The sequence below is a fragment of the Gossypium arboreum genome, chromosome 7, assembly GCF_025698485.1.
Source record: "Gossypium arboreum isolate Shixiya-1 chromosome 7, ASM2569848v2, whole genome shotgun sequence".
NCBI classification, from domain to species: Eukaryota; Viridiplantae; Streptophyta; class Magnoliopsida; order Malvales; family Malvaceae; genus Gossypium; species Gossypium arboreum.
Genome location: NC_069076.1, coordinates 68,467,185 through 68,539,273, shown reverse-complemented (window position 1 = coordinate 68,539,273; position 72,089 = coordinate 68,467,185). Strand labels below are relative to the sequence as shown.

Genomic DNA, 72,089 nt, shown 5'->3' with positions numbered 1-72,089 from the left:
GTGTGTTTTAGGCCTCGTAAGCCCATGTTAAGAATATATTGATAAGTTTAAGGAAGTTTTAAATTTTCCAAGTCATGAAGACTCGGAATTGGTTGTAAGTATGAGTTCAGGTTAGGTAACGCCTCATATTCCGCCCCGGCATAGGATACGGGTATGGGGTGTTACACCCTTGGTTCACTCGATGCAAAAATTCCCCAACAATTCAAGCATTTCAAGGTGTCTACTGAGTCAATTTTCATCTTTTGTGCAAAACTGTTGAAAATAAACCAAATTTGTGAAAATTTATTATAAAAATAAGTAAAATTAAATATTTTAATAATTTAAGTGAAAATTAATTATTTTATAATTAAAGTTTGAATTTTGACAAAATTTACTACAAAACTACATGAATTAGAGCTCAAAAAGTGCTAAAAGAAGTTTATATATTTTTGTGTTTCCACCATCGGTCATTGCAAAATTTTCCAATACCTTATCAATGTGTGAAGCTTGTGATAGAACTATCATTTTATTCTTTTGATCCTTAAAGATTTAAATTCCATGAATATAGCTAGCTTCACCCAAGTCATTAATGCTAAACTGTTGAGCTAACCATAGTTTAACCGATAACAATTCTCCCGCATTGTTTCCGATAAGTAGAATATCATCGACATACAAAATGTGGAAGACCATATTTTTGTCATTTGTACGCTTATGAACACAAGGTTCATCAGCGTTTTGCTCAAACCAAAAAGTCTTGATTGTTTTATCAAATCTTTTATTCCATTAGTGGGATGCTTGCTTAAGCCCATAAATGGATCTTGGAAGTTTGCGAACTTTCTACTCCTTTCCTTTGACAACATAGCCAAAAGGTTGAGCCATGTAAATGGTCTCATCAAGATAGCCATGTAAATTTTCTCATGAAGATAGCCATTCGAGAATGTTGTCTTGACATCAATTTGCCAAATCTCGTAATCGAGAGCAATGTCAATGGATAAAAGTATGCGGATAGACTTGAGCATGGCTACGAGAGAGAAGGTCTCATTGTAATCGAATGCTTTCTTTCTGTGTGTACCCTTTCCCTACAAGTATAGCTTTATGTGTTTCCATTTTCCCTTTCACATCTCTCTTCTTCTTGTAAATCCACTTACACCCTATAGGTTTAATCCTAAGTCATAATTCTACAAGTTCCCATACTATATTGGATTTCATAGAATCCATCTTGGCATCCATGGCCTATTTCTAGAGCTTGAAATCAACGTCCTGCATAACCTCTTCGTAAGTGAATGGATCATCATCCTCATGATTGAATTTCGTCTTATAAATACTACCATCATAGATAAAGAAGCCTATTTTCTTAGAAACTCTCCCACTATGACGGATTCCCCTATGTTGCTGATTGTATTCAAGTCTTTCTAAAACTTCCTCAAGAAATAAACTTGGTGATTATTCTACAACTCCCGAAAGTTCCTTGAGTACCATTTACTTTGAGGCTTAAAGTTATCCATGTAGCTTTCCTCGAGGAAAGTAGCATGAGTAAAAAATTTGATCATATTATCTTTCAGATTGTAGAATAATCCAACTTTCTTTCCTTTTAGGTATCTTTAAAATATGCACAATTCTGTCTGTGCATCCAACTTTTTTGCATCCTTATCCAGAACATGTGCTAGAAAACCCCATATTCCAAAATAATTTAGAGTGGTTTTCTTTCCATGCAACAATTCATAAGGTGTCTTACAAGCACACTTGATTGGCACATTATTCAGAATATAGCAAGTTGTTTGTATCGCAAATCCTTAGAAGAAAGTAGGAAGTTATGAATAGCTTAACATTTAACGAACCATCTCAAGCAAAGATCTATTCCTTCTCTTAGCTATGTCATTCTAATATGGACTGTTCGGCGTAATTTGTAACACCCCGAACCCGAGACCATCGCCGGTGTCGGACACGAGGGGTTAGCAAGCCAAGTTCACTTGTTTTGCCCATCCATTGGACATTTCCAGTCAGGCTGGAAAAACTGCGTCACTGTCGCCTTAAAAATCATATCTCTAGTTTCAAAACTCGGAAACTGGTTTCGTAAATTTTCCCTGAATTTAGACTCATATATCCATCCATGGATTTATTTCTAGAATTTTTGGTTGGGCCAATTGGTACAGTTTATTAGTTAAAGTCACCCATGTTACAGGGATCGACTGCTCTGACCTTAGCGCGGTATAACTTGAATATCTCTCTGTACAGGGCTTTAATGCTGGTGCCGTTTGTTTCTAATGAAACTAGACTCAAAATGGAATCTGTACATATAAGGTATGTCTCCTAATTCTTTCTGGATAATTTATAGTAAATTTTAAAGTTGCGACAGGGAACCCAGAAACCGTTCTGGCCCTGTCTTACAATAGCTTTAATATCTCTTAACATGTAACTCCTATGACCATTTCGTTTCTTCCATATGAAAATAGACTCATCAATGTTCATTTACATAGCTGATTCACTATTTAATACCATTCCTACAAATTTTGGTGATTTTTCACATTCACGTTACTGCAGCTGGCAGCATCTGTTTTAAGGTAGGTCTTACCTATTTTGTAGTCTCCATGAACCAACTAGTCTTGCCTTACATAGGTCCACATATGATCATTTTAACCATGCCAATGGCTGATCATGTGACCAACATTCCCATTTCCAATTCATAGTCACATCATGACACCATATATATATATACAAACCGCAAATAGTTTAAGTTGATACTTCACTATTACGAGCCATTTTCGCATGGCCGCATACATATACATCATAACATATTTAAACCAACAAGGGTAGTCCTATACATGCCATTTCAAGTTCAACCAAGAATTTATACCAAAATGGGGGCTTGATAGTGTGGATGACTTCGACTTCAACGATCCCGAATCCGATTGCTATCGAGCGAAATCTAGAAAACCGAGAGCCAAAGCGGTGAGTAAGCATTTTATGCTTAGTAAGTCTCAAGGAATATAATCAACTCTAATTACAGCAATACATTCACATAGTTAAATGCATCATTTCATTAATGCACATTCACATAATCATACTTACTTCACCATCCCAACTCTTATGTTCATACACAAATAACGGCTTCATTAAGGCCGATAACTCGTTCCATCATAGGAGCGGATATTCACACGCTCTTACTCCTAGCGCAAAGCACACACCGCACTTACCTTGTCATTGGGAAATTTCACAAGTGCATTAGCTGAAATTTTCCAGCAAGCTTATAATTTTCAAATCACATACCTTCGGAGTTTAACCGGATGTCGCTACTTGATCAATCGCCGGGACATAGCCCGGTTATGGTAACCCGCACCAAGGCCTCACGGACTTAACCCGGATATCACGATTTGCACAAATGCCTTGGTCTTAGCCGGATAGAATGACTCGCACGAATGCCTTGGTCTTAGCCCGGATGTAGCCACTAGCACAATTGCCTTCGGTCTTAACCCGCTTATAATTTCCAGCATAATTGTCTTGAGGCTTAGCCGGATATCATTCAATTTCTCATGCACACGTACATCAATAATCATTGGACATACATATTTATTTTCGTTACTAAGGCTCAAACACAATTATAATCACTAACATAATCGCCTTGGGACTTAGCCGGGTATCATTCGAATACTCATACACACATAAATCAATAATCAATACATCCATATTTCATTCCACATAATTCAAGTAAGGTCACTTCTTGAGGACTTACCTCGGATGTTGTCGAACGGCTTTTACGGCTATTCGATTACTTTTTCCTTCCCCTTGTCCAATTGTGGCCCTCTTAGCTCTTGAGCTAATTCAAACAAATTCAATTTATCAAAACCTCATTGTGCTAGCTTATGGCGAATATGACAAGGAATTTAAATGGTCATATGGCCACCCTTTAGCTTGAATACACAATGGTCATGCACATTTTATACTACATCAAGCAATTCAATACAATTTATTCGAGCATCAAGGAAAAGCTAAGGCCTTCAATAGGCTACCCAAGGCCGAATATACTTGTCCATGTTGAGGCCAATTATGCACTTAATACCACACAAAAACAGCATGCATTTTACTAGTTAATGCTTTGCATATTGTAGCTCAAAACTTACAATATAGCATCAAGCACTCATATGTGTGCTAGGCCGAATGTGCTTACAATTTCACAATTATTCTTCAACATCTTCTTCTTTAAACAAACTTATTCATCACTTCCTTCATAACCAAAACATCATGTGCAAACATATATATACATATATGAGCATGGCGAATTTCAAGGTGTCCATAGCCATCCAAAACACAAATTTTAACTAACATGCAAGAAGCATGAACCATGCTCATGAATGCATCATGGCGAATATGACAATCATGCTCCTTTTCAACTTCAATCATGATAAAACAAAAGAAAGCTCAAAATCTTACTCAAGAGTAGACAATCCATCATTGCATGCATCATCATCAAGCTTCACACTTAGCATGCAATGGCTTTATCACCATAACAACTTTGGCCAAATACCATTTCCATGGCTTAACAAAGATTTGAGCCATGGCTAACATGCACATCAAGTTAGCAACCAAAACATGCATGAAACTCCTAACACAACCTCATACATACCTTAATCTTGATGCAAACTTAGCCAAATCTCCTTCTAGGTCTCTTCCAACCCAAGCATGAAGCAAAAATCCTCCCCTTTTCCCTTAGTATTTTCGCCAAGAAGATGAGAAAGGATGAACAAATTTTCTTTTCTTTCCTTAGGACATTCGCCAAGCCTATGGAGAAGAATGAACATTTTTTTCTCTTTTTTTTTCATACTCTTATTTTATCATTTCTAACATCATCCATTAGTAAAACATGTTGGGAACATGTTTTCCTTGCCCATAATTTGTCATGGCCGGCCATCCACCTTAGGAAAGGGATAATTGACATGCAACTCCATTTATTTCACTTTATGCATTATTAGGCCACTTAAAATACACCTATCACATTTTCAAGTCCTAGCACATGGGTCCTTTCTTATAAATTAGCACCTAATTAATAAAAATCGAGACACGAAATATTTACGCATACCAATTCCTCATACAATAAGCACGGAATATAACACTTAATTATTCTTGTGACTCGGTTTCGTGGTCCCGAAACCACTCTCCGACTAGGGTCACATTAGGGGTGTCACATAATTAACTGGGATAAAGTCTCATTCTCTATGGGGTATCCTAAGAACCCATTGGACAAGCATTCCCTACCTCAGTCAGACCGAAGATTCTTTATGGATAAACCTAATTGTTTTTCCACTTCCGCATAAAACTTTTGAAATTTATCAAAGGTTTCACTTTTGCGGTGCATTAGATAAGCATATCCATATCGAGAATAGTCATTGATGAAAGTCACAAAATAATATTAACCTTCTCAAGCACTGATACTCATGATACCACATATATCAGTGTGCACAAGTTCTAAAGGTTGGTTGGCCCTTGTACCTTTTGCATTAAAATTCTTTTTAGTCATTTTACCTTCCAAGCAAGATTCACATTGTGAAAGACTAACTTCCTTAAGCATACTTAAAGGACCATCTTTCACGAGTCTAATGATTATTTCTTAGTTAATGACCAAGTCTTAAGTGCTATAGGTACCCCCCATTAAAGTAAGAGGATTTAAGTTTTTTATTCACTATTTCAGTTTGAAACATCGAGTAGTTATTTGGTTTGATAAAGTAGATTTTTTTCTATCCATCCATTCCAAATTAAAGAATTATTTACATGAGTATTCTATAGCTTGTTTATTTTATGATGGTTATTGAATGTCACAAGTGAATTAATTCACAAACGAATTCAGAAATAACTCATCTTGGGTCTAGTCCAATGTATCATTCTACCAATGAATACATCTATGTCTCTATCCGTGGAGTCAACTACTTCGATAGCCAAGACTAGCCATCTCTTTAATTGGATTTGTAGACGACATAATAATCCTTCTTAGTATTTGAATCAAATGCTCACTTTGATTCTTTTACAGGATTAGAAACTCGTTTAGATTATCTAATAAAGTAAGTTGTCTTTCTCATAGTGTAAATGTTCTTATAATGCCACTTATCATCAGTTTGAACTTAGACAATCAATGAGCTCATATTTGCTTATCACAATTTTGCTATGCATGTAAAATATGAAAGACAGAAATACAAAACACATAATGGTGAAATGTGAAATTTGTTTATCCATCTTTCAAATACATAGAAAACAATTACATGTTTACTACAATATTAGCATATTTCCAAACATCTACCCGTGGAGTCAACTGCTCCGATAGCCAAGGCTATCCATCTCCCTAAATGGAATTATAGAAGACATAATAATCATTTTCAGTATTTGAATCAAATGCTCACTTTAATTCTTTTAAAGGATTACGGCCTCATTTAGATTATCCACTAAAGTAAGCTGTCGTTTTCACAATGTAAACGTTCTTACAATGCCACTTATTATCATTTTGAACTTAGACAATTTATGAGCTAATATTTGCTTGTCACAATTTCACTATGCATGCAAAATATGAAAGACAAAAATAAAAAAGACATAATTATAGCACCCCTACTCGTATCTGTCGCTAGAATAGAGTGCAAGGTATTACTGAGGAGTACGGAACACTTACAGATAATTTAAATCATTTATCATTCAAATACCGAGATTGATTATAAAAGTTCCTTTAACGGACCTTCGAGGTCCAAATCATGCATTAGGTTCGGGTCGGTACTAAATCGGAGTTGTATGAAATTTTTTTCACAAAATCCCAAAATATTTCTCATTTACAAGGGTCACACTCCCGTGTGGTGTGGTCGAGTGGCTCACATGACCGTCTAACTCTCTGACTTGCATCTATGAAGAAACTCGGGTCACACAGCCTTAGTACACACCCGTGTTGCCAGGCTGTGTGTCACACACAGTTATGACACATGCTCGCGTGTCTACCCATGTAGACAAAAATTAGTCTATTTTCCAGTCATATTTCTCACTCATTTGATCCTTTATCTTCACTCACATTTAATACATGAAAAAACCAATTTAGGATATTCAACTGAGCCTTACACTGAATGCCATTTGTTAGTCGTACACTTCATGTAAATAACAAGAAACGTATATGGGCTCAATTCCCATTAAATTTCTCTTGTACTTATTCTTTTTTTACATTATATATTCGTATAACATATAACAATCATACCTCTGTATTTCATATACAGTTTCATAACAATTTGTCTTGGTTTTGAACAACTTTATATTTGAGTTTTACTCATCAAATCATTCGAAACATCATCTTTACACATATAGTACGCTTGAGGTGCTCAATTCTATAATTATAAATGAGTGTTCAATTCTATAATTATAAATGAACACATTTATATATATATATATATATATATATATTTATCATAGTTTCATATTTCCATGTATCAATTAGCATCACTTCCTCGTATTTCAGACAAAAAACGTGTAACAATTCATAAACATGCAATTCACTAACTCTTCCTGCCAATCACGATTTAAATTGACAAATCACTTATTGAGCCTAATTTCAATGTTCACTAAAATCTATCATATAAATTTGGATGTACGTATTCATCAATAAATTCCATGTACAGATATCATCATCTCATATTGCCACATACATTTACTTTCCACATTTATGAATTCAAATAACATATACAAGACATATCGATGTATTTCAAGTATGTTTTCATGATATTTCATTTCGAATTCAGATTATTTCATATTAGAACTTTTCTCATTAACTCATTTGGAATACCAATTCATACGGATAATAATCTCAAGGTGTAGAAATATATAATCACAAATGAACTCATTCATCAACCAAGTTTTATATTCATGTCTCATCAACTCGTATTTCGTTATCACATAATTTCCATGTAATACTTGCCAAAATTTGTCAAATTAGTGAACATATTACGGAATTGGTTTGCACTGGTATGCACTGAATCTCATTGATAATCACTGATAATCACTTATGCCATAGCATAGCTATGGTCTTTTCACTAGAATTCCATAGCTCGACTATGGCCTTACCTCTTCACTATTATTATGCCATGGTGAAACCATGGACTTATCCATCACCTCATCACTTTTTACTAAAATACCATAGCCCAGCTATGGTCTTACATCTTATACACATATCACACCGATGCCATATTCCAGGTATAGTCTTACATAGAAATCACTTGTCACTTTTAGCCGAAGCTACCACTATTCACTGATCAGGTAGCCGGAGCTACCATTTTTCACTGATCAGGTAGCCGAAGCTACCACTTTTCATTGATCAGGTACCCGAAACTACCACTTTTCACTGATTAGGTAACCGAAACTACCACTTTTCACTTGTCATTTGTCCTTGATCAGATAAGTGTAGCCGAAGCTATCATTTATCACTTTCACTTGTCCTTGATCAGATAAGTGTAGCCAAAGCTATCACTTATCACTTGTTGCCATGGTGCAACCATGGTCTTTTCCGTCAATTCATCTTATCACTGAACTGAAGTTCTCAATTTGATCATTTATTCAATTTTCATGCTTTTACATTATTCACAATTTTATCATCAGTACATATGAAATAACACATCACAAAATTCATAAAATTAACAAATGATCAGTAAAATTTAGCCATATAAACTCACAAGTTCGATTTTTGTATTATAACTATAATCATAATTTCATAATAAATATTCCAAATAAAACATTATATCATTTCTAATTCAACACTTATCGATTATAATCGGGCATGTGATCAATTTATACACGAGTCATTTATATATTTTTCCTCCTCCTCTTCTCTATCCACATCCTTAGTATAAATAGCACACTTGTAAGTAACATTATCCATAATTTTTACTATTTACTTATGTAAATATTCAAGTTATCCATCTGTATCATAGTCACTAAATTATTTTTATCTCAAACTACAGAACTCCAAATTAAGATCCGCAAATTTTCCCTAAAACTAGACTCACGTATCTTCTTACCATAAAATTTTCAGAATTTTTGGTCTAACCAATAAGTACATTTTATTCTTTAAATTCAACCCTGTTCTGCTGTCTAACAGTTCCAACCCTTCTTCACTAAAAATTAATTATCTCCTCGTACAGGATTTGAATGATGTTCTAGTTTGTTTCTCTTGAAAATAAACTCATTCAAGATTCTAAAAATATAAGTTTAAGCCCCTAATTATGTTTCTATATTTTTTTATGATTTTACAAAGTTAAAATAGGGGAACCCAAAATCATTCTGACATTGTCTCTTAAAATTTATTATATCTCATAATTTATAATTCCATTTCTTACATTGTTTCTTCTATAAGAAACTAGACCCAATAAGATTTAATTTATATTTTATTCATCCTCTAATTCAATTTCTATAATTCTTGGTGATTTTTCAAAGTTAGACTACTGCTGCTGTCCAAAACAGTTTTAGTGCAAAATGTTGGTTTCCATTTTGCCCCAAATTTCACAATTCATACAATTCAGTCCTTACTCAATTAACCCCTCAATTGAGCTAATTTTTATCAATTAATACTTTATTATATCATTTTAAACTACTTCATAAGCCTTGAAAATTAGAATTTTAGCACTAGACCTTATTTCCAAACTCTTTACAATTAGGTCCTAAAATCAATTTCCATCAATTTTACTTGATAAAATCATCATATATCAAAATTAAAGCTTCAATTCTATGTTTATTCATCATATGCTTCCAGCACTCATCCATAAAAACTTTAAAAATTAGCCATGGAATCAAAAACTAATGAAATAATAAGTTGGACCCAATTGTAAAAGTCCAAAAACATAGAAATTTCAAGGAGAAAGCAAGAATTAAATTTACATGAAGCTAGAGTATGAAAACCAGCTTGAACCCTCTTCCATGGTTGTTTTTCAGCTGATGAATATGAAGAGAAGTAAAGAGAATTCTAGTATTCCAATTTAGTCCCATTTTTATTTAGCTAATTTTGGCAATTTTCTAATTTTGCCCTTATTTCACCTATTTCCTGATATTTCTCAGCTATTGCTGCACAAAATATCTCCTTTGGGCTTATTTTCACTTTCGATCCTTCCTAGTTTGACAATTGAGCTATTTAATCCTTTTAGCAACTTTTACATATTTTACAATTTAGTCCTTTTTATTTAATTAACCACCCAAACGTCAAAATTTTCTAAAGAAATTTTAATACTACCTTATTGGCACTCTATAAATATTCATAAAAATATTTATGGCTTGGTTTATAACATCAAGATCTCGATACCTCTTTTTCTCAATTTTTTGACCAAATAAATCTTTATAAAACACAATTTACTATTTCAAAAATCTTTTAAAAACTACATTTGGCTCGTAAATATTAAATAATATAATATACGAGTTTATTTTTTGGATTTGATGGTCTCGAACCACTATTTCCGACATCGCTGAAATTCAGGCTATTACAATAATAGTGAAATGCGAAATTAACTTTATTTATTTATTCATCGTTCAAATAAATAGAAGACAGTTACATGTTTACTATAATATGGTACATTTCCCAACACTTTGGGACTATGGTATGGAAATGAGGGAGTCCGCTAAGGGTTGGTTCAATTATGGATGTCCGCCAAGGAAAGAAAGGAAAGATAAACAAGAAGTAAGGATAGGACTTGCTGATATGGCGAGCTACCTGGATTACGGTGAAGAGGAGAGTTCGACCAGAGGAAGGTCTCATGGCGAGCTGAGTAGCTCGAAGGACCAGGTGGAGTCCAACATTCTAATAAAGAACAGGTGGAGTCCAACATTCTAATAAAGAACATTCACCTTGAGTGAGCAGGGAGTTAATTTATGTTTAGTTTATTTTATGTTTGCTACCCTCATATGTAAGGGTTAATTTATGGTACAAAAAAGGAACTTACTAAGTTAATTCGAACTTATGAGTGGTTGGCATATGTTCACAGGATTTTTGAGGTTGATCGAGGACTCAGAGGAGGGACCAAGCCAGAAGGAGTAAAGATTGTGGATCACTGTTTGGTCAAGTCATGTACATAAGAAGAGGGTACTATTGGATTCTTAGCTTCAGGATCAATAACAACAAAGCCAGATAACCTCTCTAGAATCTAGATATTTAGGACAAATATTCCTTAGTAAGATTTTAATAGTTGTATTGAAAACAAATAGATTGATTAGAGATAAAAATTTGAGAAATTAAGTATTCAGTGGCTTAAGGCCTTGATGTACTAATTGTTATTTTAAATTTCATTATTTGATTGGTTTTATTATTAGTCTACTTTATAGAAGTTTAGTTAGTAAAATAAATTATAGGTCCATTTGTGACGCTTCATACTTCGATTTGATGGACGAATTAGGCATGGGGTGTTACAAAAAGAACATGGAGAAGGATACTATATAGTTACCGTATGAGAAAATTAATGAAACCAAATATTTCTACATATCTAAGACGCATATATGATCCACGTATAGTACTTGTATAATTCATTCCTAACAACATCAACCTATGTTATATATATTGTAAAATATGTAGGTTTGTTATGGCTATGCTGGAAAAAGGAAGATTTGAGAATACTTTGAGTTGAGACTTTACATTTGGAAAGAGGATTAGGAATGATGATGATGATAGTGATCTAAGTTGTGAGAAGGAGGGTTTGCCATTGGAGGTGAGTAATCTAGGTTAAAACCTGGATGTTTTCCTCCATGAGTCTCATGAGGCACACGTTAAGAAATAGAAACTAGACATGTGGTTGATGTCAACATCGTCTTCCAACTTTTGAGTATCATCATTATCATGATCTGCTATGAGATTCCTTGAAGCTTTCTTCTTTTATTGATAGAATTTCTTTCCACGTGGTATATATTGCCTGCACTACTGCAGCTAACTTCTTTTCAAAACCCTTCTTCATATCACTCTGCCAAACACCCCAAGAAAATTAATTAATAAATACTAGATCCAAGCCACTAACAAAATATATATATGAAAGGCTATAGCTAGTGATGAATGATAACTTGTTTCTTGAACCAACCTTGATAGTCAAGTGAAGCTTCTTTTCAAGCGTATTATTCTATGCGTAACCCGTACCAAGGCAGCAAGCATTATATGCATGTATAGAAAGGCAAAGAAGTACAACAAGAAAACTATAAATAAAATGAAATAAAATAAAATAAAATAAAGAACACACAGATTTTTACGTGGAAACCCTTTCGAGAAAAAACCACGGGCAGAGGAGAAGAAAATTCACTATGTCGAATTTGAATAATTTCAAGAGGAATAGACTGTCTATTTATAGGCTTATAAAGCCATATTCTAGTAAGACTGAAACACCTTATTCTAATCAATATCAAATAGATGGAATTTAATAAGGTTTAAAAAACCTTATTCTAAAATAAAATAAAAGAAGTATAATTCTATATGGATTCTTCTTTTATTTTATTTTACCACTATATTTTATTTAAATAAGGATTCGGGTCACTTATTTCTAACAGTCTCCACCTTGACACGAATTCTCAATGAACAAGTTCTTCATCGCGAACTCTCAACGAACAAGTTCTCCACCTCTTCCATAAATCTCTTAAGGGTTTAACTTCAACAATGAACACCAACCAAGTTTAGCAATGCTCAAACTTGGTTACAGGAAGTGACTTAGTCATCATATCTGCAGGATTTTCATAAGTACTAAATTTGCTCAAACAATATCACCACGAGCAATAATATCACGAATAAAATGATACTGAACATCAATGTGTTTTGTTCACTCATGAAATATTTGATCTTTTGTAAGAAAGATGGCACTCTGACTGTCACAAAATACTGTGTTGATTTGAAGGTCTTTATTGAGTTCACTAAAGAGTCCCTTCAACCAAATATCTTCTTTACAAGCCTCAGTAATTGTCATGTACTCAGCTTCAGTAGTAGACAAAGCAGTAGTAGACAAAGCGACTGTAGTTTGCAAAATGGCTTTCCAACTGATTGCACAACCTCCGATTGTAAAGACATAACCTATGAGAGATCTTTTTCTATCAAGGTCTCTAGCAAAATCAGCATCAACATACCCAATGACTCCATCTTCAGTTCTTCCAAACTGTAAGCAAACATCAGTAGTACCTTGTAAGTATCTTAAAATCCACTGAACTGCTTTCCAGTGTTCTTTACCAGGATTCACCATATATTTACTAACTGCACTGACTACAAAAATCTAGACGTGAACAAACCATAGCATGCATGAGAGATCCCACTGCACTAAAGTATGGAACATGTGACATTTACTCAATCTCATCATCTGATTATGGAGACAAAGCTGATGAAAGTCTGAAATAGGCTGCTAAAGGAGTACTAATAGGCTTAGCACTCTGCATATTGAACCTGCAAAGGACTTCCTCAATGTACCCCTTCTGACTTAGGTACAATTTACTTGTTTTTCTATCTCTGAGAATCTCCATACCATGTATCTTCATTGCTGGTCCTAAATCTTCCATCTCAAATTCTTCAATTAGTTGGCTTTGACCTTTCTTATCTCTCATTTATCTTTTGCTGCTATCAACATGTCATCAACATAAAAAAGAAGATACACAAAAGAACCATCACTGTTTTTCTTAAAGTAAACACAACTGTCAAAACTGCTTCTTTTGAAATCTTGATAAATCATAAAGGAATCAAACCTTTTGTACCACTGCCTTGGTGACTATTTCAAACTGTAAAGGGACTTTTTCAGCAAGCAAACATAATATTCTTTTTCTAAGACTGTAAAACCCTCTGGTTGTTGCATGTAGATGTCCTCCTCAAGTTCTACATGAAAAAATGAAATTTTTACATCTAACTACTCAAGCTCCAAATCATGCATGGCCATAATACTAAGCAAAGCTTGAATCTCACAACTGGGGAGAACACATCTGTGAAGTCTACTCTTTGAATTTGACTGTAACCCTTTGCAACAAGCCCTGCTTTATATTTGGGTTCTTCAACTCCTGGAGTCCATTCTTTCTTTTTAAATACCCATTTACAACAAACAGCCTTTTTACCTTTAGTATGTTTCACAAGATCCCATGTTCTGTTTTTGTGAAGCGATTTCATCTCCTCTTGCATAGCAAACATCCACTTTTCTGAGTCTTAACAGCTAATTACCTCAGAATAATTAGATTGCTCTCGGTTTGCATCTATATCTTCAGCCACATTTAAAGCATAAGCAACTAGATCAGCCTCATCATACTTCTTTGGAGGTTTAATTTCTCTTCTAGTTCTATTTTTGGTGATAAAGTATTGCGGTGAAGAAGTAACTCTATTCTCAATTTTTGTACTGGCTTGAGGTGTCGACTCTGTATTAATTTGATGCTCCACCTACTTTTGATTTTCTTTATTGGAAGAGTCTTTAAGAGATAAGTTAGGTAACATAGCAGTTTCATCAAAAACAACATCTCTGCTAATCACAATTTTTCTATTTTCAGGACACCATAACTTATACTCTTTTGCACCAGCTTTATAACAAAAAAAAACAAATTTAATGGATCTCGGTTCCAATTTTCCATTATCAACATGAGCATATGCAAGACACCCAAAAATCTTTAAATCAAAATAATTAGCAGGATTACTAGACCATACCTCTTGTGGAGTCTTTTTCTCAATGGCAACGGATGGGGATTGGTTGATTAAAAAAACATGTAGTAGAGGTTGCTTCAGCCCAAAACGACTTTGGTAAGTTGGCATTTGACAACATACATTGAACCTTCTCCATGATTTTTCTGTTCATTCATTCTGCAATGCCATTTTGCTGTGGAGTATGGCAAACTGTCAAGTGTCTCACGATCCCTTCTAACTTGCACAATCTATTAAACTCATCAGAACAAAACTCTAAGCCATTGTCTGTACGAAGGTATTTTATTTGTTTTCCCATCTGTTTTTCAATCATAATTTTCCAAGACTTAAATGCGGAAAACACATTGCTTTTCTGCTTCAAGAAGAACGCCCAAACTTTTCTAGAAAAATCATCAATAAAGGTTAGCATATAATTAGCTCCACCTCTCGAAGGCACTCTGGATGGCCCCCACAGATTAGAATGAATATACTCCAATGTTCCCTTCGTGTTATGGATTCCACTGGTGAATCAAACTCTCTTTTTCTTCCCAAAAACACAATGCTCACAGAAATTCAGTTTGCAAATTCCTTACCCATCAAGAAGTCCTCTTTTTTCTCAATTCTATCATGCCATTCTCACTCATATGCCCTAGGCGCATATGCCAAAGTTTAGTAATATCATCATCTGACAAGGAAGAGGAAGTGACAGTTGTATCACCAGTAATAGTATAACCCTACAAAATATATAACTTGGCAGTCTTTCTCTGCCCTTTCATCACAACAAGGGAACCTTTGGAAATCTTTAAAACTCCACCCTCAGCTGTGTATCTGCACCCTTTTGTATTAAGAGTACTCAACGAAATTAAATTTCTTTTCAATTCTGGAACATGTCGTACGTCACTGAGTGTTCTGACAACTCCATCAAACATCTTAACTTTAATTGTTCCAACACCTATGATTTTACACGAAGCATTATCCTTCAAACATTGTTTCGTAAGTTGTAAACCAATCTCAATTGGGACTCATGTGGAAGGTGCAGCCTGAATCAAGTATCCACTCCTCGCTCACTTTAGAATTGTTGACTGAAGCAACTAAAAGTTCACCATCGCTGTAGTCTTCTACAACATCAGCTTCACCTGAATTTTCTGTTTGTTTTCCCTTTTGATTTGCAGCCTCCCTTTTAATCTTGTTCTGTAGCTTATAACACTTAGATTTAATGTGCCCTTTCTTCTTGCAGAAGTTACAAGTTTTACCTCTATTTGAAGACTTTGATCTACCCTTAGATTTATAGCGAGGATTCCGTTCCTGTGTCCTTCCACGATCATCATCAGCATTTCGATCTTGTCTTCCCCGAACAATGAAACCCTCTCCCTGAGAGTTAGGTTTAACCACAAGATGCTTCATCTTATCATACGAGGTCAAAGAATCATAAACCTCATCAACTGTAAGAGACTCATGGCTATATAAAATTGTGTCTCTAAAGGTTGAACAAGACGGGGGCAACGAACAAAGTAGAATCAACCCTAGATCTTCCTTATCATACTGAACCTCCATGGCCTCTAAGTTTGAGAGAATTTCTTTAAACACTGTTAAGTGTTTGTATACAGACGCACCTTCCTCCAAACAATGAGCATAAAGACGCTGCTTCATATGCAGCTTGCTTGTTAGAGTTTTCGACATACATATTTGTTCTACCCTTTTCCATAATGCAGCGACGGTCTTCTCTTTCATCACATTCTGTAAAATTTCTTTGGACAAATGCAGATGTAATTATGTTAACGCCTTTCGATCCTTACGCTTCTTCTCTTCATTTGTTAATGTCGAAGGCATCTTATTTATCCCTAGCAGGCATCCTCCGAGATCCATCTGCAAGAAGCGCTTGCATCTTAATCGCCACAATGCAAATCTGGTGTTGCGATCCAACAGCGGAATTTCATACTTCAAATACGCCATTACCGTGATCTAGATGAACAACCCAGAAGCTCTGATACCACTTTGTAAAAAAATAAAATAAAATAAAATAAAGAGTACACAGATTTTTACGTGGAAACCTTTTCGGGAAAAATCACTAGCAGAAGAGAAGAAAATTCATTATGTCGAATTCGAATAATTTCAAGAGGAATAGACTATGTCTATTTATAAGCTTGTAAAGCCATATTCTATTAAGCCTGAATCACCTTATTCTAATTAATATCAAATAGATGGAATTTAATAAGGGTTAAAAACCTTATTCTAAAATAAAATAAAAGAAGTGTAATTCTATATGGATTCTTCTTTTATTTTATTTTACCACTGTATTTTATTTAAATAATGATTCGGGTCACTTAATTCTAACAAAAACAAGATGTGATTGGCATGTTAAGGGAAAATAATTGGGAGACAACTCCGATCGAATAGCCGGAAACTCGTTTGCAGTGCTGGGATTTGAGAGATAGAAGAAGTGGAAGTATAGCCTATGGTGGTATGTGTAGTTAGAGCATTAAATGCAGGTATCTCGATAGACTGAAGATGATCTCTTTTAGAACATACAGATGCATGAGTGAGAATAGGTAAGAAAAGTTGATATATGGGTCGCCTCTCTCATGTCCTCTTTCTCCATATTTTTAATCAATTGGGGTCTCTACACGCACACCCCCCTTCACCAGGGAAAACTAAAACAATTTCCTTTTGGAAAAATTAAACTTACATATGGGAGGTTGACTCCAAAATAGAGATTTTCTTTTGTAATATGACCAAAAAATTCAAGAAAGCTAATGCGTGTGAGAGTATCTTTTCTATTCAAATGTATTGAACCATTAATTAACGAAACTGTAGCATTTATTTATCTCAAGTTTCCATTTCAAGCAGGCAGCACAGCAGACCATGCTTTAGAGTAGAGATATTTCGTCCATTTTTAAATACTTCTTTTATTATATTTAACTCATACTATAGGAAAATGAAATAAAGAGACTTAATAGGAATTAACCAAACCTCAAATCAGTGATCATCCACAAATTAACAAGTGTAGGTAGGAGCATATATAGAAGAAAGAAAGCAAGGGTACTTGGACCACCTCCTATTTGTTCATGTTGCACGAAACACTAAAAGTAAGTGCCCTTAACCATGCATGACATGTGTCACTTACCGACGTGATTCATTCAATTGCCATGGGCCCCGAAACCTTGAACGATCCTCCACAATCCACACTATTTGTTTCTTAAGGATTCTAAATGATTACAATTTCCATGTTCTAACCCGACATTTGCCTCTTGCTAGCATTTGAGATTGCTTTTGGCTAACCTGCTATGCTGGTATCTCATCTCATGGAGCTGAACTAGGAACTTCAATATGATTTACACTTGCCTCACCGAACATACCATGTTGCAGATTGGAAATGAAATATGTAGGAATATATATTTATATAACACACTTCATTTAATTTCAAATTGCTCAATTGATTTAACATTAGTCTCTTGAGAAGCTATATGTAGAGGAACTATACAAGTAAAAGGACTATAAGGTCACATATCAGACATAACGCCACAGTTATTGATACCATTTCATGGGAGGAAAACATTAACATGAAAACACGGCCGTTGTATTAGTTCAGCTGCTACCAAAATTGTTTTCTCCATTGTATGTAACATACAGAAACCCATCTTCATCCTTCTTTTCATCATAGATGGTTGATATAGTCGCACCTGCAATATGAGAGTGATAGTTAATTTAGTAGATCCATAAGAAATAAAAGCTGACAAATAAGCATTCAACATTAGTCAAAGAGAACAAAATTTCCACGTGGAACGAAAACTTGCTGGAGAGAGGACTCTGTCCACAAATATGAAGATAACCTTTTGAGCACTCGGTCTAATTCTCTTTTGAATAACATACACAAATTGACCCATCGTCAGGCCAGATGGAACTAAGTATCTGGAAGTCATTTAATTGAGACTAAGTATCTGGAAATCATTTAATTAAGTTAAGCCGAGTACCATAAGAGATTCCACAAAGTGGATGGAAAAATTGTATTGAAAGGACTAGAATGCACCAGCCATGCACTTGGTGGCTAGTACTGATGTAACAACTTACTTTTTTCCGCTAAAAGTAGAAAAAAAGAACATAACATGATACTAAACTTGGCATGAAACAATTTCTTACTTCTTCTTGTCAACGGTAGGAATGTCACTTCTCTATGCGTTCTCCACTATCACCTAAAGTCACATAAACAAATGCTAATAGAAGCAAGATTGGGATTATCGCAAAGTTACAAAATTCTCTTTTGCATGGAAAACATACATAAACTAATCCAAGAAGGCTCCATTAATCTTTCACAATTTTAATATAAAATAGTTCCCTTATTCTAATAAACTACTAAAAGATAAAATAAAAATATTCCTAGAATATGAATAAAATTTATCTACCTAAATAAGATTTATTTACCTAAATAAATTTTCAACAAGGAAAGAAAAAAAATGAAAGTTTCATTCCATAACCATCAGGATAACTGCTTACCCCCTACTTTTATTGTTAAAAAGCAAAAGAGAAAGAAGTTACAGGGAAATTGAATTTTAATTGAGCCTGTTAACATAAGACCCCCATACGCTTCGTTTTATCCCCTCAAGCAAAACACACCGTTTCTTTAAACTAAGACACTAAGCGGTATGTTTAACTAACCAAAATAACAGAAAAGGAAACATCCCCATTACACCAATAAAGCATTCCCTAACAGGTCTTATTTAGTTGTAATAATATGCACAAACTTGGTAATGTTTCATCTTTGAACTTCAGAGTTTGGCCTTTGAATCAGGTTTCCATTACCCTTAACCCGGAGAGTTCAAATATATGTTAATGGATGACCATTGTATGAGTATGACATAACAATGATGTGTTTGCTACATAATGATATCTATTGGGTTAATGTCAGTTATACATGTTTAACGTATGTTTATGAGGTATGACTTGAGAATAATAACTTATACGCAATAGTTGAACATTTGTATTGGTAGCACTAAGATCATTCTCTAGAGATATTGCATGAATAGAATATTTATATATCAAGTAAATATTGGCAAAACTGGTGCTTATTCTTAGCTTGAAAAATAGTTGTAAGCTGAAAAAGATAAAGAACAGATCAATTTTCTGCTCATTTGGGCATGGCAAAGTCGAACAATTTATAGCGAGGAATGGGATTATAGTTGTGCTCTATGCATTTCCCATTTTGAAGTGTAATAGAGATTAAATCTCCGCCTCAAATGCCCTACTTCTCCCTGCTAAGAAGGGGAGAAGGAAGGACAAAAAAAAAAAAAAAAGCTTAAAACTCTAGTACTTGGAAGTGTGAAGTGGCACGGGCCTCTATCCTGGAACTAGTTATTAGACAAAAGGACTTCATAATTTCCCTTATGTTTTAGTAGTTTATTAGAATAAGGGAACTATTTTTCCAATTAGGATTTGAACTCTTTTCTCTATTTAAGTTCAGTTCTTTAGTCAATAATAATAGAATAGTTTTATTAAAAGCTCTCTTGGAAACTTTCATGGTATCAGAGTTAGGTTAAATCTCTAGTAACATCATGGTTAAACCTTGGTGCGATCACTACAAAAAATATTGGCGCACTCGAGAAATATGTTGGAAGCTCTATGGGAAACCGACAAATGGAAGGAAAAAAAGTGGCAATGGTCGTGGTTCACAATCAGGGGATAGCAGACCTTTCCAAACAACTAATAGAAATTATGAGGGCAAAAGTTCTCTAGAAGGGTCTCCATTCACTAAGGAACAATTACAGCATCTACACATGTTTTTTCAATCACTGCAGTTTTGGATGAATTCTTCTATTCCTAACTCATCCAATAATCCTTCTTCCTCTTTTGCCCAATCAAGTACTGATTTTTCTATTTTTTTCAATGTCAAGTCTTGTAAAACAAACACGTGGATTGTTGATTCTGTAGCTAGTGATCACACAACTAGTAGTCATTTTCTTTTTTAAACTTACACACCTTACGCAGGAAACAAAAAGATCAAAGTAGTAGATAGGTCATTCTCGGCAATAGCCGGGAAAGGCACTGTTAAACTTTCATCTTCCTCGGTTTTACATGATGTTTTACATGTGCCAAATCTAGCTTGTAATCTCATATTGGTTAGTAAATTATCCCAGTCCTCAAATTGTCCTGTTATATTTGACTCATCTATGTGTAAGTTTCTGGACATGGTCTCGGGGAGGATGATTGGCAATGCTAAAGAATTTGGAGGAATTTACTTTCTTGAAGACAACCATCTAAGTCAACCAACAACTACTTTATGTTTAAATTTTGTTTCTAATTTTGATAAGTTTATGTGTAACAACCTAGTTTAGACTCTAGTCAGAATAGTGGTTTTGAAACCACAAATATGAGCCAAAAAATATTTTAATATTATTTTATGTGTTTACAGTATGAGGTTAAACATGTGTGAAAGTTTCGTATGGAACTTTTATCATTTGTGTGCTTAATATTGAAAAAGGACTTAATCGTAAAAAAATGCAAAAGTGGCATTCTATTTGATTAAGTGCTGAATTGTTGTGTTTTTTTAAATTTGAGGTCCTTATGTTGTAAATGGACCATTGAATTCATGAATAGACATTAATGGACATTAGTTGGTGGAATTTTAATGATATTAATAAGGGTTAAATTGGTTAAGGGCTAAATAATTTTGATTTAATTAAACAAAGGCATGAAAATAAGCCATTTTATGCTCATCCATTGCCGAAAACCAAAGAAAAATAAAATAATAAGCAAGCTAGGGTTTCAACACTTATATTGGCTAATTAAGGTATGTGTTTTCATTCATTTTTTATATTTTCTACGTTTTTGTAATCGTTGCTCTGAATACTATCATGCCCATGTATGAATTTTGGAAATTGTTGATCATTTTGAGTTGAGCCATTGTTGATAATGTGAGTTTTATGAAGTTTGACGATAGTAAATGGAAGATATGTGTTAGATTACTCTGTTTTGTAGTGGGATTTTTGATGAATTTGAGTATTTTGGACTAAATTATGAAAATGAGAAATTTAGGGATTAAAATGTGAAATAAATGATAAATATGGGCTGATATGGATCATAGGAAAATTCGGCTAAGGCATGGTTTTGATGAATTTTATATATTTTGTGTTTTGTGTAATAAGGACTAAAATGTCAAAATGTGTAATTTTAGGGGCTAAAGTGAAAAAATTCCCAAAGATGTGTTTGTGTATTAAATTGAATGTGTTGGTGATTAAATGAGTTAATTTTGAATACATATAGATCAAGAAAGGAGAAATTTGGACCTAGATCGAGGCAAAAAAAAGTGCTCGATTGATCGACTAATATCGTCATTTTTACGTCTGAGGTAAGTTCGTGTATAATACATATTATTTATATAATGTTTGTATGTGATGAAATAAATAGAAATGAGATTGAGAAGTTGGAGCATGTGAAATGTGAATCGAATTTGAGGCACTAAGTGCGCGAGAAATGAAATAGCTACGGCTATTAAAAATGGCAATGAGTGTACGAGAATATAACAGCAATGGCTGAATAAACGGCACTATGTGTGCGATACTGATATAAGTTTGGTTTAATGAAATGGCACTAATTGTGCGACATTATTATAGCTTCGGCTAATTATTTGGCACTGAGTGTGCAAGTTCATCGAATGTTCAAGTATGATCGAATGAAGTAGTGCATCGAGCATCAAAGTGATAAATGTGATAGATAAGAACGTGATGTTACAGGTATGTACGGAACCTAAGTGGTTGATGATATTGAGTATGAAGTAGATGAAAGGTTATGTAAATGAATGATGAGATGAGTTGCATTAAGTGTTAGCTAAATGATAGAATTTTATTTTAATCGATGAGTTAAATGTGTTATATCATGAACTTACTAAGCTTTAAAGCTTACTGTGTGAAATGTTATCTATTTTATAGTGTTATAAAGCTAGATCAGATCCAGGGAACGTCAGTGACTCACTCACACTATCGGATATCTATTTTGGTACGATTTTGAGAGTTGTATAAATGGTATATGGCATGTATAGGCTAGAAGTATTTTGTATGTTTTGTGATGTGAATATCTAGCCTTGAGATTTGGCTTGTAAATGTTGGTATGTATGGCCTTTTAAGTTGGCCTCAATGATGTGTTTGATAGGTAAGTTATATGATAAATATAATATTTATGTGATGGTTTGAATATGGAATGTTGAATTGGTAAGTTCTGTCGTATGAAGTATGTGATAAAATGATGAGTTTATCTATTTGGAACTTATGCAAGTTGTGATCATTTTGGTACATTGATTTGGTATGTTGGTTGTGAAATTGAGTAGTGAATTGGATGGTAATTGAATGGCAAGAAATATATATAAATTGGTTGATTTGGTTTCCTATGAATGTATACAAATAATGCTACAATGTTGTGGTTTTGGAATGCTTGAGTTAGGTGGGAAATGTGGCTTAAACCAAGCCTAATTTCACCCCACATGGTTGAGCACATGGGTGTGTGTTTCGACCGTGTTTCCATTGTAATTTAGCTATTCAAGTCATTCTCGAGCACGGCCTAGACACACGAACGTGTCTGGTGACCGTGTGAGGCACACAGCCTTGGTACATGAGCATGTGTGGCCATTTCAAAAGGGTACCCAGGCTAAACACACGGGCGAGTGATCGGCCGTGTGACCCAAGTCAGCTTCGACCACGGCCAAGACACACGGGTGTGTCTTGTGGCCATGAGGTGAAGTCAGTATGTATGCCCTGTTTTGCCACAGCCTTGACACACGGGTGTCTAATGCCGTTTGAGGCACACGGCCTGTTCACACGGGCCTGTGACCTTTATAACTTAGAAAAATGTTTATGTTTTGGAAAAAATTTGTATGTGCTCGATTTAGTCCCGACTCCTTTCTAAAGTATGTTTAAGGTCTTGTTGACCTAATAAGGGACTTATTTTTTATGTTTGATTTTTATTAGAGAATGATGTATATGAATTGTTCGTAAAACATTTTGATTTGTCCGGTAACGTAGTTAACCCTAATCCAGCGACGGATACGAGTTAGGGGTGTTACATTATGATTTGGCATTATAGGCTTGGACATCCTAATTTTTACTATTTAAGATATTTTTTACCTAATCTATTTAAAAATAAAAGTCCTTCTTCAAATCATTGTGAATTTTGTGAATTGGCTAAACATTATCGGTCATTCTTTCCACCTCAAAAATATAAAACCTCCAAACCTTTTTCATTAATTCATAGTGATGTTTGGGGACCTTCAAGAGTATCGAATTTTTCAGGAAAACATTGGTTTTTCACATTTATTGATGATCATACTCAAATTTGTTGTGTGTTTTTATTAAAAGATAAGTCTAAAGTTAAAAATGTGTTTCAGTCTTTTTATACTATTGTGAAAATACAATTTGGTGTGAAAATAGAAGTATTTCGGACTGACAATGATAGGAAATTTTTTAGCGACCAATTAGGTGTTTTCTTAACCAAACATGGAATAGTCCACCAAAGTTCTTGTACAAATACACCACAATAAAATGGCATTGCATAAAGAAAAAACTGACATCTTTTGGAAGTAACTAAAGCCTTGATGTTCACTAGTCAGGTACCACGTTATCTTTGGGGCGAAGCCTTGTTAACAACTACATATCTTATTAATAGAATGCCTAGTAAAACTCTAAACTATAGAACTCCTTTTCGTCTCTTTAAAGATAACTTTCCTAACTTTAAATTGATCATAGATTTATCCCACCGAGTTTTTAGGTGTAGTGTTTTTGTTCATCTTCACAACCAAGGTAAACTAGATCCTAGAGCAAAAAAATGTGTCTTTGTTTGCTATGCTTCTAATAAAAAGGGTTACAAATGTTATGATCCAATTGATAGGAAGATTATTGTTACCATGGGTGTCACATTTGTAACACAATATTATTTTGATTCTAATCTTCAAGGAGGGAATTATACTAAGTAAGATTCTATAATTGATCAAGAAAAGACTAGGAATATACAACATAGGGATTCTAATAATGGGGAAGGTGAATTTATGATTAACACAAAAATTAATGATGTTAATGTTAATGAAAAGGAGTATGAAGGTCTAGAGTCTGATCATGAGAATAAAGAACAAACAAAGGAGTTAATTGTTTGCTCAAGAAGAAATCGAAATCAAGAAAGTGGAATCCACCAGATTCATCACCAAGAATCTGACCCACAAGATCCTATCAAAAGTCCAGGTAAAGCTCATAATCTAGCAAATGAATTTTCTAATTTAGATATTCCAATTGCCAAAAGAAAAGGTCTTAGAAATATTGTCAAATATCACATGTCTAACTTTGTATCCTATAAAGCCTTGTCTTCGACATTATCAACCTTTGTTTCGTGTCTCGATACTGTAAAAATACCAAAAATTTTGAAAAATGCTTTACAGGTTCCTAAGTGGAAGGAGACTATCTTAGAAGATATGCGCACTCTTGAAAAAATAGGTACATGGGAAACAATGGAATTACCTGTAAGGAAAAAACAGTGGGTTGTAAATGGGTGTTCACAACCGAATTCAAACCAGATGGATCTTTAGATAGATACAAAGCCTGGTTGGTGGCTAAAGGGTACACTCAAACATACGGGATAGATTATCTTGAAACATTTGCTCCAGTAGCCAAATTAAATTCCGTTAGAGTTCTTTTATCAATTGCTGTTAATCTTGATTGGTCTTTACAGTAGCTGGATGTGAAGAATGCTTTCCTAAATGAGAAACTTGAAGAAGAAGTTTACATGGATCCTCCTCCAGGTTTTGAAGAAAACTTTGGAACTCGAGTATGTAAAACCAAGAAATCTTTGTATGGTCTAAAGCAGTCTCCTCGAGCTTGGTTTGAACAATTCACTCAAGTTGTTAAAAAACAAGGTTACTCACAAGAGCAAGCTGATCATACAATGTTCTATCGACATTCACAAAAAGGTATAATAGCAGTTATTATAGTTTATATCGATAATATCATTCTTACTGGAGATGATGTGGATGAAATAAGGCGTCTCAAGGAGCATCTAGCATTGGAATTTGAGATCAAAGACCTGGGTCCTTTGAAATACTTTCTTGGAATAGAAGTTGCTCTATCAAAGAAGGGTCTTGTAGTCTCTCAGAAAAAATATGTGATTGATCTTTTAAAAGAGGCTGGGATAAGTGGCTGCCGCCCAGCTGACACACCAATTGATCCAAATGTAAAATTCAGAAATAAAGAAGGTCGATTAGTTTATAAAGGGCAGTACCAAAGATTAGTTGGTATGTTAATTTACTTATCACATACAAGGCCAGACATAGCTTTTGCAGTGAGCTTAGTGAGTCAATTTATGCACCCTCTAATAGAGGAACATGAAGAAGCAGTGTTTCGAATTCTAAGATACTTGAAGAGTTCACTTAGAAAGAGCTTATTCTTCAAGAAATCCAAACAAAGAGGAATTGAAGCTTATACAGATGCAGATTGGGCAGGCTTAATAACAGATAGAAGATCTATATCAGGATACTGTACATTTTTTTGGGGAAACCTTGTGACTTGGTGAAGCAAAAAACAAAGTGTTGTAACAAGAAGTAGTGCAGAGGCTGAGTTTAGATTAATGGCTCAAGGAATTTGTGAAATGATGTGGTTAAAAAGAATTATAGAAGAGCTGAGGAAACTAATAACGTCACCAATGAAGTTGTACTGTGATAGCAAAGCTACCATTAGTATTGCTCACAACCCAGTCCAACATTACAGAACTAAACATGTTGAGATTGATAGATAGTTTATCAATGAGAAGATTGAAGATGGCAAAGTGTACATACTGTTTGTTCCTTCAAAACATCAGATTGCTGACATACTCACCAAAGGACTCTTTAAGATAAGTTTGATTTTCTTATAAGCAAGTTGGGCATGATTGATATATATGCACCAACTTGAGGGAAGGTGTTGAAATATATATATATATATTTTAAATTTATTTAGGTAGATAAATCTTATTTTGGTAGATAAATTTTATTCATATTCTACGAATATTTTTATTTTATCTTTTAGTAGTTTATTAGAATAAGGAACTATTTTCCCAATTAGGATTAGGACTCTTTTCTCTATTTAAGTTCAATTCTTTAGTTAATAGTAATAGATCAGTTTTATTAAAAGCTCTCTTGGAAACTTTCATTCCTCTATTGCTCGATGTTCTTTTTTTCTCTCTTTCTCTCAACTTTTAGAATTCAAACATATCAAAGTTATCAGAACAAGATGATCCTTGAAGGTAGGAGAAGGAATTTCGACTTGCCTGCAGGAAGAGGTTAGCCATCTTCAATAGAAGGTGGCCAAGCTTCAAACTGAGTTTTAGCCATCTTCAATAGAAGGTGGCCAAGCTTCAAACTGAGTTTTCTTAATAGGACAATCGAATGGAAGGTCACCAAGGAACTAAAGGAAGATTTTCAAGGGAGCTAAAGTTAGAACTAAAAGGATTATTTGAACAATATTTAGGCTACTTGACTGGTTCTTCCTCTACTGAACAATGTCCAGATAAAGGGAAAGGAACCTAGGTGGTCTTCCCTTGGTTTTCCCCTAAGGAGTTCTTTCCAACTTCTCCTAGAGTGGATCTTAGAAGTTTGATCCTTTCTCATTGTCAGGGTAGTATGGAGTTAATTCCAAAGACTTAAAAGTTAGAGCGCCCTCAATTTAATGGATTTGATTTTCGAGGTTGGTGAGCTAAGCTGGAGTAATACTTCAGGGTTGAGGGCATTACTGCCAATGCTCGAGCTAAAACAGTCATGTTGCATTTGGAAGGTAAGGCCCTTGACTGGTATCACTTTTATACCCAATGCCAAGGAGGATTTCACATGCTAACTTAGGATTCTTATGCTCAAAGCCTACGGAAGCATTTTGGCTCGTGTTTGTTCCAGGACCCTATGGCTGATCTATTATCCTTAAGGTAACTAGGTTCGGTAGACCAATATCGTGATGCTTTTGTTAGCCTCTTGAATCAAATTCACTTGCCTAAAATATATACCTTGAGCATTTTTATCAGCAACTTGAAAGTAGAGATTGGTTAATAACTACAACTCTTTAAACCCAAGTCCTTAATGGAAGGGTTTTTGATAGCATGATAGGTGAAGAAAATACTTAAGCTCTTCCAAATGTGGTCTCTTAACAAGATGGAGGACCCTATCTAGGGTAGCTTCACTGCCTTCTTTGACCTCTAGGGTAACAACAGCTCCTACTACTCAGACTAGTGGAATAGTAAGATCTGGTGGACAGGTTAAAGGACCATTTCGATCATTATCTTTAGCTGAAATTGAAGACAGAAAGAAAATGGGCTTATTTTTCTAATGTGGAGCTAAATATAGTATTGGCCATAAGTGTGTGAAGTCCCAACTCTTATTGTACCCTTATTTAGAGGGGAGGATGAGGAATTCCAAGAGTGTCTTGATCAACTTGAGGATATCACTCCTACTGAGAAGGTTGCTTAGGGATCAGTACTGTCCTTACATACCATTCAGGGATCCCAGGGAATTAATACTATGAATGTTGCAGCATGCATTAGAAATGCCAAGGTTATCATACTAGTGGATTTAGGTAGCACTTACAACTTTACTAATGCTAAGCTAGTTAGACAACTATCCCTACCAATCAACTAGATGAATAAGTTGAAGGTTACAATTGTTGATGGGGGTACCCTATCTTCTGGTCGTATATGTTGAGGGGTGACTTGAAAGACTCAGACCACCAGTTTTACCAATAATTTCTTTGTGTTACCTTTGAAGGGCAGTGACCTAGTGCTAGGCATTTTGGGACTACTCTTTTTAGGGACCATTGCATGGGATTTTAGCTCTTTGAAAATGTAGTTCACTTATGAAGGGAAACATTGTTTGTTAAAAGGGATTCTACCAAGTACTATTCAACTACTAGAGCTTATCCCACAAAATGTTTTTATCTAATTGGCCAATTCATTGGACCATACGCAATGGTGCTGGCAGCACCTGTGTAAGCATCATTGCTAATGGTTGCTCTTCATTGCTAATGGTTGCTCTTCTATTCCTGTTGATTTGCATCACTTATTGAAGGAGTATGAGGATATCTTTAAGGCACCTATAGGCCTTCCTCTACCTCTACAGGACCACAAAATACCCTTGAAAGATGAGACTTTGATAGTAAAAATTAGGCCTATAGATATCCTACTGTGCAAAAAAATGAGATGGAAAAGTTGATCTAGGAGATTCTGTAAGAAGGAATTATCAAGGACAGCAATAGCTCTTTTTTCCACTCCTATTGTGATGGTTAAAAACATGGTAGCTGGAGGTTATGTGTGGAGTATAGGAAACTTAACTAGTTGACCATTAAGGATAACTTTCCCATTCCTTTCATTGAAGAGCTTTTGGATGAGTTGGGACAGATAGTGTTTTTTCCCAAGTTGGATTTCAGGTCAGACTACCATCAAATTAGGATCTAGGAGCCTGATATCCATAATACAACCTTTAGGACACATGAAGGCATTATGAGTTTCTGACCATGCCCTTTGGTGTAACCAATGCCCCCTCCAGCTTTCAAGGATTAATAAACTCAATGTTCAAGCCCTTTCTGAGGAAGTCTGTGCCGATTTTCTTTGATGACATTTTTGTTTACTCCATGTCTTGGTTAGATCATTTGCTGCATCTCAGAGTAAATGCCAATTTGGTTCCCCTCGAACTAAGTACCTTGGTTATGTAATTTCCCAAGGAACTATGGCCATGGACCAATCTAAAGTGAAAAGTGTGATTTTTTGGCAAACTCCACAATCAGTTAAAGAGCTTTGAATTTTTTTGATGGCATTTTTGTTTACTCCATGTCTTGGTTCTATCATTTGCTGCATCTCAAAGTAAATGCTAATTTGGTTCCCCTTGAACTAAGTACCTTGGTCATGTAATTTCCCAAGGAACTATGGCCATGGACAAATCTAAAGTGAAAAGTGTGATTTTTTGGCAAACTCCACAATCAATTAAAGGGCTTTGAGGTTTTTTGGGCCTTTCAGGGTACTACAGAAGGTTCATTAGGAACTATGGAACTTTAGTCAAGCCATTGACTAACCTTCTTAATAAGAATGAGTGGGGCTAGTCATGCAAGTTGACAAAGCCTTTTAGAAACTGAAATGTGTTTTAAGTGCTGCTTTTGTCCTAATTTTACTTTGACTTTCAACTAGAATTCTATAACACCCCTTACCCAATTTCGACCCTGAAACAGGATACGAGGTGTTACCGAACTTAAACACATACAAGCATTTATTTCCTTGATATGAAATCTCGCACCAAATTAAAAATTTTCACAATACCTTAATATCCCTACTATAGGCGTACAGGGCCCCGAATACACTTTGGAATTGATTCGAGGCTAATTTGTGCACTCTGGAAAAATTTGTAAAATTTCAAACTGACAGGGGCACACGCCCTTGTGGAAGGGCGACACACCCGTGTGGAAGGGCGATACGCCCGTGTGTCTTCTTAACATGGCCATGTTGTAGGCCCGTGTGACTCACACGGCCTGAACATATCGGGACACGACCGTGTCTCTAGCCCGTGCGAATTTATTTTTCAATTTGAACCTATAGGGGTTTTCACACGGCTTGGCACACACCCGTGTCCATGACCCGTGTCCCTCACACGGCCATGACACGCCCGTGTGCTAAAACCTTGACACTCTGTTTCTGACGTCAGCAACCCCTTAAGGGCACACGCCCGTGTATTAGGCCATGTTATTCACACGGCTGAGACACACGGCCATGTCTTTGCCTGTGTATTTACTACCATGCATACTGACTTGAAAAATAGAGGTGCAGGGGACACACGGCCGGACTACACGTTCGTAGGATAGACCGTGTGTCACACACGGTTTAGACACACACCCATGTTTCTGCCCATATGGACAAAAATAAGGCTATTTACCAAGCCTTTTTGCCACCCTTACTTTCACCAACCTACACAACATCAACCAAAACCAATCCAAGCATAACACATATGACCAAAATCACTACAACCATGAGAAATTTGCATCAAATGCATTTATTAATAATCAATATTAGCCAACATTAATGGCCTATACAAAATGAATATCACATCCTCATATGAGCCAACTCTTATGGCTAAACTAACAAGACACAAAACAAAAGATTCAAGTCCCTATACATGCCAAAAATCAAAATATTAAACTAGTTATACCAAAGCTTCAGGTGATAGTGTGATCGATGCCTCCGACTTGCCTTGATCCTCGATACTAGCTTAACGACACTATAAGAAAATGGAAAGGAGAGGGAGTAAGCGTAAAGCTTAGTAAGTTGCATATAAATAAGTAACAACATCAACCATGCATGTTATAAATCAACACAACATTCTTGAGTGAACATGGTAAATATCACTACATGCTTATATATATCACAAGCATAAACCAAAGATTTCAATATCGTCCCAAGATAATTTCCATAGCTAGAACTTACTCATGTCATTCTTACCATCAAGGCAACATAACTAGACTCATATCTCATGAGTTTCAAATAAAAACCTATACCACTCACAACATGATTATATCATTCCATATCATTATCATAAGCTTTTAAAATAACCCATGAAACCATTTGGAATACTAAAGGATATCTGACAAGCTTTACACGAGAGGGTGAATTGCTGATGCCATGTTCCAAACATGGTCTTACACTAGCTCACATGTCGAGGCCGATGCCATGTCCCAGATATGGCCTTACACTAGCAGACATATCAATGCTAATGCCATGTCCTAGACATGGTCTTACACTGGCTCTCATAATGTGGCCGATGCCATGTCCTAGACATGGTCTTACACTGGCACACATATCACCCAAATGGCATAACATAGATATCCAACCTATTCCTAGGTTCAACTGGGAATTTACCGCATTAATTTCATCATACATTGTGACACCCCGAATGTGACCCTAGTCGGAGAGTGGTTTCGGGACCACGAAACCGAGTCACAAGAATAATTAAGTGTTATATTCCGTGCTTATTGTATGTGGAATTGGTATGCGTAAATATTTCGTGTCTCGATTTTTATTAATTAGGTGCTAATTTATAAGAAAGGACTTAGTAGTGAACTTTGAAAGTACGATAGGGAAATATGTGATGACTAATTAAAGCATGCATGCAAAATAATGGACTTGCATGTCAAATTTCCCTTTTTACAAGTGATGGCCGCCATGACAAAGTGATATGGGCTAGACATGTCATGAAACATGTTTTGTTGGGCATTAGGAGAAATCATAAACAAATAAGCATGGGTAAGAAAAGAATGAAAAAAAATGTGTGTGAGAGTAGCATTCCCCATTGCAGTGCAACCAAGAAGAGAAAACAAAAAATTTGTTCATCCTTTCTCATCTTTTGGCCGAAAATCATAAGGAGGAAGAAAGGGATTTTGCTCCATTTTTGGTTTAGAAGAGAACTAGAAGGAGATTTGGCCATACTTGTACCAAGATTAAGGTATGTATGAGGTTGTGTTTGGAGTTTCATGCATGACTTGGTTACTAACTTGATGTGCATGTTAGCCATGGCTCAAATCTTTGTTATGCCATGGAAATGGTATTTGGGCAAAGTTGTTATGGTGATAAAGCCATTGCATGCTAAGTGTGAAGCTTGATGATGATGCATGCAATGATGGATTTTCTATTCATGAGTAAGATTTTGAGTTTTCTCTTTGTTTTATCATGATTAAAGTTGAAAAGGAGCATGATTGTCATATTCGCCATGATGCATTCTTGAGCATGATTCATGCTTCTTGCATGTTAGTTAAAATTTGTGTTTTGGATGGCTATGGACACCTTGAAAATTCGCCATGCTCATATATGCATATATATGATTGCACATTATGTTTGGTTATGAACTAAGTGATGAATATATTGATTTAAAGAAGAAAATGTGGAAGAATGCTTGTGAAATTGCAAGCACAATTTGCCTAGCACACATATAAGTGCTTGATGCTATATTATAAGTTTTGGGCCACAATGTGCAAAGCATTAATTAGTAGATTGCATGCTGTTTTTGTGAGGTATTAAGTGCAAAATTTACCTCAACATGTACATGAATATTCGGCCTTGGGTAGCCTATTGAAGGCCTTAGCATTTCCTTGATGCTCAAATAAATTGTATTGAATTGCTTGATGTAGTATAAAATGTGCATGACCATTGTGTATTCAAGCTAAAGAGTGGCCATATGACCATTTAAAATCCTTGTCATATTCGCCATAAGCAAGCACAATGAGGTTATAATAAATTGAATTTGTTTGAATTAGCTCAAGAGCTAAGAGGGCCACAATTGGACAAGGGAAGGAAAAGGTGATCGAATAGCCGAAAAAGCCGTTCGACAACATCCGAGGTAAGTCCTCAAGAAGTGACCTTACTTGAATTATGTGAGATGAAATATGGATGTGTATGATTATTGATTATGTGTGTATGAGTATTTGAATTCCACCCGGGCTAAGTCCCAAGGCGAATATGCTAATGATTATAATTGTGTTTGAGCCTTAGTAACGAAAATGAAATATGTATGTCCAATGATTATTGATGTATGTGTGCATGAGAAATTGAATGATATCGGGCTAAGCCCAAGACAACTATGTTGAAATTATATCCGGTTAAGACCAAGGCAATTGTGCTAGTGGCTATATCCGGGCTAAGGCAGAAGGCATTCGTATGAAGTTATTCTATCCGGGCTAAGACCAAGGCATTTGTGCACGTGATTAAATCCGGTTATATTCAAGAATCTTGGGCTGGAGGTGAGTGTTGGTTGCGAAATGAATTTAATTAGTACACTCGGAAAGCCCAAAGGATAAGGTACGTTATATGTGCATTGGAAAGTCGACGTGTTTGAGCAACATTCGCTCAATCGACTAATGGATTTCAGTTATTGAATTGATTGATGCTTTGCGAACTTATATAATGATGAAGTATGAAGTAAGAATGTGTATTAATGAAATGATGCATTTGGCTATGTGAATGTATTGCTGTAAATTATAGTTCATTATATTCCTCGAGACTTACTAAGCATAAAAATGCTTACCCGTTGCTTTGGCTCTTAGTTTTCTAGATTTCGCTCGAGGCAATCGGATTTGGGATCGTTGAAGTCGAAGTCATCCACACTATCAAGCCTCCATTTTGGTATAAATTTTGGTTGAACTTGCGATGGCATGTATAGGACTACCCTTGTTTGTTAAATATGTTGTAATGTAAGTATGTACGGCCGTGCATGAAAATGGCTCAAAAGGAAGCATGAACTTAGACTAATTGTGGGTTGTATGTATATATTTTGTGTCATGATGTGGCTATGGCTTGAAATGGGAATGTTGGTCATATGATCAGCCATTGGCATGGTTAAAATGATCATATATGAACCTATGTATGGTAAGGCTAGTTGAATCATGGAGACCACCAAATAGGTAAGTCCTATCTTAAAACAGATGCTGCCAGCTGCAGTGGCATGAATGTGAAAAATCACCAAAATTCATAGGAATGGAATTAGATAGTGAATAAGCTATGTAAATGAACCTTGATGAGTCTATTTTCATATGGAAGAAACGAAACGGTCATAGGAGTTACAGGTTAAGAGATATTAAAGCTATTGTGAGACAGGGCCAGAATGGTTTCTGGGTTCCCTGTCGCAACTTTAAAAATTCACTATAAATTATCCAAAAATAATTAGGAGATATACCTTATATTTACAGATTCCATTTTGAGTCTAGTTTCATTAGAAACAAACGACACCAGCATTAAAGCCCTGTACAGAGAGATATTCAAATTATACCGCGCGAAGGTCAGAGCAGTCGATCCCTGTAACAGGGGTAACTTTAACTAATAAACTGTACCAATTGGCCAGACCAAAAATCCTAGAAATAAATACATGGATGGATATATGAGTCTAAATTCAGGGAAAATTTACAAAACCAGTTTCCGAGTTTTGAAACTCGATATATGATTTTTAAGGCGACAGTGACGCAGTTTTCCAGCCTGACTGGAAATGTCAAATTGGTGGGCAAAAACATGTGAACTTGGTTTGTTAACCCTCGGGTCCGATAACGGCGATGGTCTCGGGTTTGGGGTGTTACAATTTTATTGGTATCGAGCCACGGTTTAGTCGATTCTAGGACTACCGTGATGTGTTTGGGGTCTAGCTATACATGCCATTAAATGATGAATCGATAGTGTGATGAATTCGACAATTTGACTTCATGTTTGTTTATAGCAATGGATCCCGATCCCAACCGAAGCGATATGATGATGTGGAGAGTGTGGCGCCTGCTCCCGCGCAAGAAGGGACAGCGCCGCGGACTCTCAACCTATGGCCATAATCCTAATGACGAGGCTAGGCAAGCCTTTTATAGTGTGATGAACGAATGGTTTAATCAATACATTCGAACCAACACTACTGTTCCACCACCTCCATTCCCGACTTAATGCAACCCCAAGACCTACAATACCTCCCAGAATCGACCAAATAAGGTCGGTAAGCCCCAATCGATAGGATTCGAAAACATGGGGCCACTTGAATTTAAGGCTACGGATGATGATGATGCCGAAGCGAGCTGAATTATGGTTAGATAACACTATCCGGTGCTTGATGAGCTATCCCTGTACACCCGATGAGTGCTTAAAGTGTACCATCTCCTTGCTACGCGAGTCCGCCTACTATTGGTGGAGTACTCGACTTGTGGTGCCTAGAGAACAAGTGACTTGGGAATTCTTTCTAACCGAGTTCAAAAAAGTATATTAGTCGAGATTCATCGACCAAAAGCGGAGGAATTCCTTGATCTTAAGCAAGGTTCTATGTCCGTTATCGACTCACGAACGAAAGTTTGTGAGGCTTAGCAGACGCTGCGAGAATGCATTTCGTCCAAGCTATTATGTGTAAACGCTTCGAGGATGGGCTGAATGATGATATAAGGATGTTTGTTGGCATTCTCGAGATACGAGAGTTCGTAGTACTTGTTGAGCGAGCTTGTAAAGTCAAGAGCTTAGAAAGGAGAAACAAAAGTCGATGTGGGGATTGGAGAATTCGAAGAGGTCCTCGGAAAGTCTCTTCAACAAGCATCGAAGAGATTTCGAGATGATGCGAGCCGGTCTAGAGGCGTTTGGGCTTTTCTAGACGAGGACGCGATCGACCCTCGTGACCACACGAGTCACCTCGATCACGGTGGCGGAAATGATCGCCGAGAGAGGGCGGAGTGTCCACATTGTGGCAAATGGCATTCGGGAGCTGTTGGTTTCGTGATCGCTCTCGCTATAAGTGTGGATCGGCCGACCACTTTATGAAGGATTGCCCGAGGATGCATGAACAGAATGCAAGTCAAAGTGCAAACCCGGTGCTACCATCGCCGAGGTAGACCACCTAGAAATATGGGCAATGTCGTTGGCGGTCGAGAGGATCTAGAGATGCTACCATCGATCTCGAGGCTCGTGCTCTGCTAGGACTTATGCCATCTGCGCACGCCGAGGATGCCGCCTCTCCGGATGTTATTACGGTACTTTCACTCTTTTCAATACAAATGTAATTGCTTTGATTGACCCCGGTTCTACTCATTCATATATATGTGAAACCTTAGCATCCAAGAAGACTTTGCCCATTGAGTCTCTCGAGTTTGTAATTCGGTGTCAAACCCTTGGGTCATTACGTGCTTGTTAACAAAGTGTGCAAGAAAAGTCCCCTAGTGTTCCGAGGTTCTTGTTTTCCGCGGACTTAATGCTTTTGCCATTCGATGAGTTCGATGTTATTCTTGGTTTGGATTGGTTGACCATGCACGATGCGGTTGTAAATTGCAAGAGCAAGACTATCGATTTGAAGTCGCGAATAATGAAATAATTCGGGTTGAGTCCACGGACTTAAAGGGTTGCCACCGTAATATCGCCGATGTTGGCCCGTAAATATGTAAGAAAAGGGTGCGGCGTACCTTGCGCGACGCACTCGATGACAAGGAATCGAGAAGAAACCCGAATCTGCGCCGTGGTTTGTGAATACCGGATGTTTTCCCGAAGAATTGGGTTTACCACTGTTCGGAAATAGAATTTGGCATCGAATTGGTACCGTACCACTCCAATTTCGATAGCTCCGATCGTATGGCACCAACGGAATTAAAGGAGTTGAAAGTTCAGTTGCAAGAATTGGTGGATAGAGGTTTTGCTCGCCCGAGTTTTTCGCCTTGGGGTGCGCGGTCTGTTCGTGAAGAAGAAGGATGGAACCATGCGATTGCAGATCGACTATCGTCGACTTAACAAAGCGACGATAAAGAACAAATATCCGTTGCCACGTATTGATGACTTGTTCGATCAATCGAAGGAGCCTCGGTGTTCTCGAAAATAGATTTGAGATCGGGCTACTATCAATTGCGAATCCGAGATTCAGACGTGCCCAAGGCGCCTTGAGCGAGATATGGTCACTATGAGTTCTGGTGATACCGTTTGGGCTCACTAATGCCCTGCGGTATTTATGGATTTAATGAATCGAATCTTTAGACCATATTTGGATCGATTCAGTAGTCGTGTTCATTGATGACATCTTGGTCTATTCAAGAAATGAGACCGAACATGCTTGAACACCGCGGTTAGTTTGCAAATTTTACGGGACAAGCAATTATATGCTAAGTTCAAGCAAGTGTGAGTTCGGTTAGAGAGGTTAGCTTCTTGGGTCATGTGGTATTCAGACGGGTATTCGAGTCGACCGAATAAAATTTCAGCCATACTAAATTGGAAGCCTCAGAAATATTCTTGAGGTTCAAGCTTTTGGGGCTTGCTTAGGTTATTACCGACGTTTTGTGAAAGGGTTCTCAACGATAGCCACGCCGATGACGGTTACTCCAAAAGGATGTTAAGTTCGAATGGACGGAGAAATGCCAAAAAGCTTCGATCAATGAAAACTTATTTGATGAAGCCCCAATTCTAGTGCAACCCGAGTCCCAAGGAGTTTGTTATCTATAGCGACGCCTCTCTACTTGGGTTAGGTTGCGTATTAATGCAAGAAGGTCGAGTTGTGGCCTATGCGCCGAGGCAATTAAAGCCACATGAGAAAAATTATCCGACTCATGATCTCGAATTGGCGCCATCGTATTCGCCTTAAAGATTTGGCGACATTACTTATTTGGTGAAAGGTGCCATGTATACTCGGATCACAAAAGTCTCAAATATTTGATGACCCAAAGAGACTTAAATCTGCGACAAAGACGTTGGCTTGAGCTGTTAAAGGATTATGAATCGATCATTGATTATCACCGGAAAGGCGAATGTGGTTGCGGATGCCTTGAGTCGTAAATCGTTATTCACTTTACGAGCGATGAATGTGCACTTGTCCGTCCGATCCGACGGTGTGTTAGTGGCTGAATTGAAAGCCAAACCACTATTGACACACCAAATTCGAGAAGCTCGTAAAGTCGACGACGAGTTGGTTGCAAACGGCTGCGTGTGTTCGAACAAGGACTCGGAGTTTCAAATCGACGATGACGATTGTTTGAGGTTCAAAAGTCGTCTGTGTGTCCCAAGGAATTGAACTCATTTCGATAATTCGAATGAAGCCCATTGTAGCCAAATGGCAATCCACCCGGAGTACGAAGATGTACAATGATTTGAAACGTCGATTTTGGTGGCATGGTATGAAGCGAGACATCTCCGACTTTGTTTCAAGATGTTTAATATGTCAACAAGTGAAAGCGGAACATCGGTGCCTCGTGGATTACTTGACCAATCACGATACCCGAGTGGAAATGGGATCGAGTCACAATGGACTTTGTATCCGGACCGCCATTGTCGCAAGTAAGAAGGATGCGGTTTGGGTCGTGGTAGATCGATTGACTAAGTCGGCCCACTTTGTCCCCGTGACGACGGATTTTTCAATGGACAAATTAGCGGAATTGTACGTTTTCGATTGTGAAATTACACGGGTGCCTATTTCTATCGTGGTCGGATAGAGATCCGAGATTTACCTCGCGGTTTTGGAAAAAGTTGCAAGAAGCTTTGGGTACCAAGTTGCATTTCAAGACCGCCTTTCACCCCCAAACCGATGGTCAATCCGGCGGGTAATTCGAGATACTTGAGGATATGTTAAGATGTTGCATCCTCGAGTTTAGTGGTTCATGGGAACGGTATTTGCCGTTGATTGAATTCGCTTACAACAACGACTTTCAATCGAGCATTAAGATGGCACCTTACGAGGCTTTGTGCGGCGTAAATGCCGTACACCATTGTTTTGACCGAGCTTGGTGAAAGCAAGATTTTCGGTGGATTTGATTAGGGATGCTTTGAATGAAAGTGAAAGTAATCCGTGAAAGTTTGAAGATAGCCTTCGATCGTCGAAGTCGTGCGCGGATATGAAGCGTAAGGATATCGAGTATCGTGGGTGATAAAGTGTTTCTCAAGGTATCACCTTGGAAAAAGATACTCGTGTTCTACCGTAAGGGCAAGTTGAGCCCGAGGTTCATTGGGCCATATGAGATATCGAGCGAGTCGGTCCGGTGGCATATCGTTTGATTTTGCCCCGAACTCAAAAGGTTCACGATGTCTTCCACGTGTCGATGCTTGACGTTATAGATCCGATCCAACGCACGTGATTAGTCCATCGAAATTGAAATTCAAGCTAATATGAGTTATGAGGAAGAACCAATTCGTATCCTATCACGAGAAGTGAAAGAGTTGCGAAACAAGCGGGTTCCGCTAGTGAAAGTGTTATGGCTCAAGCACGGGATAGAAGAAGCTACTTGGGAGACCGAGAACTCTATGAGAGAGCGATATCCGAACCTATTTACCGGTAAGCTTTTTGGGACGAAAATCTCTTGAGTGGGGAGAGTTGTGACACCCGAATGTGACCCTAGTCGGAGAGTGGTTTGGGACCACGAAACCGAGTCACAAGAATAATTAAGTGTTATATTCCGTGCTTATTGTATGTGGAATTGGTATGCGTAAATATTTCGTGTCTCGATTTTTATTAATTAGGTGCTAATTTATAAGAAAGGACTTAGTAGTGAACTTTGAAAGTACGATAGGAAATATGTGATGACTAATTAAAGCATGCATGCAAAATAATGGACTTGCATGTCAAATTTCCTTTTTACAAGTGATGGCCGTCCATGACAAAGTGATATGGGCTAGACATGTCATGAAACATGTTTTGTTGGGCATTAGGGAGAAATCATAAACAAATAAGCATGGGTAAGAAAAGAATGAAAAAAAAATGTGTGTGAGAGAGTAGCATTCCCCCATTGCCGTGCAACCAAGAAGAGAAAACAAAAAAATTTGTTCATCCTTTCTCATCTTTTGGCGAAAATCATAAGGAGGAAGAAAGGGATTTTGCTCCATTTTTGGTTTAGAAGAGAACTAGAAGGAGATTTGGCCATACTTGTACCAAGATTAAGGTATGTATGAGGTTGTGTTTGGAGTTTCATGCATGACTTGGTTACTAACTTGATGTGCATGTTAGCCATGGCTCAAATCTTTGTTATGCCATGGAAATGGTATTTGGGAAAAGTTGTTATGGTGATAAAGCCATTGCATGCTAAGTGTGAAGCTTGATGATGATGCATGCAATGATGGATTTTCTATTCATGAGTAAGATTTTGAGTTTTCTTTGTTTTATCATGATTAAAGTTGAAAAGGAGCATGATTGTCATATTCGCCATGATGCATTCTTGAGCATGATTCATGCTTCTTGCATGTTAGTTAAAATTTGTGTTTTGGATGGCTATGGACACCTTGAAAATTCGCCATGCTCATATATGCATATATATGATTGCACATTATGTTTGGTTATGAACTAAGTGATGAATATATTGATTTAAAGAAGAAAATGTGGAAGAATGCTTGTGAAATTGCAAGCACAATTCGCCTAGCACACATATAAGTGCTTGATGCTATATTATAAGTTTTGGGCCACAATGTGCAAAGCATTAATTAGTAGATTGCATGCTGTTTTGTGAGGTATTAAGTGCAAAATTTACCTCAACATGTACATGAATATTCGCCTTGGGTAGCCTATTGAAGGCCTTAGCATTTCCTTGATGCTCAAATAAATTGTATTGAATTGCTTGATGTAGTATAAAATGTGCATGACCATTGTGTATTCAAGCTAAAGAGTGGCCATATGACCATTTAAAATCCTTGTCATATTCGCCATAAGCAAGCACAATGAGGTTATAATAAATTGAATTTGTTTGAATTAGCTCAAGAGCTAAGAGGGCCACAATTGGACAAGGGAAGGAAAAGGTGATCGAATAGCCGAAAAAGCCGTTCGACAACATCCGAGGTAAGTCCTCAAGAAGTGACCTTACTTGAATTATGTGAGATGAAATATGGATGTGTATGATTATTGATTATGTGTGTATGAGTATTTGAATTCCACCGGGCTAAGTCCCGAAGGCGAATATGCTAATGATTATAATTGTGTTTGAGCCTTAGTAACGAAAATGAAATATGTATGTCCAATGATTATTGATGTATGTGTGCATGAGAAATTGAATGATATCGGGCTAAGCCCAAGACAACTATGCTGGAAATTATATCGGGTTAAGACCAAGGCAATTGTGCTAGTGGCTATATCCGGCTAAGGCCAAGGCATTCGTATGAAGTTATTCTATCCGGCTAAGACCAAGGCATTTGTGCACGTGATTAAATCCGGTTATATTCAAGAATCTTGGGCTGGAGGTGAGTGTTGGTTGCGAAATGAATTTAATTAGTACACTCGGAAAGCCCAAAGGATAAGGTACGTTATATGTGCATTGGAAAGTCGACGTGTTTGAGCAACATTCGCTCAATCGACTAATGGATTTCAGTTATTGAATTGATTGATGCTTTGCGAACTTATATAATGATGAAGTATGAAGTAAGAATGTGTATTAATGAAATGATGCATTTGGCTATGTGAATGTATTGCTGTAAATTATAGTTCATTATATTCCTCGAGACTTACTAAGCATAAAAATGCTTACCCGTTGCTTTGGCTCTTAGTTTTCTAGATTTCGCCGAGGCAATCGGATTTGGGATCGTTGAAGTCAAGTCATCCACACTATCAAGCCTCCATTTTGGTATAAATTTTGGTTGAACTTGTGATGGCATGTATAGGACTACCCTTGTTTGTTAAATATGTTGTAATGTAAGTATGTACGGCCGTGCGAAAATGGCTCGAAAAGGAAGCATGAACTTAGACTAATTGTGGGTTGTATGTATATATTTTGTGTCATGATGTGGCTATGGCTTGAAATGGGAATGTTGGTCATATGATCAGCCATTGGCATGGTTAAAATGATCATATATGAACCTATGTATGGTAAGGCTAGTTGAATCATGGAGACCACCAAATAGGTAAGTCCTATCTTAAAACAGATGCTGCCAGCTGCAGTGGCATGAATGTGAAAAATCACCAAAATTCATAGGAATGGAATTAGATAGTGAATAAGCTATGTAAATGAACCTTTATGAGTCTATTTTCATATGGAAGAAACGAAACGGTCATAGGAGTTACAGGTTAAGAGATATTAAAGCTATTGTGAGACAGGGCCAGAATGGTTTCTGGGTTCCCTGTCGCAACTTTAAAATTCACTATAAATTATCCAAAAGAATTAGGAGATATACCTTATATGTACAGATTCCATTTTGAGTCTAGTTTCATTAGAAACAAACGACACCAGCATTAAAGCCCTGTACAGAGAGATATTCAAGTTATACCGCGCGAAGGTCAGAGCAGTCGATCCCTGTAACAGGGGTAACTTTAACTAATAAACTGTACCAATTGGCCAGACCAAAAATCATAGAAATAAATACATGGATGGATATATGAGTCTAAATTCAGGGAAAATTTACAAAACCAGTTTCCAAGTTTTGAAACTCGATATATGATTTTTAAGGCGACAGTGACGCAGTTTTCCAGCCTGACTGGAAATGTCAAATTGGTGGGCAAAAACATGTGAACTTGGTTTGTTAACCCTCGGGTCCGACACCGGCGATGGTCTCGGGTTTGGGGTGTTACATACATAATTCATAATCATATTCAACCATATTATGCAAAATAATTCATTCAACACATAATAACGATAAAGTTACCTTACTTACGTACAACTTACCTTGGTATACAAAAAGTGGACGACTAATTGGCTTTAGTGTACTAGCTTAGCCTTTCCCCGGTCTAGGTCCGAATTTCATATTTCTTGATATAAAATGATAAAAATTCACTAATTTAATCATCATATTAATTAGTGCACTTCATAAATCATATTTTGGCAAAATGACCATTTTGCCCCTAGACTTTTACAAAATTACTATTTTATCCCTAGGCTCGTAAACTGATTTTTATCAAATTTTCTCACTACACAAGCCTAGCTGAATTCTTTTTATACTAGAAGCAGCCAAAAATTCCCATTATTTCACAAATTCACCACATAATTTATAACTTATGCAAAATGGTCCTTAGTTAGGGTTTTCATGAAAACTACTTCACAAAAGTTGTTGTTTAACAACCATGATTCATTTTATTCTATAAAAATTTAGAAAACAACATGAAAACTATCATGTAAAAACCCTATACTTTCAACTATTTTGCAAAATAGTCCCCTCATTAGCTAGATTATGCTACAAGGGTCCCAAAAGTACAAAAATTATCAAGAATGGTTATCAAAATCATTTACTTGTATGGGTAAAGAGTGGCTGAAACTTTGAAGCTCCAAAACCCCTATTTTTTCTGGTATTTTTGATGGAGAGCAGAAAGATGAAAGGTGATATCTTTTTCTTTTTATTTTATTATAAATCTAGTCAATTTAGTCACCCAATTTCACCTAACTTTGACCTTACAATTTCTTTGTCCCTATGATCAATTATTAAAAAATTTGTGGTCTAGTTCTCAATAAAGACCTGTAATTTAATATTCCATAGCTATTTGACACCTTTAGCTAGTAGAACAAAACTTTCGCACCTTATGCGATTTAGTCCTTTTTTGCAATTAAGCATGCAATCGCTAAAATTATTTCACCAAAATTTTCATGCACTCATATAATCATGCTAAAACACATAAAATAATATTAAAAATAATTTATCCAACCTCAAGTTAGTGGTTCTAAAGCCACTATTTTGACTAGGCCCAAAATCGGGTTGTTACAAATTCTATATTGATACAGATGCCAATAGCTTGGGAGTGGGAGTTTTCTTTCAGCAGCAAGGGCACCCTATTTCCTTTTTTTAGAAAGAAACTCGGGTTAGACATCAAGCCTTGTCCATCTACGAGAAGGAGATGCTGGTAGCCCTTTTGGCTGTCAAGTGGCATTCCTATTTCATTGACCCACCATTTTTGAATTAGAATTGATAACCAAAGTCTCAGGTTTCTCTTTGATCAATAGGCCAACACACCATTCTAGTAGAGATGGGTAGCCAAGATGTCAGGCTACAATTTTGAGGTGGTGTATAGGAAGGGGAGCAACAATGTAGTGGTTGATGCCCTCTCCAAGCAACCTTGTAGCTCAACTATCCAACTACTTCAAATGGTTGGCAGCTTAGTCATTTTTGGTTTGTTGGCTTGTGTGTAACATTCTTGGCAGAATAAACTGAAGCTCAATAAACTTCTATCTTGAACTTCAGCGCCAACCTTCCTTTCATCCCAAATGCATATGGGATGACAATTTTTTTAGGAGAAAGGTCAAGTTAGTGAAGGGAGCCAATCGTGAACTTCAACAATAATTGTTCTCCTATTTCTATTAAATTTCTTTAGGGGAACACTTCGGAATCCATGCCACTCAATGCAGACTTGTAACACCCCTTACCCGTATCTGTCGCCGGAACAGGGTACGAGGTATTACCGAATCATAGTACATACTATTAAATAAAACCAAGACAAAAATATGGCATACAATTAGATCATGAATCATTATAACATATGCCTTTAATAATATTAGCCAATTTCAAAGGCTTCGTACAAAATAATCGGTCAAATACTATACTTAATATTTTAAAACCTAGACAATTATGACACGTAACAAAATAACTAAGTCCACTATACATGCCATAATTCAAAATGTTTAGTTCAAATACCCAAAAATATTGATAGTGCAGGCAGATCTTCAATGATCCTTGACTCCTGTGCAAGCTGGACGACACTATAAGACGAAAGAGAGAAAAGAAGGTAAGCTTATAGCTTGTAAGCAAGTATGTAAATAATGAATAAAGAATCTAATATGTTTACACAATAACTCAAGTGTATCTACTTTTAATTTCACCATTTACTCCACTTTGGTCAAGCTGTCTCTACTACGTCATACTCACTAAATAAATCATAACTCTAGTTAAAAAACTCGAAATTCAAATCCGTAAAATTTTCCTGAAACTAGACTCATATTAATTCTTTTTAATTTTTTTCTATAATTTTTGGTCCAGCCAATTAGTACAGTTTATTAGTTAAAATTTCCCCTGTTATACAGTTCGACTAATCTGACCTCTGTTCACTTCGAATTGAATTTCTCCCAGTATACAATTCAAATAGCCATGAAATTTGTTTCACTTAAAACTAGACTCTCAATAAGGAATCTAGACATATAAACTATATTTCTTAATAAGTTTTTTACAATTTTTAATGATTTTTCAAATTTAGAACAAGGGATCACATAATCATTCTGAGCAAGTCACACACAAATATAAATATCTCAAAATATAGAGTCCCTTTACTTGCTCTGTTTCTTTTACATGAAAATAGACTCACTAAGATTTAAATTCATATCTCATTCAACCTCCAATTAAATTTCTAATATTTTTGGTGATTTTTCAAATTCACATCACTGCAACTGTCCAAAACAGTATTATTGCTAATTCACTCTTTCACACTTTCTTTGTACTTACCTCATTTAACCTACATATCACAATTCACTTTCACCACATTTCATACATCACAAGTGTAGGTTCATGATTTCAATGTCACTATAAAATCATCCCGTTGAACAATTTGGATCAATCCTCGATACTTGGTGGTTTCAGCACACAGCTCCACCATCATATTTCATATAATTCGGCTCTCTTGTACACATGGTGAACACTTAGTACCACCCATGTGACCTAGAAATTTATCTCGTAGCTCTCTTGTCTACATGGTGTCCTTCACTTGGAATCACACATGCGACCTAGCTACATTTATCCTCTCCCGTAGCTCTCTTGTCTACATGGGATACATCCCGTATCACACATGTGACCTAGCTACTACATAGTATCTCGTAGCGCTCTTGTACACATGATGTGCACTCAACACCATACATGTGACCTAGCTACATTTCATCTATATTATTCAATCTTTCTGAAAGTTCAACCGGGATTTCTCTTACTATTACTTATTTCCATTCTTCCAATAGTCGATTTATGATTCAAAATCAACTAAAATATATAAAATAGGCTGAAATACAAAAATGTAAATGAATTTAATGTATTATTTACATACAAACTTACCTCGGTGCAAAATATGAGAACTTTGCAATTTAGTCCAAAACCTTTTCCTTCCCCCGTTCGAGGTCGATTCCTCGCCTTTCTTGATCTATAACAACACATTTAGTTCATTTAACACTCATACTACTTATTTCAATCCAAAAATCACATTATGCAAAAATTACATTTTGCCCCCTAACTTTTACAAAATTACGATTTTGCCTCTAGGCTCGGAAATTTAATTTCATCCCTTGTTCTTATGTTTTATGACATGCTGAACATTTTTCTCTGCTATAACAACATCAAATTCTCACTCTAACATGTACTTATGAGCATTAGGTATTTTTACTGATTATACTGTTTTGCTCGTTTTCGCTAAAAATCGCTTAGAAAAGATCGTTCTCCTAACCTCAAACATTCATATTCTACCACCAAACATCAAAATACATGCATATCATTCATAAGTAAATTTTTAAACATAAACCCTAACTCGAAATAATGGTAGAAATAGGTAAACCGAGCTACGAGGATTTCAAAAATATAAAGAACATTAAAAATGGGGCTTGAATGCACTTACTATTAAGCTTGAAAGCTTGGAAAAACCCTAGCTATGGTGTCTATGAGAGTTTCGGCCAACTCGATGAAGATGATACCAAATTTTGGCTTTGTTTTCCCAGTTTATTATTTTATTTACCAAATGACTAAATTACCCTTCATTAAAAACTATGATGTTTTATCTTCCTTTAGGTATTTTTGTCCAAACTAGTATAATGGTCTAATTACTATACAAGGACCTCCACTTTAAAAACCCATTACTCACAAGTACTTAGTACCTTTGTGAACTAGAACACACATTTTACAACTTTTGCAATTTAATTGGACCCTCTATCGATAAAATTTCTAAACAAAATTTTCACACAGTTATGAAATCATGCCATAGACCTTAAAATGATAATAAAACTATTATTTCTATCTCGAATTTGTGGTTTTGAAACCACTATTCCGTTTTGGCCCTAAATCGGGCTGTTACAAGACTGGCCAATCTTGTATATTGGAAGGGATTTAGTTTTTACGTCAAGCGTTGGGTGAAGGACTGCGCAATATGTCAAAGGTGCAAATATGACACTTTAACACATCCAGGTTTTCTCTAACCTTTATCCATCCCTAGTAAAGCCTGGTTTGCTGTCAACATGGACTTCATTGAAAGACTACCTTCTTTCAAGGGTAAGGATACCATCTTGGTGGTATTGGATAGGTTAACCAAGTATAGCCACTTTGTGGCCCTATCCCACCCTTTCTCTGCTCTGACTGTGGCCAAATTTTACCTTGACAACATTTATAAACTCCATGGCTTAGCACTATCCATTTTTTCTGACAGAGACAAGATTTTTATTAGCTCGTTTTGGTAAGAACTCTTGAAGAATTTGGGCACTCATTTGCACCTTTCCACTGTTTATCACCCTAAAAGTGATGGTTAAACTAAAGTCCTCAATAGGTTCTTGGAGAGCTACCTTTAATGTATGATAAGAGAACGGCCTGGGGATTGGTGTTGCTGGCTTCTTTTGGCAGAATGGTGGTACAACTCCACCTATCATTTTGCAATCTAAATCACCCCATACAAGGCTTCGTATGGTCAACATCCCCCTCAAAACTTACCTTATTTGGTAGATTCTTCCACTATTAAATGTATGGACTGTAGCTTGCAGTAGCATGAAGTAGCTAGGAACCTTATTCTATACCACATTAAAAGGGACCAAGACTGAATGAAACACTTTGTTAATTGTAGGAATAGTGATCGCACTTTCCAAGTCAGTGATTTAGTTTACCTGAACCTTCAACCTTATAAGCAACACTCAATGAGGATTGAGGAGGGTAGTCAACCAGAAACTCTCTTCTAAATTTTTTGTCCCTTTTGTAGTGTAGGCCAAGGTAGGGAAAGTGGCTTATACATTTTAGTTGCCACCTGGTTATTGAATCCATCCTATCTTTCATGTGTGTCAACTCTAGCACCATGATGGGAGGTGACCAGTTCACTCTACTTTACCTTTCGTAGGCCTTGATAGAGCTATACTCAAGGAGCCAATACATACCATTGATTATCACACGGTTAAGAAAGGCAACCAAGCTGTCACCGAGATGTCGATCGAACGAGATAGCACTTTTCCTGAGGATGCCACTTAGGGGGTATTACATGAATTGCAGCAACGATATCCTACCTTAGATCCTTGAAAACAATGATATTTTCAAATGGGGGAGTATTTGTTAGGAATGTTTTATTACTATAATGGGGATGTTTCCTTTTCTGTTATTTTGGTTAGTTAAACGTACCGTTTAGTGTCTTAGTTTAATGAAACGATGTGTTTTTCTTTAGAGGATAAAACATTGCATATGGGCACCTTGTGTTGGATGCTACCGTTTAATGAAAACAATGTGTTTCATGACTATAGTTGTACATAACGGCCTCAACTGAAATTCAATTTCCCTGTAACTTTCTTCCCTTTAGTTTTTAACAGCAGAGGCAGAGGCTAAGCGATTATCCAGATGGTTATAGAATGAAACTGTGACAGCCCAAAATTGACCCTAGTCGGAAGGTGGTCTCGGGACCACAAAAACCAAGGCATAAAAATAATTTAAAATTTATTTCGATGCCTATAATATGTGTGTATTCATGTATGACATTTTTTGATGATTGGTTTAGTGTTATAAAGGTGAATTTCACTAGAAAGGACCTAGTAGTGAACTTTGAAAGTATGATGGGGAAATGTGTGATGACTAATTAAAGCATGCATGCAAAATAATGGACTTGCATGTCAAATTCCCCTTTATAGGTGGTGGCGGCCATGACAAGGAGGATGGGCTAAACATGTCATGAAACATGTTTTGTTGGTGCATTAGCGTGAAATAATAAACAAAGGTGTATGGGTGATAAAAAATGAAAAAAAATGTGTGTGAGTGTGGTAATCCCCCTTGCCGTGAGTTGAGAAAGAGGAAGAAAAAATTTTGTTGTGTTCATCCTTTCTCATCCTTTTGGCCGAAAATCATAAGGGAAGAAAGAGGATTTTTGCTTCATGCTTGGTTTAGAAGAGATCTAGAAGGTGATTTGGCTAAATTGGCATCAAGATTAAGGTATGTATGAGGTTGTGTTAGGAGTTTCATGCATGTTTTGGTTGCTAACTTGATGTGCATGTTAGCCATGGCTCAAATCTTTGTTATGCCATGGAAATGGTATTTGGCCAAAGTTGTTATGGTGATAAAGCCATTGCATGCTAAGTGTGAAGCTTGATGATGATGCATGCAATGATGGATTGTCTACTCTTGAGTAAGATTTTGAGTTTTCTTTTGTGTTTAACCATGATTGAAGTTGAAAGGAGCATGATTGTCATATTCGCCATGATGCATTCATGAGCATGGTTCATGCTTCTTGCATGTTAGTTAAAATTTGTATTTTGGATGGCTATGGACACCTTGAAATTGGCCATGCTCATATATGTATATATATGTTTGCACATGATGTTTTGGCTATGAAGTAAGTGATGAATATATTGGTTTAAAGAAGAAGATGTTGAAGAATGCTTGTGAAATTGCAAGCACAATTGACCTAGCACACATATAAGTGCTTGATGCTATATTATAAGTTTTGAGCCACAATGTGCAAAGCATTAACTAGTAAAATGCATGTTGTTTTTGTGAGGTATTAAGTGCATAATTGGCCTCAACATGTACATGAATATTCGGCCTTGGGTAGCCTATTGAAGGCCTTAGCTTTTCCTTGATGCTCAAATAAATTGTATTGAATTGCTTGATGTAGTATAAAATGTGCATGACCATTGTGTATTCAAGCTAAAGAGTGGCCATATGACCATTTAAACTCCTTGTCATATTCGCCATAAGCAAGCACAATGAGGTTTTAATAAATTGAATTTGTTTGAATTAGCTCAAGAGCTAAGAGGGCCACAATTGGACAAGGGAAGGAAAAAGTGATCGAATAGCCGAAAAAGCCGTTCGACAACATCCGAGGTAAGTCCTCAAGAAGTGACCTTACTTGAATTATGTGAGATGAAGTATGAATGTGTATGATTATTGATTTATGTGTATGAGAAATTGAATGATACCCGGCTAAGTCCCAAGGCGAATATGCTTGTGAATATATGTGCGTTTGAGCCTTAGTAACGAAAATGAAATATGTATGTCCAATGATTATTGATGTATGTGTACATGAGAAATTGAATGATATCCGGCTAAGCCCGAGGACAATTATGCTGGAAATTATATCCGGTTAAGACCGAAGGCAATTGTGCTAGTGGCTATATCCGGCTAAGACCAAGGCATTCGTGCGAAGTTATTCTATCCGGGCTAAGACCGAAGGCATTTGTGCACGTGATTATATCCGGTTATATTCAAGAATCTTGGGCTGGAGGTGAGTGTTGGTTGCTGTAATGAATTCAATTAGTACGCACACTCGAAAAGCCCAAAGGATAAGGTACGTTATATGTGCATTGGAAAGTCGACATGTTTGAGCAACATTCGCTCAATCGACTAATGAATTTCAGTTATTGAATTGATTGATACTTTGTGAAAGTATATAATGATGAAGTGTGAAGTAAGAATGTGTATTAATGAAATGATGCATTTGGCTATGTGAATGTATTGCTGTAATTAGAGTTGATTATATTCCTTGAGACTTACTAAGCATAAAAATGCTTACTCCGTTGCTTTGGCTCTCAGTTTTCTAGATTTCGCTCGATAGCAATCGGATTCGGGATCGTTGAAGTCGAAGTCATCCACACTATCAAGCCTCCATTTTGGTATAAATTCTTGGTTGAACTTGAAATGGCATGTATAGGACTACCCCTTGTTGGTTGAATATGTTGTGATGTATATATGTACGGCCATGCGAAAATGGCTCGTAAAAGTGAAGCATCGACTTAGACTAATTGTGGTTTGTATATATATTTGGTGTCATGATGTGGCTATGGCTTGGAAATGGGAATGTGGTCACATGATCAGCCATTGGCATGGTTAAAATGATCATATATGAACCTATGTATGGCAAGACTAGTTGGTTCATGGAGACTACCAAATAGGTAAGACCTACCTTAAAAACAGATGCTGCCAGCTGCAGTGACGTGAATGTGAAAAATCACCAAAATTCGTAGGAATGGAATTAAATAGTGAATAAGCTTTGTAAATGAACCTTGATGAGACTATTTTCATATGGAAGAAACGAAATGGTCATAGGAGTTACATGTTAAGAGATATTAAAGCTATTGTGAGACAGGGCCAGAACGGTTTCTGGGTTCCCTGTCGCAACTTTAAAAATTTACTATAAATTATCCAGAAAGAATTAGGAGACATACCTTATATGTACAGATTCCATTTTGAGTCTAGTTTCATTAGAAACAAACGGCACCAAAATTAAAGTCCCGTACAGTGAGATATTCAAGTTGTAACGTGCGAAGGTCAGAGCAGTCGATCCCTGTAACATGGGCGACTTTAACTAATAAACTGTACCAATTGGCACGACCAAAAATTCTAGAAATAAATCCATGGATGGATATATGAGTCTAAATTCAGGGAAAATTTACGAAACCAGTTTCCAAGTTTTGAAACTCGAGATATGATTTTTAAGGCGACAGTGACGCAGTTTTCCAGCCTGACCGGAAATGTCAAATGGATGGGCAAAACAAGTGAACTTGGCTTGTTAACCCCTCGTGTCCGACACCGGCGATGGTCTCGGGTTCGGGGTGTTACAGAAACTTTCATTTTTTTCTTCCTCTACTACTCTCTGTTCTCTATTTTCCCTCTTTCTCTTAACTTCTGGAATTCAACCGTATCAACACCTTAACCAAATAAAATGCAAATAAACAGAAGGCATAATTAGTTCTTAATAAAATGGAACCTACGCTCAAACCAAAAAACGTTCTCATCCAAGCTCAAAAAATTCAAAAGTATATAAAACTACATGCATCAAGGGTAGACAAAGCTTGGAACAAAAAAAATTATTTATTTATAAAAAATTTGGGAAAAAAGAGACAAAATTAATGATAAATTTTTATAGGATTTCTATAAGGGTACTTTTCTCTAATTCTTGTAGCCTCAGCATGCCTTTTCTTTGAATATCAAGTAAATTAACAAAACCAAAAACATGGATAAGAAATACTAATACTAATACAATACACGATCATAAAAGACATACCAAAGTCATGCTCAATCTTGAAGCTTATTTTAGCCATTAGCTGATATCAATGCACCATAGGCAATACCCTAAAGTCAACTAATACCCACATTTTACATTGTTAAATATATGTGACCCAAATTCTTGTTAAAATAAAATACAAGTAGCAAGATAGAGGGATCTACAAGGGCGAAGGCTGAGGGCTGCACAAGTGAAATCCGTATATAAGTATACTACCTCTACTTGATTACTTCTATTTAACTTTGATTAGAATATGGTTTTACAAACCTATAAATAGACGTACCCGTCTCTCCTCTTGTATTATTCAAATTCGACATAATAAATTTTCTTCCCCTCTGCCCGTGGTTTTTTTCCCGAAAGGGTTTTCACATAAAATCTGTGTGTTCTATTTTTCTTTCTTTTCTTTATAATACATTGCCATTATCGACATTTTATTAGCACATACATATTAGCTAAAACCAAAAAATAAAAATGAACTTAAATTAACAAGAAAGATAACCTTGTTTTTATAAATTTCATGTAAAATAGAATGAGGAAATCAAGAGTCCAATCATCACAAACTCAACAGAAGAGAAAACCCAAATTTCATCATAAGGAATGTACCCGATTTTGATGAACCCAAAGGAAAAATGAATTAAATCTTTAATGTTTTGTTTCTTTTATCTTTATTTTTGTTTTCCTTTCCTAAGCAGATACAAAAAATTCAATACTTCAAGAGATTGAAAATAAAAGGAAAAAAAAAGCTTAGAAATAGATTTAAAGAGAAAGACAAAGATGAATTAGATAATAGGAAATATAGACTGGTAAAGTATTAGACACGTTCCAAGGGAGATGAATCAAGTGGCCGATTGCATAACTAAGATGACTTCTGACAAGACATTTAAAGTACAACTTTTTGGGGAAGTACCTGAGCAACTGGAAGTAGGATTACGTGAAAATAAGATTGATGACTTTATAGATCACGGTGGCTTAGCTTAATGTATTTGTGTTATTTTCTTTCAAAAAAAAAAAGAGAGAGAAAGACAAAGAAATCAACTGAGTGATAGACTAGCTGAGTTGTTGTCTTCAAAGATATCAGATAGAAAAAAAATGGTAAATATGAGGGAGATGACATGTACCTCTTTGTTTAATATAGGTTTGGGGTTCTCATACGGTGTGCTTCTCCTATTTTTCGATTAAGTTACTAACCAATAAATGTCATATCATTTCATTCGCTAATTACTAAAGTTGTGTGAGATAGATTTTTAAAATTTTGGGTAAACTATTTAGATAGACAATCGAGTTTATTCACGTTCCTATTTTGGTCACCCATTTAAAAAAAAATTATTTTAGTCACTCTTGTTGGATAAGTTGTAAGTTTTAGTCACTCTATCATTAAAAATACCTTTGGCCACTAAATGGAATTCTGATGTGGTCGTCTTTTTAATTGATGAAATAACAAATTTAGTCATTAACGTTTTACATATTCTGTTAATTTATTCTTACTTCTAAAAAATTTAACAAATTTTACCCACAATGTTTGCTCAATTTGTCAATTTGATCCTGATTCTAAAAAAAATTGATTTGCACATTTGTCCAAGTCTCATGCTTGGTCGGTATGCGTAAGAGTCATTAAGAAGTCATGGCACTTCAAGGTATCAGAGGCTCCCAGTATACGTTGGGATCCAATGCCCTTAGTTTAGTGATTTCATCTATATACCTATAATTTTTTGAACAAATTGGTTTAATAAAATTTCATCATTATCATTAACATCTTTTGTATAATATCTCTAATGGTTTTTGGCCCAAAGCAAATCTTTACTCACTAATTATCCGATATTTACACTAATATCAAACGACATTACGTGGTTGGAACTAATGCAATAAGACAACTTATATTAGTAGATAATCTAAACACGATCTTAGTCTAATTGAAATTGAGCAAATTGATTGAAAGACTAATATGTCATCTATCAGGTCCAATTGTGGAGATACCTTGTCTTGGGTATTGGAGTGGATGACTCGCAAAATATAGAAATATAGATGTGGCTAATTAGACTAACAGTACATCGGATAGAACCAAAGTAGAATAAACCCTGTGGATTTATCAACTTGTGATATATACGGTGTGGTATACCTTAATCCTGAGTGGATGATGGATTATGTATGCTTGAAAATATACTTTGATGTAAATGAAAGTTTGAGTTCAAATAGATAAAGAATCGAAAGCTAGTACATTGTGTATATGACTTCTACACGATGTAGCATCATTCCACAATGGTGTAATTCATAGCCCAGTTAAGGGTAAATGATATCATCTCATCGACATTATATGATAGGTGGAAAGTTATGTAGTCACGAGTCCTTTGTCTTAAAGATAAATTATTTTATTATTATTTGTTAGTAATTGACTTTTCATGAAGGAAGATTTAATGGTTACCATGAGATAAAATAGGATCATATTGGGAGAACGAATTTATCTTAAAGAGATTAAAGATCATAACTCAAAAACTAGTTTTATTCAAATCAAAATTGTGTCCCGTGGGTGGCTACCCTTTTTAATAAATGAATAAAGCTAAAAAAAAAGTAAACAAATCCCTAAAAACTAGTCTACAAAATGTGAATGGCTAAGATAATAAATAAAAAAACAAATCCCTGAAATGTAGCCTAAAAATGTGGGCAATTATGAAACGTAACTATTTCTTCCTAAGAAAGAAAAAAAAGTGAACTTGATCAGCTTTATGAGAGTTGTGCATGGACCAAATTTACAAGAAAATAAATTAACTTGGACATAAAATAAACTTTTTAATTGGATCATTGATAAATTAGACCAAAAATAAAACAACTAAATCGTCAAATGATCCAAATGAGTTAACCTTTAATAGTGTGAGCATTTGGGCTGCTCACTTTAACACTTTTATCTACCAACGAACTTCACTTTCTAGGCTTGCGTCCATGAGCTAAGCCTGCCTCAAAGTGGGGTCTTCAAAAAAAGGTCTTTTGCCATGAACTCTTAGACAAAAACATTCAATTGGGCTCTAATATGTGTAAGCTTAGAGAGAGTAATTGGATCTTGAGGAAAGCTAAGCCCCTCATGTTTATGAGCTTGAAGTTGAGCATTGATGCTCACATCAATAATTTGGGTGTAATGATTCAATCATTAAGTAAATGAATATTGTTTTTTAACAAAAATAAATGGATTTATAGTTAAAATTGAATTAAACCTATATAAATTATGGAATAAATTCAACCATAACTCAAAAAGTTAAAAAGTAATTAACATAGATGATACTACATAATATAAAAATAATCATAACTCAAATACATAAAAAAAACATTGAAGTAGAAAGAATTACTTAGGTATAAAAAGTATATAAATTTAGAACATTTTATATAAGAAAAAATGAAAGCATTAGACAAACACTCCATTTTTTAAAACAATTTAATCGGTACAAAGATTTTGCAAAAAAAAATAGAAATTAAAAACATCTGGAGCATGATCAAAGCAAACATATTACTCTTTGAATTGAATCATTATGAAAAACTATGCATAATTTAAATAACACAAACATCTCAAGATTATAAAAGAAATATAAATACATAAAAGTAGAAATAATGATGGAAATGATGCTAAACAAATATATAAATGCTTGCAAACGTTTCCATTATGACATTCTTTTGATCCAACTATCTATGTTCTTTTCAGTAATGTATCATACAATATTTCACCTATGCTAATTGCATCTCACTTTATACTCCCATTATCACATTTCCAACAATTCGTGCACAACTAGTAAAATCATTCTTCTATATAGCAATGTTTGAAAAGACCACATTGGTGAGGGTAAGTTGGCAGAAGTGCATGGAGAAATCAAATAAATTTCCTTCTAGTGTAACTTCAGTACCACACACCGAAATCGTAATGAATTTACCCAGGCACTGTTACTAATCTTGAAAAATAACTATAGAATATTAAAATTCTTCGACACATAAAAAAAAAAATAGTCATGACAGAATAGCTTTGATATCAAAGACTCAAGACCACGTCAGAGTTAGAATATCAAATATATAGTTCTTAGCAAAAATCTTCAGTTAATGGAACCTAATAATATATTCCAGCTAATATTCAATTAGCACAAGTTGAACTTAAGTCACACTTTGAATGATGACCACCCTAATCATCAGGCTAACACACGAAATTTAATAACTAGTCAATATTAAAATTAAACAAACCAAACCAAATAAAGGAAAAACACACTATAGTTGACACGAGGTTTGAAAACAACAGAATGATGACTTCACTATCTCCAAACAAAATTTAAACTAATTTCCCTAAATGATGACTTACTATCTCTTGTGAAATTAGGGCTTCCCAAACTTTTACTAAAGGTAAGGTTAGGCCTACTTTTATGATAGGCCTACAACCCTCTAAATCAAATAAACAGGTGAAAACAAAACATCTTACACGATATTCAATAGGGGATTATACAACAAAACCAAGAACTTAAAAGGATTTCCACCTTTAACCACTTTATCCATTCTTCCTCTAATGCCTCCAAATGTATTCATAGGCGTAATTTACTTGAGATGCTCAAGCTTGAAGGATTTTAATCAAGAAAAAAAATTTTGAAGAGCATTTTTTTCCATTTATTTTAAAAAAAATTTTAAATTATTTACTGACTGATATATAAGATAAAATAATGTGATAAAAAGTTCAAAAGTCTACTTTCTTCAAATAAAAAAGGTAAGGAAGAATTGACTACTCTGCCATTTTTATGTAAGATACAGATTAATTTACCCATTCGTCCCAAATTGCAATTCTCTTTTTGCATAATAATTGAAAGCAAAGTTTTTATAAATCAAGGACCTAAAACTGCAACATTCAGAGTCAGAATTTATTTCAGTAACCTTTGTCACCACATCATCATCCATGATCTCCACCGATTCAAACGACCTCACTTCACTCTTTTTTCATGTTATTTGTATTCGAAGTGGATAGATGATGTGGTGGGAAGAGTTGAAGAAATATTTTTTTCATAATCACAAAACACGTGATGAACATGAACCTTTAAGTTAAAAGGAAAGCCCCATAAAAGTCTGAATGGCCTGTGTAGTATCATTACATTGAACTTGGAAGAACTCGTATAAGAAATGTACTCCACTTATCTATAGCAGAACCTCAATTTGCTTCTGTCAGATTCTTAAAGAGCAAGCAGAAACTGATTTCTTTTGGATGAATCCATCATTTGTGCTTCTGCAATCCTTTTCAATAATATATATATGTATATAAACACTGAAGAAATTCTATCTGATATCCTTACTTGCTACTGATCAAAAAATTTACGTATCAAACTCCGTAGAGCGGTAATAAGATTTTGACAAAAGAGTATGCAAGTGCACCTGTGAATATGTAACTATCCACTCTATCAAGTATTCCACCTGGTCCACAGTCAAAAACGAAGTGTTAATATAGAGATGAGAAATAGTTTCTCCTACTTTTAACACAAAATGGAGGGGATAAGATCAATGAATCTCATATTAAGCACCAAATAACTCCAGCCAAATCAACAACAGCATCTTTTCCAATTGTTTAAGGTAAGAAAAGTTCTTGATCACCCTCAAGTGTATTGGAAAATCAAAATGAACACATAATCATGAGCAACTATAATTACCATGTCCAGGTATTAGGGAGCCAGAGTCCTTAACACCAGCATCGCGCTTGATCATCGATTCAGTAAGATCACCAAAAACAGATCCAAAGAAGTTGAGAAACCCGAAGGCTATTGCACTAAACCAATGAAAAGAACATGTAAACTAAGTGAAACTAAAATTCCTATCGAAAATAAAAACTAAAATGCTCCGGGTTAATGTAGAGTTCAAAAAATCCATGTCCCTTTTTCGATAACCACATTTACAAAATTCCAGTCATCCAATGTTTAACTCCTGGAGTGATTAACAGTTAACACTTGCATTAATCCTAGCCAGAGATCTGTTTAATTGCAAAAGAATCAACAATTTTCAGTCATCATTGTTACTTGTGTGAGAGGACAGATAGAAAACTTCAGAATTCAAATTAAGATATGCACATTCACTAATGGATCTCTTCATGCATAAAGTTGGATGAATACCAAAGGATGCATCAATCATTAATGAAAATAAATCAATTGGTAACCCTTTGGTGTTCTATATTCTCTTATGGGGATAACAGAAACTATTGCTAGAGTTTGTACCATCTTCAAACCTAATAGACTCGTAAGCTATATCAACAGTAATCTGACTCTTGATCTCTAGAGTTGAGATAACTTACCCTGCATGGAAATGTATACCAGTGCGATTTGTACCTTAGTGTGCATTATTACTAGTAAGAGAGATTTAATACCTCACTAACGAAGCTGGCCAGCTTAAAATCTTTGATAATACTACAGAAGTTGCTATACAACCACCCAAGCCAACAATAGCTCCTTCCCATGTCTTCTTTGGACTTATATTAGTAAGTGGGGTCTTACCAATGGCCTGCATCAGAACAGGGGGTCAAACACAACCATGGTCATTTGATGATACATCCACCATTTAAAAATGTAACAAAAAAGTCACTCACCCGAATAAATAGCTGTAATTTTTTAATTTATTTGAAAATAACCACTGAACTGTAAGCCTGAAGCTAATGCAGCATTAAGGGCATCTTAAAGTTTTTAAACAAGTAAAACAAGATCTTGTTGATCAAGGCTATATACCTTTCCACCCAAAAAAGCATATGTATCTGCTGCTATTATACTGCTGAAAGAAATCAAGGTTGCCACAAGGCCTACTGTCCAATGAGCTTGGCCACCAAGAAGAAAAGGCCATCCAGCTCCTATTCCTGTCAAAAAAGAAGTTCATGGTAAAACAGGTTGGTGAACAGTCATAATTGTTCCCCTTCCGCAACCAAACATGCAGAAGAACCAAACGCCAAAAATAAAGATGAATAAAGTTTCACATATAAGGAAATAAAAGGAGTTTAAAAATTCCTTGATGCATTTTAAAATTACATTACATAAAGGGAATAAAAGCAGTTACAAGATTCATCATTCAGAAACACCAAAACCTAGCTAAACCACCAAAATTTTAGCAAAAACAGTATATAAGCTATTGCTACTTTAAGAAAAGGCAATTCTCAGCTCTATCCTTAAAGCTTAGCAAATATTACTGTTTACCAGTCATAAATTTGTCCAATATTTAGATTTGCAAACAGAAAAGAGTGAGAACCCATATTCTTACTAGTATTCAAGGCAGGAGCTGCTAAACCACATCTGAGCTTAACCCAAAAACAAGGGAGGTAGCCACAATAAAATAACCCAAACATGGTACTGCTGAGCTGAGCAAAACGAGGGTTTCCTCTTTGCATGAGCAATGCCGTAGCCACAACAAATGCAGCAGATGTCACTGAAATATCAATATTCCCAAAGTATCTGACAATACAACACAACCTCGAAATAAATTACATGAAATATTTTCAAAAATTTTCACCAGCAAAGTAGGAATTACAAGTTTTTGAAGGCAAGATGTAGCATTTTAAACAACGACAAAGAAACCAACACATAAGTTGATATTATTGTAATGCACGCAACAACATAAGGTTACCATCTTACAATGTGAGAATGGGCATGAACGCACATATAACAGAGCAAACTCGCGAGACATATCGTGGAGGAGGTGTCATTCCTGCTGTGATTCCACGGCTCCTAACCAATTCAAAATACTCACGTGCACCAAGGAAAACAGCAGCAGCCAAAGCCACAGTGAAAACCCATCCTCCAGCTAATACAGCACCTCCGACAGAGATCCCAATACCAAGTCCGAAAACGATCCTTTTTCTCAACTGACTTGATTTATGTTGTAACTCAGAAAAAGAATCCTTTGTCGTTGGTAAGATAGCGCCTTGGTCAACTTCCTACAACATAACAGTTTGAGTAACCATATTTGAACAAAAGTTCCCTTTAATTGAATGGAGAAAAGTTGATAATCTCAACATAGATTAAAATGCTCATGCGTATTTATGACTATTTCCATCATCTATCAATTACTTCAAGTTAGCGATTCTAAAAAAAAATTCCAGAAGTTTTTAAATCTCTGACCACCCAGGTTCTTTTTTCGCTAATTCAACATGAATTCAACTCTTAAAGATTTCAGATTCTTTTATATTGACACATCAACAGAAACAAACAGATTAATCAAACGTTTAAAATGCAGTACTAAAACAGTACTAAGTTTTTAAAACATATGCATATATATGATTTTAACGGAAACAAATCCGAGCACAACCATAATTAAAGGTACCTCCTCGGCATTGCTTGCGTCGATACTTTCGGGTTCAGCACGGGCGACGGCCGTAATTAACCGCCGGTTGACGTAAATACTGGTAGGACGAACCCGGAAGACTGATTTCGATCCATGAAAGACAACGTTAAGCTTGAGTTTGGGGGTTCTTCTAGTGGGAATTAGGGTTTGGTTGGATAAGAGACGGCATGGGCAACCGCAGAGAGAAGTCACAGAAAGTGGAATCAGATTGTACCGACTGATTTCAACGAAAGAGGCGAAAGGGGCCATAAAAGATTTGAAGCAAAAAGAAAAAAAGGGACGTGTTCTATAATTATTAACGGAGAAAATGAGGAGTCATATTTTATTAAATGATGATTGTCGGATTGAGGGATGGGGAATTTCGAGAGGACTTGTCGTTTTATTATCTTTATTTTTATTTTTTATTGCTATTTTTCTTGGGATTTTACGGGAACGGTTAGGTTAGGTTCGGCTCTTTCAGTGGTTACGGAAATTGCATTTCTTTCTTTGAAATCAAAATGAAAATGGAAAAAGATAGATTCTCAAAGAAATTAGAGACGCCAATTACATGCCTTGAATTGATCTCTTGGCCTATGGCAAGAGCTGACACGGTAGAAAGAAAGCATATGTATCTATCTCATTATAATAGTAGTCGTAAAAATAATAATAAGTTATTCTACTCAATAATCCTAATCATCCCCCACTTCTCTACCTCTTGACATGGCATTAATTTATTGTATAAATTTCAAGAAAGAGGTCTACCAATTCATGTTCAAGTTTAATCCTAAATTATTGCCACACTAAGAGGGACAAATGCGTTGGGACTTAGGCCGCTTCATTTTGCTCATTCTCTTCGGGGTCCTCCTCAGGGTCCTCAGGTTGCTCCAAATTATTGTTAGATTCCGACTCATCAACTGGGTCCAAGGAGGCTGTTGTGCTATCTCTTTTTGACATTGATGTTGTTGCAATAGGGTCATCCATGGGGGGAATCTCTGTGTCTAAACCCCCACTCTCCATCTTAAAAGTTGTTGGAACTTCAGTCTTAGCGCTGAAAGATTGCTGCTGACTCACTTCATTCTTTTCAGATTCTGAACCTTGACTATTTGCTCCCCTATCTCCTGCAGATGGTAAGGCTTCAGACTTCGCTGCAGTATGTTGCTGCCAAGTTTCAGCTTCCGCCATCACACCCAATCCATTCCTCACTTCTGATGTGGCTAATAAACCTTGAGGAAACTCATGCTGGTACTGGTTTCCTGAACTTGATAATGGTGCTTGTGCTGACTCCAATGTTGCTATTGGTAGAGATACCTGAGGGCCCGCTAACCCCGGGACTTGGGTTTGACTAAGGACATAAGTCAACAGCTGAGCTAAAACTACTTGTGGGTCCGTAACACCCTGTTGAATTTGAGGGACCAAGGGAGGTGGTGGAGCACTGATATTAGGTGGATAAAGTGCTTGAACTCCAGCTTCTCCATATAAAGCCCGGTGCCCGTGAAACCTCTTCATATTTGCAATATGCTTTTTACCAGCCAAATGACAGTTAAAAACCACCTGAGTTTCACACTTAACGTTGCACAATTCACACATAAAAGGAATACCTCCCTTTGGTTTGGGAGGCTCAGATGGTCTTCTAGATCCTTCATTTCTTTTCACATATTTACCCCCTCGTCCCCCTCTCATCTTACGCTTCAAACCACGGCCCCGAGCTTCAGAGGGATTCCTTAAATTCATTTTAGCTTCTGCAGGACCAGTTGTCGATGCTTCAGGTTTATTCACAATGTCCTGCTGCTGCTCAATTTCTTTCTTGTTGTCAGTAGTGGCAGCCAAGGAGGGAACCATCTGTTGATGTTGTTTTTCCTCAGATCCCTCAACTTTCACCAATTGAACAATTTCTGATCCCAAATTAGGCACTTGCACACTTTGCTGTCCAGTTATAACTCCATTCCGCTTCTGCAGCTCTTCACGTACCTGCAAGTTTTTCTTATGCCGCTTTCCATTCTTATGCTGCTCCAGGATTTCTGGTCTGTTGCAATCAACCCTGCAAAGTTCACACCAAGCCATGCGTGGCGGTGGCCGGAGTGGAGCAGCAGGCACCTGAGCTGGTAATGTTGCATGACCTGGAACTGATGCTGCAGGTAGCATTGCAGCAGCTGCTCCATTTGGATCTAAAACAGAATTTGGTATAGCTGATGCTGCACCATTTGAAGGAGTATGCTGACTGCAATTATGGCCATGACCAGCATGACCCAAGGTGCCCCCTCTAAAAGGCCTCCTACCCCTTCTTCCACCCCTATATGCAGATTGCATCTGTAGAATACATTCGAAGATAAGGTGCAATGTGAAACCAAAATAGTTATCAGATTCTAACAAGATCAAATAAATCAGAATAATAAGGCCAAAACCAATCTCAACTAAGCAATGTGAAATTAACTCAATCAGACAGAAGTGGCAACATAACATAGATATAGAGTATGGACATACATGTTGTGCCAAAATGCAGCTGAACTGACCTTATAAGTAATCAGACAGGTAACAAGCTTACAACTCAGGTGCAATAAATTGGGACATAGGTTTTGAACAATATCAAAAATAAATATCACTAACAAGAAATATCCAACTTTTAATGCACACATTAATCACACTATACTTATAGAATATTAGTTTTTCAACAAACTGAAAATTAAAGATACTGTAAAAACATTAAAACAATTAGAACTACAACAACACTTTCAAGAATGTTTACCAAGAGAGAACTCTGAGAAATCTAGCATTAAAGGATCTTACACACTTCAAATATTAAAAAATTGATGACAAGACATAAAAGCAAATACTTCAAGGTCATAACGAGATGTGCTGTTCAAAGCCAGAATATAGTTAAAAAATTCCCGCAAGTACTTTTGCCACACTGCACAATGAACACTAGGTGTGTCTTTGGACCCATAAAGAAAGAAAGTATAATTACTATGGTAGTAATTATGCAGCCTTATAATTATAAGGAATTCTAATTCCATAGACAAGTTTATCTCCCAGTGTGTAATTTCATCTTAAAAAAGGAATAAAAAATCTTTTTAAAAAGATGACAGTAAAGATGAAAGTCATCTGGCTAATTAACCATGTAAGTCCTCCAATTCTCAACGCTCCCCCCCCCCCAAACAAAAAAAAAAAAAACACACTCTCTCTATAAATGGGGTACTCCAATTACACTCAATTCAGTAGGACCCACTAATTGTAATGCTTACCCGAACATGCCACACATGTAATACAAGCAATTAAACCCAAATCCAAATATAGGTAACTTTCTATACACGCCCTAGATATTAATCGATTGAAGTCCTATTTATCTACAATGACTTGGAACTGACAGGATCTATACAGTGATAAAGTCATAAAAATAAGCAAAAGACAGTACCTATGATCAATGATTAGGGAATGTTTGGGGGAAAGGGAGAATAATAAAATGAACAGATCCACCAGAAACCCTACGCGAAAAGATCTCAAAGTGCTTCCCATCTAAAGTTTGGTAAGCATCAAGATGGAAGGTGATCTAGCAACGCATGAGAATTTCAAATTTAAAACACTGGCAACATTTAAGCAAGTGTAAAAAAAAAAAAATGAAACAGTGCATTAGTAAACAATTGCCTCAGGATACAGTGGGTGTTAATCCGAAGAAAATAAAATAGGACAAATACAGCATACTTAACTGCACGGGTGCTAAATGACAATTGAAAATTGCCACACAAATAAGCAGCAGAAGAAGCATAGAGATGGCTCATTATGATTATAATTATGAGCCACAAAATAAACCAAATGATAGCAATCAAACCCAACATGGAGGTACACAATATTAAAGTTGTTTTCCCTCGCAGAAAAGATCGGGAAAGATAGATACCACTTGATTCAACAGAGCACATCAGTAAATGGTGCTCTCAGGCCACATGAGCCCTAAAGCAACCAGTAAAGAATTATCAGTATTCATGCATAAAATGGACCCAAAGCTAAAGCTATTGTGAACTTTTAGGCTAGATATCACTGTCTTTATCTGGTTGCTCTAGCGATTTGTGACCATTAAATTGTTCTGTCTTCTAATATCTTGCAAGAAAGGGGGAGGAGTGCCAAGAATTCAGTACCTCTGCTGACCCATGGACATTCACATATAAGCCTGATGGAGGAGGACAAGACACTTACCTCAAAATAAATGACAGCATTATTATGGAAGCCAAGCAATTACGTAACCTTCAATCTAGCACAAAGACAGTGATTAACAAAATAGACAACATCTTCAATCGGTATCTAAAATTTGAACCAAGCTAAGCACTGAGATCTTTGAGCTCCTCAGAAAAAAAATAAGAAGCGGTTGATTCCAACAAAATCTTCTCTGAGCCAAACACGACTGGGACCAGCCGAGCTCCTCTAAGAAGCATTTGCTGGACAATTCTCTTAGCACTTTTAAACAATAAGCAATCTAGGCCCAGTCAAATGTAGCATTGGTACACTACAGAGAGACGAACACGAACTCAACACAGCAAAGATTTTAGCAAGATTACATATAGTTGCTTGAGCAAAGCTCATTTAACTTAGAAACTGGGCATGTGCTAAACTGAGCCAAGTCAGGCAACTGATTCTGACATAGTCCAAATCTTAACACCATGTCATATCGTCAATCAACAAACATTGGTGATTCATCTAAGAACAAGTTTCGGAAGGAAAGTATGCTTGAAACCGTGTTTCACACCATGACTGGGAAAACCCAATTCCCACTAACAAATCTTGTTCTTCTATGAACATCCTCAAAGTAAAAACTTTTCAATATCTCCATCTCAAACAATAATTATTTTTAGAAAAATGAAATCAGATAATTTGAAAATAATGTTCAAGATTCATCCCTCTGGCGCTAAAGAAAACGTATGTAGACGTACTTATACAAAAGAACCCTAACCTGACGAGGCCGATTATCTCTCTGAGCCGAAACCACATTTCCCGCATAATTCGCCGGCACCGCGGAGGAATCCGAACCCGAAACGGGAATTCCCTGCTGATGTTGAGCGTCCACCGCAGGCTGAGGTGGATAATAAACGGTGGGCTGACTGTGGTGGTCCAAGGGAACGCCAGGAGGGTGAATGGGAGCGGCTTCTTGATAAAACTGGGAATATTGTTGGGGATAAGAATCTTGAGGAGGGTAATACGGGTATTGCTGTTGTTGATGTTGCTGATTGCCGTAGGCGTAGTCGTAGTATGAAGCGGCTGATTGATGATGGTATTGAGAAGGATCATATCCATACGCCTGCGGCTGATTCTGGTATTGCTGTTGGTACTGTTGCTGCTCCGCCGTGTATTCCATTGTTCTTCCGCACCTTTTCTTTCAAACCATCCAAGAATATCAAAATACAAAAAAAAAAAAAAAAATCTCCGCCCTAGAGGAACAAGAATTCGCGAGCAGGATAGACGGTGAAGATCACTTATTCTGTTTTGTTTAACATATTTGCATCTGTATCCTCGAGGATTGTTAATTTACAAACACATCCCTCGAAAGTCGAAATTTACATTATTGTAATTTTTCAGCATTTGTGAGGCATTTTACTTTATTTTTCAGCATTTGTAAGGCAACGAAGTAACTTGACCCGATTCCATCCTATCGATATCCCACTCCATGTGACAGTTTTTAAATTTTTAATATTTTTATCAAAATAGAACATAACTTTGGGGAAAATTAGGCACGAGTCAGTTTAAAAAAAAATCAAGTGTTTTAGATCTTTTTATTTGAAAATTAGAGAAATAAATTAATTTCAAAGAAAAGGTAAAACACACAATGTTGGACATACTTTCTGGTGACGTCAAATAAGGCAAGGCAAAAACATGCTCATTAGATACACTTTTGTCCTGCCTTGTACCACTTTTTATGAAAAAATTAATTAATTTTTGAGAACCTAAGAATCCTAGGATAAAGTTCTTGAAACCCGAGATTACATCTCATTTTTTCTTAATAGAACAAGAATATTATCTTTAAAAACTTTTCAGAAAAACGCTTCTTGTTAGAAGCATTTTTTTTTACTTGTCATGTCCAAAATTTTCCAATATTTTGAAATTATGTTTCATATTTGGTGATAGAGTTTCCTATTAAATGAATATTGATATGGAGAGGTTTTCATTGTTAAAATTCGAGCAGAAGATTTGCATAAGGAGAAGATTGTTGATGTAAAAAATCTGAAGTTCAAAAATTGACCCAACAAAGTAAATTAGTTCAAGTCAGTGTTATTGTTTGAATTTGGTTATTAAGTACTTATTTTTCTGTATAATTTTCCATTTTAAACATGTGAAACATGTTTTTTTGATGAAGATAAGTAGATGAATTAGAACTGTTACTTATTACGACGGTCAAATTTGTGACACTGAAATTGTGATTGTCTTTGTATTAGCCCAACCTACAGAACTAGCTTTCAACCAGAGCATCAAATTGAACGAGCTTCGATCAAGAATTAGAAGGAAAGTCTCAACTTCAAGTTGAAAGAGAATTTCGATGTTTAAAATATAGATATCTAACGTTAATGGACCCTATTAGATATGATACATTTGAGTTCAAAGGCAACATGGATGTCGAGGCAATGCTCGACATGCATTGCTCTAGTAGAAATGCTATACTAAAGTTATATGTCTAGTTTGTCGATGTCGAGGAAGGTAGTCTGAGTTCGACAACAATTCCAATTAATGTGTTTCAGGAACAAGAAATTGAAAGTCCAATCATACGATTGTACTATAGTTTCACGACGTTGTTACAAAGCTCGTATCAAGAAATGTCAAAATCATCAATGGAAAATTATTCATAGATTTCAACCATCGATTTCAACTTTGGCATACAGTTGGGGTCAGTTGGTAACTCGAACTTAGACTTGGCATAAAATTTTGTGGGTGCTTTTGATTTCAACTTCGGAACGTCGATGTTCTATGCTGGAAACACTTATTTAAGTATGCCATCAAGTTACATAAGTGGGCAATCCACAAGTAATATTGGTTTTAACATAAGGTTGATGAGAACAGATGATATTCTCCCTATAGCCTGCACCAATGAAAGGACATCCAACCTTGGATATGTAACCGCAATTGGGATTGATAATGAGGAGGAAGCTTAAACCAATAATGATCCAATCCGGGAGTCTGGACTGGATAGTTCAAAAATTACATTATTTTTTGAACCAGAGGTCATTCCTACTGAATTAGGAGGGAGTGGTTTTGACAGTAAAGGTTTGGACAATACTGAAAGAACCCATCCAGATTTTACGGCATATGAATCTCCACCCCACATGCTTAATGTCAACCTTGATGCTGAATATGAGTTAGAATTTCTAGAACTTCCTCATAGAAGACTGGATCATGCAATTCTTCTACAAATTTCGACAATTACAAGTTGGAATGGAGTTTTTCACCAAAGATGCTATTATTGATGCAGTGAAGTGATATAGTATAGAGCATAGGGTCAACTTCCATGTTACAAAACCGTGAGACGAAAAATATGAAACAAAGTGTGTAATGCATGATAGTAAATGTCCATGAAAAATCATGACATTTGTGATAAAGAAGATAAGGTTCTGGACAATTAAGAAATATGATGCTCTACATACTTGTGTTGTTTCAGGTATGTCATAGGATCATCAGGAATTGAATTTTGACTTTATCTCTAATATTGTCTTACATATAGTAAAATACTTGTATTGTTGCAGGTATGTCACGGGATTATCCGAAATTGGATTCTAACATTATCTCTGACATTGTATTACTTATGATGAAAGTGAATTCTAAGATTCTCATATTGGTTTTGATTGCTAATATCCGTAATGAGTATGATTAAACCGTGTCGTACTACAAGGTATGGGTTGCAAAACAAAAGGCAATGGAAAATATGCATAACTAGTGGGATAAATCATATAATGATTTGTGGCAATGGTTGAAGGTACTGAATCAGTATGTCCCATGTAACACCCCTTACCCGTGTCTGTAATACCCCCTACCCATATTCAATGCCGGAATAGGGTACGAGGTATTACCGGAGTTTACGAATTAAATTTTTTTAACTCAATATAACCCTTTATAGATATCTAACCTTCCCTGCAATTTTAAACCAAAAACAATCCACATCAACCAATCCAATTCAACATATTTTCAAGATAGATTAACGCATATAGATTCACGAATATTTATAAGATAACATCATCACATACCAAAACCAGGTTTGTTAACCATACCAATGACTAACTTTACATTCATTTCACGTTAACATTTACTTTATTAGCTTATACATGCCATTGATTTCCAAAATAAAATTTCTTGATATACCGAAATCTTGAAGTTGATAGTGTGATGTGTCTCCAACCAAATCCGACCTCCGAGCTCTTAACACTACAAAACAGGGAAAAAGGAAATAGGGTAAGCACTTTGTGCTTAGTAAGCTCATGTAACAAGAATTATACTTACCTAATATTTTCAATGAATGCAATAAACATTCAAATATCCATTCAATGCATTATTACCCTAACATGCACAAACTCAATATTCAAGTTAGTACAATAATTTCCATGTGTCAATAATATATATACCATGATTGATGAACTCATCAATACCATGATTTCCATTCCCTTATTTTTTTTTTCATATTTATCCCGTTGAATTTCTTGGAATTTTCTATGGATTTTCAGAGGTACACTTTTAGTGTACATTTCAGGGTCCGTCAATTCATATTCATATGCACACATTTCCATTTTAGAGAGCACACTCCCGCGAACCTCATCCTTACAGCTAGATTACCAGTCCTGGCTAAATCCCTTGTAATATAAACTCATAGAGTATTGTCGGGATTACCAGTCCAGGCTAAATCCCCTACAACAACAATTACTCTAATGAGCTTGGATCTGAATTACCAGTCCAGGCTAAATTCAGACTCTAATTTGGATTACCCGTCCGGGTTAAATCTGTTTACACATATTCTTTGGGAGAGCTATATCAGGATAGGATCACCCGTCCGGGCTAGATCCTTTTTACCGTCAGTTTCTTTTCAGAGATCCATGAATTTTCCTTTCATTCAACCGGGATTTCTTCCCCTTTTTATCAAATATATCAATGTTTCATTAATTTTCATACAATGAACATTCAAATATTTTCACATCAATAACATACATTTCAAGCATTTAAGAATATAATTCAAGTTACATGAACTTACATCGAGACTTGTTTGTAAACAAAAATCTACTAATCCCGAACTTTTTCCTTTCCTCGATCTAGCTTCGTATTTGAATCTTCTGGATTTGGTGTAAAAATTATGAAATACCAGCTTAGAGAACCCCTCCTATGGCGTTTTGGCTGATGAGAATGAAGAAAAATGAAGAGAAATCTATCCTATCTAGTCCTATCTTTATTTTAGTTAATTATGCAATATTCCAATTTTGCCCTTAAATCATCAATTTTCCTGCTAATTTCATGCCCTTGTCGTCCAGCCCAAATAAATTTTGGGTCTAATTTCCTTTTAAATCCTTTCTCATTAGACTCTTAAGCTATTTAATCATTCTAGCAACTTTTACACCTTTTACAATTTAGTCCTTTTCATTTAATTGACTACCCAAACATTAAAATTTCCTAAGGAAATTTTAATACCACATCACTAACATGTCATAAATATTTATAAAAATATTTCCGACTTAGTTTTATGAGATCGAGGTCTCGATACTTTGTTTTTACCAAATTCCTTCAATAATTCATTTTTTTTCTAACTAACCACTAAATCAGTAAAAAAAATTTATCAATATTTTTATACGATTTTCCTATTATATAAATATTCATGCAAAAATATTAAAATAAATTTCTCTTTAAATCAGATTTATGGTTACGAAACCACTGTTCCGATAACCTTGAATTTAGGCCATTACAATATCTGACGCCTGAACAAGGTATGAGGTATTACCGGACTTAATCATTCACAAACATGCAAAAACCGGGCTACAAAATTTCATTCGTATCAAAACTTTTCAAACACATGCATAATGTTCCATTCATGGGCTTACGAAGCCCTAAACATGCATTGAAAGTAGTTAGGGACTAAATCGAGAACCTTAGAAAGTTTTGGGAAAACTTAGAAAATTTTTCCATGACACAAGGTCACACGCCCGTGCGGACACAGGGACACGCCCGTGCGGACACAGGGACACGCCCCTGTGCCTTCCACACGCTCGTGTCCTCAGGCCGTGTAACTCTCTGACTATGACGTCAGCGAATAATTTGAACCACACGGCCAAGCCACACGCCTGCGTGCTAAGGCCGTGTCCCCAACACGGTTGAGACACACGGCTGTGTCTTAGCCTATGTGGCCAACACTTGGGCTGTTTTCCAAGCCTTTAAGTTACCCTTAATCCTTCACATCTTTATTTCCATATTACACAATTAATTCATGGCCATGACCATTTAGATTTGGTCATAAAAAATTCATCATGCACATATGTCTTAATTCCAATCATGCATGCCTTACAAGCATAATCACATCACAAGCGCTATAACTTAGCATGCACATATAGATTTACAAACCATAATCACTATGAGCCACACCTCATGGCCATATATAAGTAACTCAATGTAAGCCAATACCTTTGGCTAATCATAATAACGGCTAACATAAAAACTAAGTCCCTATACATGCCACTCACACGAAAACGCTTAACATATATGGGTCAATACTTCAAAGGCGATGGCTTGATAGTGTGATGCTGCCTCAGACAATCTCCAACCCCGAGCTAACCTGTCAACACTAAAGAAAAGGAAAGAAAGAGAGTAAACTTTATAGCTTAGTAAAACCGTATGAAAATAATAAGCAATTTATCAACTTGCTTCTCAAGGTAATACAACCATATTTGTACTTTTATTTATGTTCAAGTCAAGTTGTTTTCTCGATTCACAGTTATTAAATTATTTATATCTAGAGCTACGGAACTCCAAATTAAGTTCTGCTAATTTCCCCTGAAACTAGACTCACATATCTTCTTACCATAAAAATTTTAGAATTTTTGATCTAGCCAATAAGTACAGTTTATTCTTTAAAGTCACCCCTATTTCGCTGTTTGACAGTTCCAACCCCTCTTCACTAAAAATTAATTATCTCCTTATAGGGGATTTAGATGATGTTCCCTTTTGTCTCTTTTGAAAATAGATTCATTAAGGATCCTAAACATATAAATTGTAACCCCTGATTATTATTTTACAATTTTTAATTATTTTTCCAAATCAAAATAGGGGATTTCGAAATCATTCTGACTCTGTCTCACAACAATTCAAATATTTCATAACATGGACTTCTTTTGCTTACACCATTTCTTTTATATGAAACTAGACTCAATAAGATTTAATTTCGTATTTCATTCAGTCTCTAATTCAATTTTCATAATTTTTGGTGGATTTTTAAAGTCGGACTGTTGTTGCTATCTAGATCTGTTTCAATGCTAATTTTACCTCTTCGTAATTATCTTTAAATAGGCTTTTATGCCAATCAATTTCTCTTTCCATATTTATTAGGCCACAAGGTGAAGGGGTAAACATATCATGTCCCAATTTAATTCGACTTAAAAGCCTCATAGATAATCATCAATCAAATTTACAACA

The 72,089-nt window shown here is 35.9% G+C and overlaps 2 protein-coding genes and 1 pseudogene across 7 annotated transcripts; all 3 read right to left on the bottom strand.

The window, feature by feature from the left end:
* Positions 1 to 18,163: 18,163 nt before the first annotated feature.
* Positions 18,164 to 52,203, bottom strand: LOC108486399 (autophagy-related protein 8f-like; annotated as a pseudogene).
* A 4,760-nt stretch (positions 52,204 to 56,963) lies between these two features.
* On the bottom strand, positions 56,964 to 60,870 carry LOC108489885 (phosphatidate cytidylyltransferase 4, chloroplastic). 6 transcript variants are annotated; one of them, XM_017794616.2, is made up of 8 exons: positions 60,462 to 60,870; positions 59,774 to 60,075; positions 59,403 to 59,593; positions 58,880 to 59,004; positions 58,525 to 58,658; positions 57,818 to 57,933; positions 57,546 to 57,584; positions 56,964 to 57,407 (listed from the first exon to the last, which is right to left on the bottom strand). In XM_017794616.2, the coding sequence occupies exons 1-8, from the start codon at positions 60,729 to 60,731 to the stop codon at positions 57,388 to 57,390; spliced, it is 1,197 nt and encodes a 398-aa protein (XP_017650105.2). In that variant the 5' UTR covers positions 60,732 to 60,870; the 3' UTR covers positions 56,964 to 57,387. The 6 variants fall into 6 exon arrangements, with proteins under 6 accessions (XP_017650105.2, XP_052886416.1, XP_017650096.2 ...); XM_053030456.1 differs by having other exon boundaries at positions 56,964 to 57,399; XM_017794607.2 differs by having other exon boundaries at positions 56,964 to 57,584.
* A 295-nt stretch (positions 60,871 to 61,165) lies between these two features.
* On the bottom strand, positions 61,166 to 66,134 carry LOC108489869 (uncharacterized). Its single transcript, XM_017794577.2, has 2 exons — positions 65,398 to 66,134; positions 61,166 to 62,768 (listed from the first exon to the last, which is right to left on the bottom strand). Exons 1-2 carry the CDS (start codon positions 65,797 to 65,799, stop codon positions 61,287 to 61,289), a joined length of 1,884 nt encoding a protein of 627 aa, XP_017650066.1. The 5' UTR covers positions 65,800 to 66,134; the 3' UTR covers positions 61,166 to 61,286.
* Between the last annotated feature and the right edge of the window lie 5,955 nt (positions 66,135 to 72,089).

Coding starts and splice junctions, on each gene's coding strand:
- LOC108489885 (XM_017794607.2), bottom strand. CDS start 60,731: ATGGCCCCTTTCGCCTCTTTCGTTGAAATCAGTCGGTACAATCTGATT. Junction 59,594..59,773: donor TTCATGCCCATTCTCACATT/GTAAGATGGTAA, acceptor TTGTATTGTCAG/ATACTTTGGGAATATTGATA. Junction 59,005..59,402: donor AGCTCCTGCCTTGAATACTA/GTAAGAATATGG, acceptor CTTTTTTGACAG/GAATAGGAGCTGGATGGCCT.
- LOC108489869 (XM_017794577.2), bottom strand. CDS start 65,799: ATGGAATACACGGCGGAGCAGCAACAGTACCAACAGCAATACCAGAAT. Junction 62,769..65,397: donor GAGATAATCGGCCTCGTCAG/GTTAGGGTTCTT, acceptor TGTATTCTACAG/ATGCAATCTGCATATAGGGG.